This window comes from Procambarus clarkii, chromosome 69 (assembly GCF_040958095.1).
Source record: "Procambarus clarkii isolate CNS0578487 chromosome 69, FALCON_Pclarkii_2.0, whole genome shotgun sequence".
In the NCBI taxonomy this organism is placed as follows: Eukaryota; Metazoa; Arthropoda; class Malacostraca; order Decapoda; family Cambaridae; genus Procambarus; species Procambarus clarkii.
In genome coordinates, this window is record NC_091218.1 from 11,817,145 (window position 1) to 11,889,233 (window position 72,089).

The 72,089-nt window shown below is 40.0% G+C and overlaps 2 protein-coding genes across 3 annotated transcripts; both read right to left on the bottom strand.

Annotated features, from left to right (window-relative positions):
• Positions 1-11,559: 11,559 nt before the first annotated feature.
• LOC123772218 (RNA helicase aquarius) lies at positions 11,560-40,499 on the bottom strand. 2 transcript variants are annotated; one of them, XM_045765287.2, is made up of 3 exons: positions 40,436-40,499; positions 27,347-27,465; positions 11,560-19,594 (listed from the first exon to the last, which is right to left on the bottom strand). In XM_045765287.2, exon 3 carries the CDS (start codon positions 19,542-19,544, stop codon positions 15,324-15,326), a length of 4,221 nt encoding a protein of 1,406 aa, XP_045621243.2. In that variant the 5' UTR covers positions 19,545-19,594; positions 27,347-27,465; positions 40,436-40,499; the 3' UTR covers positions 11,560-15,323. The 2 variants fall into 2 exon arrangements, with proteins under 2 accessions (XP_045621243.2, XP_069167135.1); XM_069311034.1 differs by lacking the exon at positions 40,436-40,499 and adding an exon at positions 40,145-40,323.
• Positions 40,500-65,779: 25,280 nt separating this feature from the next.
• On the bottom strand, positions 65,780-66,655 carry LOC138355833 (zinc finger protein 492-like). The gene has a single exon (XM_069311367.1). The coding sequence runs from the start codon at positions 66,653-66,655 to the stop codon at positions 65,780-65,782; it is 876 nt and encodes a 291-aa protein (XP_069167468.1).
• Positions 66,656-72,089: the final 5,434 nt, after the last annotated feature.

Consider the following 72,089-nt stretch of genomic DNA (forward strand, 5'->3'; position numbering starts at 1 on the left):
GTGATTTTCGCTGCTAGCGGCCAAAAACCGTTCGATTTTCTCCGCGAGCGGCCAAAAATCGCGCGATTTTCGCCGGTAGCGGGCAAAAATCGGGTGAATTTCGCCGCTGGAGGGCAAAAATCGGGCGAATATCGCCGCTAGCGGGTAAAAACCGGCGATTTTTGCGGCTGGCGCCCAAAAACCAAGCGATTTTCGCCGTTAGCGGGCAAAAAACGCGCGATTTTCGCAGGTATCGGCCAAATTACTGAAAACGGCGATGGGTCATATTTTGCCCAAACCCCCCTGCAGTTTTTAAAATGTCTGAAATGTCGGAAATTTGACTCCTGAGCGTGATTTTTTTTCCGAATTTTGACTCTCTGCACCTATTTTCAGTTTCAAATTACGACGTTTCATACCGAAAATATGCCAATTACTGAAAACGGCGATGGGTCATATTTTGCCCAAACCCCCCTGAAGTTTTTAAAATGTCTGAAATGTCGGAAATTTGACTCCTGAGCGTGATTTTTTATCCGAATTCTGACTCTCTGCACCTATTTTCAGTTTCAAATTACGACTTTTTATACCGAAAATATGCCAATTACTGAAAACGGCGATGGGTCATATTTTGCCCAAACCCCCCTGCAGTTTTCAAAATGTCTGAAATGTCGGAAATTTGACTCCTGAGCGTGATTTTTTATCCGAATTCTGATTCTCTGCACCAATTTTCAGTTTGAAATTACGACTTTTTATACCGAAAATATGCCAATTACTGAAAACGGCGATGGGTCATATTTTGCCCAAACCCCCCTGAAGTTTTCAAAATGTCTGAAATGTCGGAAATTTGACTCCTGAGCGTGATTTTTGAGTCGAATTCTGACTCTCTGCACCTATTTTCAGTTTCAAATTACGACGTTTCATACCGAAAATATGCCAAATACTGAAAACGGCGATGGGTCATATTTTGCCCAAACCCCCCTGCAGTTTTCAAAATGTCTGAAATGTCGGAAATTTGACTCCTGAGTGTGATTTTTTACCCGAATTCTGACTCTCTGCACCTATTTTCAGTTTCAAATTACGACGTTTTATACCGAAAATATGCCAATCACTGAAAACGGCGATGGGTCATATTTTGCCCAAACCCCCCTGCAGTTTTCAAAATGTCTGAAATGTCGGAAATTTGACTCCTGAGCGTGATTTTTGAGCCGAATTCTGACTCTCTGCACCTATTTTCAGTTTCAAATTACGACGTTTCATACCGAAAATATGCCAATTACTGAAAACGGCGATGGGTCATATTTTGCCCAAACCCCCCTGAAGTTTTTAAAATGTCTGAAATGTCGGAAATTTGACTCCTGAGCGTGATTTTTGAGCCGAATTCTGACTCTCTGCACCTATTTTCAGTTTCAAATTACGAAGTTTCATACCGAAAATATGCCAATTACTGAAAACGGCGATGGGTCATATTTTGCCCAAACCCCCCTGAAGTTTTTAAAATGTCTGAAATGTCGGAAATTTGACTCCTGAGCGTGATTTTTGAGCCGAATTCTGACTCTCTGCACCTATTTTCAGTTTCAAATTACGAAGTTTCATACCGAAAATATGCCAATTACTGAAAACGGCGATGGGTCATATTTTGCCCAAACCCCCCTGCAGTTTTCAAAATGTCTGAAATGTCGGAAATTTGACTCCTGAGCGTGATTTTTTAGCCGAATTCTGACTCTCTGCACCTATTTTCAGTTTCAAATTACGAAGTTTCATACCGAAAATATGCCAATCACTGAAAACGGCGATGGGTCATATTTTGCCCAAACCCCCCTGCAGTTTTTAAAATGTCTGAAATGTCGGAAATTTGACTCCTGAGTGTGATTTTTGAGCCGAATTCTGACTCTCTGCACCTATTTTCAGTTTGAAATTACGACTTTTTATACCGAAAATATGCCAATTACTGAAAACGGCGATGGGCCATATTTTGCCCAAACCCCCCTGCAGTTTTCAAAATGTCTGAAATGTCGGAAATTTGACTCCTGAGTGTGATTTTTGACCCGAATTCTGACTCTCTGCACCTATTTTCATTTTCAAATTACGACGTTTCATACCGAAAATGTGCCAATTACTGTAAACGGCGATGGGTCATATTTTGCACAAACCCCCCTGCAGTTTTCAAAATGTCTGAAATGTCGGAAATTTGACTCCTGGGCGTGATTTTTGAGCCGAATTCTGACTCTCTGCACCTATTTTCAGTTTCAAATTACGACTTTTTATACCGAAAATATGCCAATTACTGAAAACGGCGATGGGTCATAGTTTGCCCAAACCCCCCTGCAGTTTTCAAAATGTCTGAAATACCGGAAATTGGACTCCTGAGCGTGATTTTTGAGCCGAATTCTGACTCTCTGCACCTATTTTCAGTTTCAAATTACGATTTTTTATACCGAAAATATGCCAATTACTGAAAACGGCGATGGGTCATATTTTGCCCAAACCCCGCTGCAGTTTTCAAAATGTCTGAAATGTCGGAAATTTGACTCCTGAGCGTGATTTTTGAGCCGAATTCTGACTCTCTGCACCTATTTTCAGTTTCAAATTACGACTTTTTATACCGAAAGTATGCCAATTACTGAAAACGGCGATGGGTCATATTTTGCCCAAACCCCCCTGCAGTTTTTAAAATGTCTGAAATGTCGGAAATTTGACTCCTGAGCGTGATTTATGAGCCGAATTCTGACTCTCTGCACCTATTTTCAGTTTCAAATTACGACGTTTCATACCGAAAATATGCCAATTACTGTAAACGGCGATGGGTCATATTTTGCCCAAACCCCCCTGCAGTTTTCAAAATGTCTGAAATGTCGGAAATTTGACTCCTGAGCATGATTTTTGAGCCAAATTTTGGCTCTCTGCACCTAATCGCAGTTTGAAATACCGACTTTTTATACCAAAAATATGCCAATTACTGAAAGCGGCGGCGGGTCGTAGTTCAGGCTTGTTGAATAACTCTCAAGGGGGAGACTCTTTTCTCCTGTAGGCTGAGATCATAACACGAGTCATTCCTTTTGTTCACAATATACACAAGACAAATCCTCAATAAAATAAGGGGGGGGGAAGTATGAAGGCAGACTTTTGACAAGGCGCCGCCGTCCTGTCCCCTTCGAGGCCACTGTAGATGGTGGCCTTTAGGTCAATTCATCATACGAGCCCTTCTCCTTCCATCATTCTGAATCATGCTCATCGTACTAACCTGCACCCCTACAATCCCCCTCCCCCCCCCCCCCCCCACCATCTTCACACAATCTGTGGCCAAAACTTCTCGTTTCATTCAGATTTTCATGAAAATATGTCGAAGATTTCTCTTTGGGTTGTTTTAAGGGGCCTGACAGCCGAGTGGACAGCGTTTCGGATTTGTAATCCTGAGGTTCCGGGTTCGATCCCCGGTGGAGGCTGAAACAAATGGGCACTTTCTTTCACCCTGATGACCCTGTTCTCCTATCAGTAAATAAGTACCTGGAAGTTAGACAGCTGCTAAGGGCTGCTTCCTGGAGATGTGTAAGAAAAAGAAGGCCTGGTCGAGGACCGGGCCGCGGGAACGCTAAGCCGAAATCATCTCAAGATAACCTTAAGATTGCTGGCTAACTACTGGCATGGCTATTAAGGCCACCACAAGCGCCCTAATGACTTAACTAGCGGGTACACCTATGGCTGCCACCTGACAATCTCCCCTATATTTTGCCTAAATACATAAAATATACAAAATAATAACGAATAACAACATGAAGTACACACCCCGAACAATTCTTTCTATATTATGATTGCGTAATGATATCTGTAACACATTTATTTTTTTTCACTGGTAATCAACGTGACCCTTGCCTGGCGGCGGCTGGTCGACAAATGAGCCACACGTTAAGAAGCGGGACTCCCAGACGCGCCACTCACCCTTACTTCACCATAATATCTAAACTGTCAACCTCTAATACAGTTAAGCATCTGACCACCAGAGGCGCTAATGCTTCCCTGTTATTACGCCATCCATATAATGATTGTTCTCATTATTCATTGTGGCAACGTTTAAATACATTCATGTTCTGTAGTGACAGCGTCAGCAGACCTCGAAGAAAGAATTTAAACACCCTTCTGAATATATATTATTAAATACGAAAATACTTAAGGAAATTCCTGTTACAATTCTTCCTTGGTGGTCTGACACTGCCACATTTTTCATCACGTGTTAATTGTCGTGATTTACACGCAGGTTTTGTAGTGTATATACGACAACTTCAGGAAATTAATGAGTAGCGGATTTAGTCTAAACAATAATATATGAGTTTTGTTTTTAGTACCAAATTATCTGGCAAATATACATTTGGAGATGTAGCCCAATCCTGCCTGTAGCCCAATCCTTCCTGTAGCCCAATCCTGCCTGTAGCCCAATCCTTCCTGTAGCCCAATCTTTCCTATAGTCTAATCCTTCCTGTAGCCCAATCCTTCCTATAGCCCAATCCTTCCTGTAGCCCAATCCTTCCTGTAGCCCAATCTTTCCTGTAGCCCAATCCTTCCTGTAGCCCAATCCTTCCTGTAGCTCAATCCTTCCTGTAGCCCAATCCTTCCTGTAGCCCAATCCTTCCTGTAGCCCAATCCTTCCTGTACCCTAATCCTTCCTGTAGCCCAATCCTTCCTGTAGTCGTGTTTAGTGGTGTAAAGAAAGAGTGGAGGTAGGTAGGTACCCGGGAGTTAGTTAACTGTTGTGGGAGGCATCCTGAGGTACTGTATACAGACTACAACACTGTATAATCACAACATTGTATACACTACCTTGAGAAAGGTTGTAGGTTACGTCAGATAATGTGTAATACACCTACACATTTATTGGGTAGGCCAACCTGTCCTCCTACAAAGAACGTCGCATTTCGATCGTAGGCGTTACATAAGGCCAAAAATTGTCGTACTAGAAAATGGAAGCGGCTGGCGAAGGTGACTTACTGTCCCGTTTTCTGTTTTGGGTCCTCTGGTAGGTTAGGAGAGACCACTTTAAATTTACAGTTTAAATTTACCACCCATAACACCGTCGTACCACTAATGGTGTTGTGGGTGGAGTGCCTCGGGGCTCTGTCCTGGGACACCTCTGTTTGCACGATACATCCCAGCAAACACTTAGTGTCCAACACAACGACAGCGACCACTTATTGTCCAACACAACGACAGCGAACATTTGCTGTCCAACACGACGACAGCGAACAGTTACTGTCCAACACAACGACAGCGAACACTTGCCATCCAACATGCCCCCAGCAAACACTTACAATCCTAGACCAACACCAGCGGACCTTGATATAAGCCTAAGTGGAAATATATAATGGGTCATTCCTGAACTCGTTGAAAATATATGGGCCAAAAAGGAGAAATAAATAAAAAAGGGAACTAGAGGGACGAAACATGTAGTAAAATGAGCTTTGATAATTAAGCAGACCCTCTGGAGAAGGTATAAATCTATGAACATCATTGATTATGATATATATATATAAGGGCACTACACTCAGCCACCCAGGTAATCAGATCAGCCAAAAGAAACAATGAAAGAAAACTTTCCCAAAAGATAGTATGATCCCAAGTCGTTCTATGCCTATACTGAACTGTATAAGAAGTAAAACCAAAACAGAGTACTTGGTAGAACAGATAAAAGATGAGACTAACCAAGTTATAATGGACGATAAAGGGGCAGCAAACACACAGAATGAATACTTTACATCAGTGTGCACACTAGAAAGGTTAGATGACATCCCAACACCCACACAAATGTTTGAAGGAGGTGAAGAGAATGAATTAAGAAATATACCCACAATGTGCGACATAATCTGCAAGAGCATTGACAAATTAATAGGCTCAAAAGCCCCAGGTGTGGATGGAATTCAATCCAAAATCATAAAGGAACCAGCAGATGAACTATGCCTACCACTGAAACTGCTTATCAGACAATCTCTGGACCAAGGGATAGTAACCATAACTTGGAAATATGCAATTGTCATCCCTGTTAAAAAAAATCAGCTGACAACTACTGTCCTATCAGCTTGGCATCATACACCTGCAAGCTCACGGAGAGAATTCTAGGAAAATTCGTTTCGGGTTGCAAATTTTCGGGTGACGAACAGTCTCCAGGAACGGATTAAATTTGTAAATGAAGGGGCCACTGTACGTATGTCATAATTGCCATCGACCAGGTTAGGACCCTGGACCTAGATTCACGAAGCTCCATGCATTTCTTAGTAAGTAGGTTTGCTGCCAAGGTTCCTAAGTATGCGCTAAGATGATGCTTACGTACGATTCAGGTAGGTATTCTTACGAAGATATTTGAGTTTTGGGTCTGGTTCACCTGCATGCCGACAGAGGTCACTACTGTGTTTCGTTTGGCCAGAGAGCAGGCAACATTCTTCATCTTGAAGATTTAGCCAATCACGACGCTTGCTTATTGGAGTTCTACTGCCCCCTATTTACGACGAATTTTTCTTATAAAATTAGTATATTTCCAAGTAAAACTATGTTTTTTCAACTTCTACAGCCAGTACCGACATTGTAGTATGCAAATATGTTACATTTGTTGTTTATCTACGTGGTTCTAAGAGATAATGTGTAGCTGTCCTTGTTGCTCGGAAGATGCACTGACAATTACTGTATATATTTACTGAATTTACCCAAGGGCCACTATCTAGTGGCCTCGACAAGGGCAGAAAGTCGGTGGCTTGTTTAAGAGCCCGACAATTGTCTTAATAATATTTTTTGCTGGAATTTGGCATTTACGGCTTCAGCGGGTAGGCCGTTCTATGGGTTTATAACCCTCTTGGTGGAAAAAACATGTTTTCAGTCCTACTTGAGAGAACATATTCTCCAACACTATATCTGTGATTACCCTGTTATCAATGACTTCATACCAAATGGTATGAGGTACTTTGACCTCTGTAATTACTTCAAACACTCAGGAATATTGGAAGATATTCTTGTGCTGCACCCAGATTTTGCCAGTGGGGGCTAATAGATCAGCCTTAAATATTTTATTCTCTCCTGATTCCATATATGACTGGCCGTCTTGTGAGATGGGGATGTTGGATGAGCTTGTAGCTGGTTTTTGATCTACACTATGTGGTCCTTCATACAGAGTAGGGAAGCAGCACATTACTGTGTATACCTAAGCATGTTAAAAAATACATTGAAAGGGGTCTTGTAGAAACTGGTAAGAGTAATTATAGTATAATGTTTCCATGATTCAGTGCTTACCTCTTGTGAAAATCGTGAAGTTGTTGTTTAGTCAGAGTTGATTTGTATTTTGTATTGAGGCTGGTTTTTTCTTCCTTGATTCCATGTCTGCCAGCTTGGAATATCCTAAAAAACCTTCTAGATAACATGACGCATGAACGGAAAACATCGTTCATTGGAAGCCTACCAGCCATCCAGAAGGAGTGGGAAAGGAATAACAACAAATCTAATATACCAGGGGCGGAGGCTATAGTCAGGGATGAAACTGAGGCTGAAACTCAGGAAGTTGTAAACTCTGACTCAGTAGGCCAGGATGTAGATGACAGTAAACTAGAAAGTGTAACAGACAAGACTGACAGCTCGATAAGTACAGACACTACGACGGTTCCCGATAGAGCGAGTCAGAACAGAAGGACAGACTTATGCAAATTTTATGCAAAGGGCATATGCAGACATAGATATGCTGGTAATAAGAAAGGATTAGAATGCAGTTACCAACATCCTAAAAAATGTTTAAATATGCTTAGGAGAGGTGAGTGTCGATTTGGATCAATATGTAGGTTTTTCCATCCTGACATGTGCCAAACCTCACTGGAGGACAGAAAATGCTATGACCTCAGCTGCCCACACTTTCACGTGAAAGGCACGGAACGCTACATAAAGAGAGGCAAGCAGGATAATGAATTTGGAGGAAACTCTATACATTTTTTATACCAGACCGAAAGAGAATTCAAAAGGAGGAGCATGGAGTGTATGGAACTGGATGCCAGATCCACTTGCATTCCAGAATTACAGATACAATTACACACCGAAAGGAAACTACAACTACGACAGACAACTGCCCTACAACAATCAGTACTGGTCAGAACAAACTCATTATGTCCACGCATAATGGGCTTGCCGAAAAAGTCTCCCAGTCAAACTATCACTAATAGTGTAACCTCATTCATCTTTGCCAACATACAAGGACTGAAAACAAGAACAAACAACAAAGTACAGTTCATAAATGGCCTCCTCACAGAGTCAAATGAAGTATTTGGAGCTTTCACAGAAACCCATGCAGGGGAATTGTTGGACAGTGAGATCTGGATTCCAGGTTATAACCTATACAGGTGTGAGAGGAAAATTAGGTCACATGGAGGAGTGGGTCTGTATATTAGGGAAGACCTTGTATGCTCGGAGCTCCTTAACGTTTCAAATGAAGTGTTAGAGGTACTGGGATTAAAAATAGAGAAAATAAATTTAGTGATTATTCTAATATACAAACCGCCAGATGCAACGGCTGAGGAATTCACAGAACAGATAAACAAAATAGAGAATAGCCTTGATAATTTGGAGAACCTGATACCTGATATTATCTTCCTAGGTGACTTCAACTTGCCTGGACTCAGGTGGAGAATAGCAAACAATAATATTATACCAGGAAATCTATCAGGACCTAACCAACCACAGATTAGAGAACTACTTACATTCTGTGACAAATTTTCACTCAATCAGCAGATATCGGAGCCAACGAGAAATAAAAATATTCTAGATCTGGTCTTTACGAACAATGAAGACATTATCAGAGACATTACGATATCAGATACCACATACTCAGATCACAAGCTCATTGAAGTGCAAACGACCATCAATACTCAGAATAGACCTAAAACGTTGATAAAGCGAGAGGGGCTATTCAGTAAATTCAATTTTAATAATAAAAGGATAGACTGGGAGATAATAAACAGAGAACTTACAAACATTCCATGGGAAACTGTTCTAAGTAATACAAGTCCTACAGAAGGAATAGAAAAACTGACTTCGGAAGTGTATCAAGTCTGTCTGAAACATGTTCCTTTGAGGAAAGCCAGAAAGAGATCCAACGTAGAAAGAGAACGCAGACGACACTATAAACGCAGGAAAAAAATAACGGAACTGCTTATGCAGACACGAATTTCCCGTCAAAGAAGGAATAATTTAAATAGGGAGTTTGAAGAAATCGAGCAGAAATTGAAACACTCATATGAAACTGAAGAAAGGCAGTTAGAACAGAAAGCAATTCAGGAAATAAAGAAAAATCCAAAATATTTCTTCAAATATGCGAAATCAAAAGCAAAACCACTGCCAGTATTGGACCTATTCGTACAAGTGAAGGTTCATACACGGAGGATGACAAAGAAATTAGTGAAATCCTAAAAAAGCAGTATGAGGACATGTTTAGCACTCCAATAAACAACATGAAAGTGGAAGATCCAGACAATTTCTTTATGCGGGACATTCAAACCCCTGTAAATATAACTGATATCAACACGAGCGCACTAAATTTTGAAAGAGAAATTGAAAACATGCCCATGCACTCGGCCCCAGGTCCAGACTCATAGAATTCAATATTTATAAAGAAATGCAAAGTTCCAGTAGCACAAGCACTCAGTATAGTGTGGAGGAAGAGCTTGGACACGGGGGAGATACCAGATGCACTTACAGTAGCAGACATAGCGCCTCTACACAAGGGAGGGAGCAAAGCATTGGCAAAGAATTATAGACCAGTTGCACTAACATCGCACATCATAAAAGTATTTGAGAGAGTGATTAGGAATCAGGTCACCAATTTCATGGAGACCAATGACCTTCACAACCCAGGCCAACATGGATTTCGAGCGGGAAGATCGTGCCTCTCACAGCTACTTGAGCACTACGACAAAGTCACTGAGGCATTAGAAGAAAAACAGAATGCTGATGTGATATACACGAACTTCGCAAAGGCTTTCGATAAATGTGACCATGGCGTGATAGCACACAAAATGAAGTCAATGGGAATAACCGGTAAAGTAGGACGCTGGATACTCAGTTTTCTGTCAAACAGGACTCAGCGAGTAACGGTCAACCATATAAAATCTAGTCCAAGTGCAGTTAAAAGCTCTGTACCTCAGGGTACAGTCCTTGCACCGCTGCTTTTCCTTATTCTCATAACAGATATAGACAAAAATACAAGTCACAGCTTCGTATCATCCTTTGCAGATGACACAAAAATCAGCACGAAAATTATCTCGGCTGAAGACATTGAAAAACTTCAAGCTGATATTAATAAAGTTTTTGACTGGGCATCAGAAAATAACATGATGTTTAACAGTGATAAATCCCAGGTGCTCAGGTACGGTAAAAATGAGGACCTTAAACATAATACAGAGTACAAAACACAATCAAATGTAAACATAGTAGGAAAACAGCATGTAAAGGATTTGGGAATAATAATGTCTGACGACCTAACGTTTAGGGAGCATAACCAAACAAATATTGCGACAGCCAGAAAAATGATAGGATGGATTACGAGAACTCTACAATCTCGTAATTCAATCACAATGGTTGTACAATCACAATGGTTGTACTCTTCAAATCACTTGTGTTGTCCCGTCTTGAGTACTGCTCAGTACTCACTTCCCCCTTCAGAGCAGGAGAGATTGCTGAAATAGAGGGAATACAGAGAACATATACGGCACGCATAGACGTGATAAAGCACCTAAATTATTGGGATCGTCTCAAAGCCCTCCAAATGTATTCACTAGAAAGAAGACGAGAGAGGTATCAAATAATATACACCTGGAAGATACTGGAGGGCCAAGTACCAAATCTACACAGTAAAATAACAACGTACTGGAGTGAACGATATGGAAGAAAATGCAGAATAGAACCAGTGAAGAGCAGAGGTGACATAGGCACAATCAGAGAACACTGTATAAACATCAGAGGTCCACGGTTGTTCAACACCCTCCCAGCAAGTATAAGAAATATTGCCGGAACAACCATGGACATTTTCAAGAGGAAACTAGATTTATTCCTCCAAGGAGTGCCGGACCAACCGGGCTGTGGTGGGTATGTGGCCTTGCGGGCCGCTCCAAGCAACAGCCTAGTGGACCAAACTCTCACAAGTCAAGCCTGGCCTCGGGCCGGGCTTGGGGAGTAGAAGAACTCCCAGAACCCCATCAACCAGGTATCAACCAGGTATGCCTAACCATCCTGTGAGATGGGAGTACAGTATTAGATGAACTTATAGCTACTTTTTTATCTACATTGTCTAATCATCCATATAGAACAGGGTAGCAGCACATTGCTGTGTATATCTAAGCTTCTTAATACTGTACAAAAATATCAGTAATAAAGATTTAAAATTATAGTTTGTATTATTACCAATATTATGCTTATTAAATCATGTTAACCATGGATCATTAAGATCTCGTGTTGTTATGTAATACAGTAGTCATATTTCTTTTGAGTCATTCATTAAATTGTGCATTATGTCTCAATTTTTCACTTTGGATATACTGTATAGTACAAAAAGATAGGATAAAAATAGACCAGTAATATTTCTTTCAGTATATTTTTTATTTAAATAACTGCATCAATATTTTTACAGCTTTGATATCCCCAGTCAAACTTAATTTGTGTAAACACTGTGCAATTCAAGGGACCTAGTCTATGTAACTCACTCCCTAAAGAGCTGAAAAGTAAGTAATTATCAAAAGAAGGCACCAAACCAGGAAGGCTATGTAATGAGTTGAAAAGCTGTCCAACTTCTGCCTCATTCAAAAGCAAAACCAAAAAGTACCTAATTTCATCTTCATAGTTTCCTACCTTGTGCTTTATTCAAAATTCTATATTTGCCTTTTTATTCCCATATTTGCCTTCCTATATTTGACTATATTTATTCTATATTTGCCTCATTGAAAACAAAAAGTGCTTAATTTCTTCTTCATAGTTTCCTACCTTGTGCTTTAAAATTGCACTGTATCTAGTGCTACCCAATTCCCAAATTTTTATGTACCTAATCCAAACAACTTTACCATTGTGATCATTGCTGTCTTCTTATATGTGTATGCTATCAAAATGCTGTATTGTGCCTATTAATCTTTGTTAAATTGCCAATCAAGCTCTCAATGCAATCAATCAAAGCTACTGATGTGCTTTAATATACCTACTAATCTCTCTCATCTCATTTTTTTCTTGCAATGTACCTGTTATCATTTTATAAATTTTGCTAAAATTTACTTACTTAAAATTATCTGTTATATTAAGGAAACTGTTTCCTGCCCGAAACGCTGCGCGTACTAGTGGCTTTACAAGAATGTAAACACCATGCTATGTATCCTCACAAACCCAATGTACCATTTTGTATATATATAAATAAATAAATAAATAAATTACTTATTGTTACACACAGCCAAATTGTGTAACAGGAAGAGGTCTTGGACCCCTACTTCCCCCCCTCTCTTTTTTTTAACAGGTCATAATAGTCCAGTCATAATTATAGATTTAAGTATTCAATGAGAGAAGTTTTTGAAGTTTTTACCCTTCTTACCTAACATCATTTGTGCAGTGGGGCATTTGGTGATAGTAAATGCTCCCACCAGCCACCTTTTCTCTTATTTCATGTTCACCAGTGTTTATTTACTTAATAACTACTGGTATAATATCTTGCTATTATAAAACTAATTCTAATATCATGAAAGACAAATTTACTACAAGTTTCAAGCAGAGAATGCATATATATAACTAACACGAAGGACTCCTCTTCACGAGATTTGCCAACTAAAATCTTTTGTTTACATAACAATCGCTCCTCCGTGTTGTGTAGAAGAGAAAAATCGAGTTATATCCAGTTTACGTAAAGCTACGAGTGGTCGACAGCACTCTTAGCCGACGGAGCAAACTTACTAAGGTTTTCCTTCTTAGTGTGCCTACCCGAATACCAACGTAACCGTAAAAGGCAATAAGAAGAAAAACATTAGTAAGCTGCTTCGTGAATCTGGTCCCTGAAAGGTAGGTGAATCAAAACACACTTCTGTCTGGGTTAACCAGTGCAATCTACATCTCAAAAGATCAAACTAACTCCACTAGAAAGAAACCAAACAAGCAACCCTTCATGCAACTAGCACTGCTGCTCTTTAGAGCTACCCCCGAAGGAGCCAACTCACGGGAGCCAGCAGCCCACCACTCCAGTTCTTGAACGATGAAAAACTGCTAACAGGAGGGATGTAGGGTGTCAGAGAGCCTTAGAGGCTCGCCCAGAAAATGGCATTTCATTACATTCAACACTAGTTTTCAAAGGGGAGCTTTGTCAACTCCCAGAAGCTAACTACCCAAAGATAAGTAAAAGGAGGGATTTACCCAGAAGGCGGCAGCACCGCAGGTCTCAAGACACAGAAGAGACAGACATGCGCCCCAAAGCTATACACGGCCGAGAAGGAACCAGAATGTTCACTAGATATCTGGCGGCCAGGACCCTGTTCAACCTTCAAAACCCCCACACCCGAATTTCTACCCCAAAATATGTTGCCAAAAACTGCTGAGAGCAGCATACTTCCGAACGTCATGGGCACGATGGTAGATCGCAGGCTAGCAGGACTTAACACTGCAGACAACCCGAGAGACAAGAATCCTGAAACAGGGAAACCAGATCCACCCAAAGAGCGTCCAACATCATATATAAATATCTACATTTTTCTTCACCATAATGAGCCACTAAGCTGATATGGTGAGTCCAAACAATAATAATGGCCGCCACACACACTCAGCTAACGACACCACCTCACTGGCAAGATCCCTCCTCCCAGCATACTATGCTCATCGCTAATTCCCACCACAATGAGGCTATGATCAGAATCCTGGTCACTAAATTCTGTAAATGAATAATTTTCCACAAGTTTATTTTGTAGAAGAACATGAGAAGTTGTTTCAGGATTCTTAGATGGACCAAACAATGGCAGTGTGCTGTGAACATCTTGAACAGCATTGTGTTCACTGACATCTGAACATTGTACAGTCTTCACTAAATAACAGCAGTTACATATATACATGATTTTGACATTTTTAAGCGATGCTGTGGTCACAAGCTGAACAGCAGTGCTGTTAGCTCATGCTGAATGCACCAGACTTGGTTGCTCACTCACTAGAGTACAGAGGCCTTCACACCCAGGAATGGTATCTACAATATTTTTTTTTAAATGGCTTCTGTTTACTGGAACCCCTTGTGAAGCTGATGTGATCACTGTGTAGGCATGGGACTTTTAAATCTTACACCGTACTTTAAAAAGTACATATACAAAGTGCGCCTCACAGATAGACCAAAATTGTTCATATACAATTAGCGCCGGTCAAGGGCTAGAACAGCATGCATCATGATGATATTTAATGCAGAGAATCACAAGATGGCGGAATACCAGTTTTTCATTTAAGTTACACAAGTAAGTAAGTAATTTAACTAAGTAAATTTTATTTTCATTCTGGGGTAATCAAACACCTAAAGGTACTAATGAAGTTTTGGAGGCTCATGAGATACTAATGTAACACTAATGACATTCAATCTGATTCTTTTACCATTTTCTTAACTTAAATACAGATTATATATATGTACACTTGTAGCTACTGTTTGTACAGTAGTGTGACTCAAGGTTTCAAAATCGGCTTGATTGCAAATACTGCTGCATCAACATTTTCTTTTCACATGTATAATTACATGTGCACTTTCAATGCACATGCACATGCACAATGTTGTTATTTCAATATATGCCTATATATAACCCAATGTCATTTTCATTTCTTTACATATGTGTGGGTTGGGTTATTTGTTTAGGCCACAGTACTGTGGCTTACTATCAGTAATACATGCCTAATTTCAAGTCTGCTTCCAACAATTGTCCAGAATTGTAAAAATTGTGTGATTCCAGAACTGATGACAGATGATTATTGATAAACAAGCATTTAGAAAAATAGACAATATACATAATCAAGCTGTTACCTTAGTACAATACAAACATCAGCTTCCAAAATTATCCCCTCAAAGAAAATTGGACCAAGTCAAGAAAATTGGTCATATATAAAATATAAAAAAATATTTACATTAACTTGTTACACAATACCATAAACGTGCATAAAACTATTATGTATTAGTTTATGGTGGAGGTAATGAGTGTAGTGGTTCAATATAAGTGTCATTATTTGAGCACTCTTCCTCATTTTGTTTATCCTTTGTGAACATTTGATTTAATTTGATGACTCCAAACCCCCATGGTAAGAGAGAATCACAGTTGCAATGATTAAAACTTATGATTTCATAATATACAAACTTATTTACCATCAACTTCATTAACAATGAGCATTGAGCTTTCCGCTTCTACATTTTCAACTGCAGCTTCTTCATCAGAGTCATAGCGTGCTCCTGTATCTGGAGGCAACTCGTGAGTTTCCATGATACCCGGGGCATCACCAAGCCCAGCAATTGCCTGGATGTTTGAGCATACATCAGAATACAACTGATGTACCAAACTGCTCATGTGTGTAACATCTTTTACTATCACGGGCTTTTCAGGCGGAAGATGCGTGTAGAGTCGTTCAGTAGGTGTAAGTTCCCAGGGTGCCAAATATAACTGTAGTGGTCGCTTTGTAAGCAAGGAAAATGCTGGCTGAAGTTCATAACAGTTCTTAAAGAGTGAAACACGTGCAAATATATAAAGGCCAAGCCTAGCACGTGACATGGCTACTACAAGTCGTCTCACGTCCCTAAGGTGGCCTACAGCCCGTGTCCTAACAAGTGATAGCAGGATGTAGTCATTTTGTTGCCCCTGGTACTTATCCACAGTACTGATCTTGTGAGGTCGACCAAAGAGTGGGTTTCGGGCACATCTCTGCTCAACTACATCCCGTAGCAACTCCTTTTGGCCATTGTAAGTTGTCAACAAAGATATTTTTGAAGCTGGATATCCAATTAACCGCATGTACATATACAGGTGAACTACATATTCTGCTTCAGCCAAATTCTGGTAGAAATATTTCCGTGGTTCTGACTCTCCACGTCCTTCAAGGTCATCAACATTAATGAGCTGGTACTCATAAAATATTCCTGCATTAGCTACGCGATACTCAGGCCAGGATATTACATGAGGCAAGTCACCCAAATTTTTATATCGCCAATTGTACAGGGCACAAATAGAGGGACGAGCACGTCCCTGAGCATCTAGCTGAACGGTTGGAACACCCAACCGTACAAATCGGGTAAACAAGCTCTGCTCACAGTTACTATACTTTTGGAATGCCATATTCTTGATAACTGGTGGTAATTGATGGTGGTCACCAATCATGACCCATCGCTTAAGTCGATTACGTCCATCCTCAGGATTTTGTAGAAGTAATGGAATAAAAGTTTCAATCTCTAAAATCTGGGCACTTTCTTCCATTAAAATGTTATCAAATTGAAAGCCTAAATCTACAAGTTCCCGGCGCTTGAGGGCAGCATGAGTACAGGTCATAGCAATAATCTTTGCTTCCTTCACAAGCAAATATCTTGTACGATCAAGGCCACTCCTTAACATTTCAAATGCACGAAACTCTTTTAACTGTATGAATATATTCTCCAGATATCGGAAGCAACCTTCAGCAATTTCCATGTCTTCTTCATAGCATTTTCCTTTGAATAATGGCTGAGGTGCATTACTGAAGAAAACATGGAAAGGAAACAAGTCATTTATTTGCTGAACATTAACTGACTTGCCAGGAGTAGCAGCAACCTGACTGATGTAACGTTCCCACCGAGCAAGGACATGTTGCAGAAAAAAATAACCAGCAGTTTCACAAGAAGCTCCCATCTCACCAGCAACACCTAATGACTCCTTGAGGCGTGTTACTTCATCCAGTAACTCCAGTCTTTTACTCAGAACATAGTTAACACGACCATACCTACTGAAATCTTTCTCTGTTTCTAAAGCCTCTTCACCGTGACCTAAACGCAAAAGATGTCGCTCATCAACATCCAGTGCAATGACTTTCTCAAAAAGCTGGTTAAGAGCCTGATTAGAATGCGTAACAACAAGAGTGCGCTCAGCTGGGTTGTTGTGATATATGTTAGAAATGATCTGCACAGCAACATCGGTCTTACCAGTACCTGGAGGTCCCACAACCATTGTTAGGCCAGGTTGCATACCAGAACGTATAGCTTCCACTTGAGTGGGTGTGAACTGCACTCGATTCTTACGTGGTACAGTGTATGGATATGGACCACGACTTTTTACAACATATGGTTCAACATGAATAACTTTGGATACTTTATTTTCTTCTGCTTCAGCTGGTCGTTTAGTTGTTTTTTGATCCTCAAATGTTAGTTTAAAAGGTGGTTGCATGTTAGCCTTAGGAGTATGGTTAATGGTATAGTCTGGGAAACTCTTTTTTAGGTGATCACAATTCAGAAAAGTGTCGTTAAAATCTAACGTGGACAAAGCATTTTCTCTGTGTGAATAATGAGCAGCTCCTGGGTCACCATACCCAAGAATGATATCCAACAGCCAGTCAGGTACAACACACCTAGTATTCATCAGGTCACGGATAGTTTCTAAGACAGCTTTAAAATTATTTTCCTTGGGCTTTCTTCTCATTAAAACATTGAAAGTTTCATACACATCTTCACTGCCATCATTGGATTTGATGTTGTCCATGTCAATTTTATACTGATTACAGTCGAGCCAAACACGAAAAGTTCTGGTCTCCCCCTTCAGCTCTGGTTTGGGTTCGGGTCCCTCTTCAATAACTCTACCATTTTCATCTAGCATGCCCTCCACTTCACACCCTCGTATATACCTGATACCCCATTCATCTGGGAAATATCCCTCAGGATTAGGGTATTCTTTTGGATGAATGATTGAAAGCAGTAAACATACATCATGCTTTCTCAATGCTTCCCACTCACTCTTTATCTCTCTTCTAACACTTAAATTTATTGTGATGTCTGCTCGAACTCTTGATGGTTTATCTTCCCCAACATTAGGCTTAGCCACCTCACATACAGCAAAATTTGCAATAGGCTGTGCCATACGTGCCCATCCTCTAAAAATGACACTGCCATTTTCTGATGACCATGGGTTCAATCTCATTACAATATCTTCTATATCCTGACGAATTTCGTAAGTTGATTCTAATCGAAAGAGGTCAAAGTTTCTCAACAGATAATCATGCAAGGTGAGGAATTGCAGATTTAACTTTGGTAATGCCAGACAGGCATCACCAGAAAAATACTCTGATGGGACTATGTTATCATCCCAAATTATCTGCTCAGTAGGATACAATGGCATGCGATTAATTGCTTCTAACTGTGAAATGCGACGCTGGTACTTCCATATAATGGATTCTACAAGATATTTTCTGTTGCATTCATTTTCATCTTCTTTAGGAAGCAGATGAAGTAACTTACAGAGATTTTGCAAATCACCATCTTCCAACTGTTCTACATACTGTCTTAATGTTTCTGTGTCGTCAACTGCAGCTACACTTGAAAAGCTGAATTGTGTTAACTGAGAAAAATTTCTGAAAGTAATGCTCTGCATTTGCTTCACCTTTTTATAGTGAATTTTCATCACATCTAAGTCTGAGAGAGGCTGACCTGTATTATCATTAATCTCAAACTGACCAAAAACTTTTAAAATGAACAGTAATTGAGAAAACAGCTTTCCCTCCTCCCTAGATGCAAGTGTGGATAATTGACACTTGACAAGTAGATTGCAAGAATGCAGAAGAGTATTAAAAAATCTCCGTGTGGGTAACTGAGACTCAAGGTCAATCATGAGTTCAAGGAACCTTTCACAATAATGAACAACATCCTCCTTTAATTCTTCATTTCCTGCCGGGATTGCCGACAACTTTTTCATGAATTGCTGCATGAGGGAATACAAAAATTTGGTATCAAAATCAAAATTATCAAGCTCTATGCCTTGCAGTTTCTTTTTGTGTCGTGCAGTTCTCTTTAATGCCTTAGACCAGTTAGGAAATTCATTGAGAACCGATTGTAGCTGACCTTCAGATAGACATTCTAAGATGTTGTAAGATACAGTATGACTAATGCCATTGCGTATGAGATCTGTTTCAATACTGTTGTAGAGATGATTAAGAAACACTATCATATGAGTTTGTTCTTTTTGTGAAAATTTCTCTGTTGTATCCAGACATGCTGTCATTAGATGCCGCAGGAAGTCAGAAAAGGGTTCTGGGTGCTTCACAAACGAGTCCCAAGCAGGAACACGCTCTCGAAACTTCTCATTAACTAAGATAATGACCGACATGAGGTGAGCTGGCGAAGCATTCTCCAAATAATTAGGCCAGAGGTAGTTTTCCAGGTACTGGCTCAGCTCCAGGACGACAATGCGCCTGGTAGCAAAATCCGTTGCTCTAACTTCACTTTCATAGACATCGTCAATCACCTGGGGGTCAAATGGAAGATGGGATGCCTTGGTGTCTGGAGACCAATACTGTTGTGCGAGGAATGTCACACGATCCGCACTGATTTGCTCAACTGTAAGTCCCTTCATTTTTCTTAATCTTCAATGTACAAATCCTTCTTTAATCATACATAGGTTTCCTGAAAAAAATAAATTTGTAAATCATCAGGTACTGACAAAGCCATATCTATCAATCAAAAAGAAAAACATAATTAAGTTTAAAGGCTACTGCATGTCTGATGTCGAATCTTTTAATGAAATAATATATATCTGAATAAGATTTTCACAATAATGCACTATACTGTATAGATTTTTGATGAGCTATACCATGTTAAAAATAAGGTTACAATGTAGGAAAAAGAAAATCAAAGCCGTTACCATTAATGAATTACAAAGTTTTGTAATGTACTGTACTGTATAATGTTCTCACCTGATAACGGTGAGAATATTTCACACATGTTCTCACCTGATAATGATGAGAACATGTGTGAAATGGATTATTTTACAGCATTTTATGATGAGCCACTCATGGAATATATTGTACACCAAATGAACCTTCATGCGGCTCATCTCATTGGAAAAAGAAATAACAGAATATTCACGATTGCAGCGTTGGAAAAACACTAATACTGTAACCCCGCGATTATCCGGGATTCAAACATCCGGAAAACGCCCTTATACAGCCAAAATCGCGATCGGATAAAGTTATCACAATATCCGGCCAAAATAGCCACAGGGACCGGATTAAAGCAGGTTTAGTCGGATAAAATGTTGGGGCCCGGTTAATTTTCTGCAGAAATTACACTATCCGGTCAGTCGCCCGGATAATCGTGCCTTTGTCCGTACAGTATATGAAAACATGAGGCGGGCCATACGGTATTAATCCCGTCTGCCCGAGACTCGAGGCGCATGGTGTAGGTGGGGGTGGGGTGGGTGGGTGGTGTCGGGAGAGAGGGGAGCGTTGGGAGGGACCACCTGGGGGGATTAGGGGGGGGGGGGATGGGGAGTGGCCTATACACTACAGTACAGTAATTACTATCAATTTTAGAACAATTCATCATAGCCAAAATCAAAAGAAATACTAGTAATTATGTAATAAAAAATTCCATACAAGTTTCCTAAAAACAATTTGCACAGGCTGAAGTTTCCTTCAAAAATATATATTTTTTTTTCCTCCTGGCGGCCTACGTAACGTGCCTCCTCCCTGCCCCGACTGGACCCGTCCAGGCCTGGTCAAGCCATGTGCTCTCTAGCCTCGTGTTACACCACAGTGCCGCGCCATTAGTGAAATATTTTTTTAAATAACTTTTTTATTTTCATAGTAACTTTGAACATTTTTGGCCAAGACTATGTCTGGTAGCAGCATGAATCGTTCTGGAGGTGGTAAGAGGAAGAAGGTTGTCCTAACACTTAAGGACAAGCTACGTGTTATACAACTTTGTGAACATGGCCGGTCGACCTCAAGTGTTGCCAAGGAATATAATATAGGCACTAGTACTGTTTCTGATATAAGGAAACAAAAAGAGAAACTTATGCAATTCATTTCAACCTGTGAAAGTGAAGGTGCAAGCACTAGCAGAGGTTGTGGTAGAAAAACTATGAAAACTTCGACGCATGTGCAGTTGGATGAGGCTGTGTACAAGTGGTTTGCTCAGCACCGCACAGCTGGCGTGACAATTCGCGGCCCAGAAATACAAAATGCTGCAAGCAGATTTGCTGAAAGCCTTGGAATAAAGAATTTCGAAGCGAGTGAAGGGTGGGTTGCAAGGTTCAAGGGTAGGCACAATATTGTGAAGAGGAAAATTGTCGGTGAAAAACTGAGTGCAGATGAAAGCAGTGTAGAACCACTTAAACATAAATTACAAGAATATATTGTGGCAAATAATATTTATTCATATCAAATTTATAATGCAGATGAAACTGGGTTGTATTGGAGGAGTTTACCAGAAAAAACTCTAGCAATGAGGAGTGAGGGTTGTGTGCCAGGACGTAAGGTTTGCAAGGACAGGCTCTCAGCCATGATGTGTGCGAATGCCGACGGCACAGACAGAATCACGTGTGCAATTGTTGGCAAATCTAAGAAACCAAGAGCCTTGCAACATTGCATGGACAGACTGCCAGTGAAATATTATAACTCAAAAAATGCATGGTTTACACAGGAGATCTTTCTTTCCTGGTTTCATGACGTGTTCTGCAGGGAAGTTCGTGCCTATCAAATTAAGAAACTCAAAATAAGGCCAAGCGAAGTTCGGGCTTTACTGTTGCTTGATAATGCGCCTGCCCACCCCAGAATTGACACGTTAACCTCACATGATGGCAAGATAACGTGTATGGCACTTCCTCCTAACACAACCTCTCTCATTCAGCCTATGGATCAGGGAGTTATCTGTGCTACGAAGAGGTTGTACGCCAAAAAAATGCTAAACGAAGTTTTGGTGGTTTTGCCTCTTCCGGAAGATATTGAACTCGGTGTGGATAACAGGGCTAAAAAAAACCTTCAGAATTTGAAGAACTATACAATCAAGGAAGCCGTCTATAACTGGGCCAAGGTATGGAGTGAATTAAAGGAATCGACTTTGAAAAATTCCTGGAAAAAACTCCTCACGTCTACGGTCAAAAATGAGGAGGATGAAGAAATGGATTTTGAAGGATTTACAGATGAAATCCATGGAATGTTTAGAAATGCCAGCGAAAACTTAGAGAGACAGGATGTGGTTGATTGGCTTGAACAAGATGCCAATGATCCAGGATATGGTGTGATGAGTGAAGACGAGATTCTACAGTCTGTTACTGGTGAGGTGGACGAAGAGGATGAAGAAGGCAGTGAAGAACCAACACCAATGACCACGAAATACAGTGTACTCATGACGTATGTTGACGGATTAATAAATTTTTCATCAAATTGTGCTCATCCAGAGGTTGGAAACATGTATCCGTACCTTAGGCGAACAAAAGAGCTGATCATACAACTGGCCAGTGAACACAGAAGGCAAGCAACACTTGATTCATATATGGTACGAAAATCAAACCAAGCGCCTTCAACAAGTGAGGCGGCACGCGCAACCCAAGCGCCTTCAACAAGTGAGGCGGCACGCGCAACCCAAGCGCCTTCAACAAGTGAGGCGGCACGCGCAACCCAAGCGCCTTCAACAAGTGAGGCGGCACACGCAACCCAAGTGCCTTCAACCAGTGAGGCATCCTCAGCAGACAGTGAGAACTAACTTTGCCTAATGAACTGTACAGTAATTTTAAGTGTTAATTTTAGTGTTGTGTTACAATAAGTTACGTAAATTGTCAAGAATTTTTAACTTCAAGATGTGTCATCAATCAAGAAGACGAACAACAAAAAGGTAAGTTGAGGTTTCTAGTTGAATATTTAATAATTATATGTGGCATGTCTATTCAAATTATGTTATTTGTAGTATAAAAATAGTTGGAAATGGTTAGTTTTGGACTCGTAGGTGAAAAAGTACCATTATCCGAAAAACGTGCTAATCCGGCTGGGGGTCCTTCCCATATAGTCCGGATGATCGAGTGGAGACAGTATAGGTGAAATGTATATATTTTTGGCACTATGTATGTTGATGAAAAATAGTGTCAAACATGCTATCACAGATTATTGGAGCAAAGACCAGACTGTTCCAACACCTTTGTTCGGGAAATATATGTCCCAAGACAGGTTTTAGATACTCCCCAGGTGTCTTCATTTTGCAAGTAATGAAGACCGGTGCGACGGTGTTCCCCCCCTTATATTTCTCCCACGCCAGCTGTAAGAGTCATATCTACATTACACGAACGTTCTCTGCCTTCCAGAGAACAATTTGACATATGTGGAAGCATGAGGTGTTCTCGCGTTGGCGAGAAATTAACTAAAAAAGGGGGTTTTGGCCGGTGGCTTAGGCCCTTTTGGACGCCAAGATGGCGCCGACTCCTACGTTCTCGCGCCAAAATGTTATGACGTCAGTGACACCAGACTGGCCAAGAACGGTGACGTGGTACAGGGAGCCAATGAGAAACGCCCCTGGCAAGTATGACGTCACGAGTGAAAGGGGGTCCAGGCGGCGCGCCCCGTGGCGCCAGGAATTAGATACGACACGTCATGAAGGGCGGACGTGCGATAGGAGGTCCTGTCAGTCTGACAGTTTTTGCCCCTCTCCGGTGAATATACGCATCACCAGTGGTCTGCGAGCATCCTGTGAGGTCTTCCTGAACTCCGTGAGGTGGACAGAAGAAGGAATTGATGGGAAACGAGCAACAAGTGGTCCAGTGACAGGTGCTTAGCAAGAGTGGAGCCTGGGCAGTGACGTCTGGGACGACTGTACAGTTTCACCAGTCAGGTGATGACGTAGCGGCTGGGCCAGTTGACCGTGAGGAAGGAGAAGAACAAACTAGCTGGGAATACGAACGACTGCAGCCGGGAATAAGGACTGCAGACGTAGTTGTGAGGAGGAGGCGACGGCCAGGAGACCGACTCCAACTCTTCAAGAGGTTGTGGAGGAGCACGGAGCCTGCAGAGGGAAGCAGTACGGAGAAGACGCGTTTTTGGGTGTTGGTGGAGGTCCTGGGAAGAGCATCAGTGTGTGTGGGGGTGTTCCCTACAGCAAGTCGTGAGCCGGGACCAGGAGCTTCAATTCAACCCTCAACAGGACGAGTCCACATCATTGATGGTGGAAGTAGGTAATTCAGTTTTCCCTCCCATTCCCCTTTAGTTAGCGATTAGCCAGAGTATCTTCTATGTCGTGAGCAGGGCTCACCAATGTCTATGATTCTAGTAAGACACAGTTGTGAAGGGAGATGCTATAGAGCTATCACGAGATATATATATGGTGTGTGATTGCACCTGTGGTTTGATGAAGAGATTACTGTGACGAGGACATTTATATTTACATGTCATTTATATTATAAGTTCGTGCCAGAGGATATATATATAAATGTACAATTTAGTAGTGTAAGGCTGCGTGCCTAGAGTTACCTTACTATTATGAATATTGATGAAATGAACTATATATACTGGAGTTATTAAATAACATATTCATATGTCTAGTGGTTAACTGTGATTATGCCAGTGTTGTGATATACTGTGAACATGAAGGAATAATAGGCGCCTCACGCCAATAGTGTGAGTATAGTGAGACAGTGAGGAGTGAGTGGGCGTGGCATCTCGCGAGTTGCCAAACGTTCGATAACACTGCATTTGGAGCGTGGGAACGCGCGACAGCTGGGAGTGTTGCCATTTCCCGGAGTGTTCCAGAATTGTGAAGAGGCGGAGAGAAGATTGCCCATTTATTCCTTTGACATGTTGTTGATGCAGAGTTGTGATTCTTTAATCTTTTAAGTAAACTACAAAACCACCGCCGTGTTTGTGTCAACCCTCCATTACTTTGTTGCTACTGAGAGTGAGTGATTAAACATATACTTACCTGTTACCAAACTGGTTAGTGTTCTCTTGGGCCACTACTACTACATTATTACTATTTCCACTGAGGTGTTACTGGACACGGGAAACACCAGTTGGCGACCTATAGTGAGCGGTAGAGCCCTCTGTCAGGGCGGGCACATGATCAAGTGAGGTGATCGTGTTCTCACTCGTCTTTAGGATACGAGGCCAGTTGGAGACAGACTGAGAGACTCTCCTGGTAAACAGTGACACCGTGAGAATTGAGTGAAGACTCGTGGGGCTGCAGTAAGTAACGATTACCACTACTAATACTTGGTGGTGATTGGCTAGAGAGAGAGAGAGAGAGAGAGAGACCACGCACCCTGACACCAGACAGAGGATGATAGACTTTGGAGAGTCTGGCACTGTATGAATGAAGTGATTGGAAAGTACAGAGATTTCTATGTACCAGCACAGAAGCTGGTGATTGATGAATCCTTTGTGCTTTTCAAAGGATGTGTTGCCTTCAAGCAGTATACTCCCTCCAAACACAACAGATTTGGATTGAAATGCTTTGTTCTTTGTGACTGTGAAACAGGATACGTGTTACACATGATTCTGTATTCTGCTAGCGATGCAGACATTCCCAGTAACAACCAACATGGTTTCTCAAGTAGTGTGGTGAAGTCACTGATGGCACCATGGATGAACAAGGGCCAACATTTTATACATGGATAACTACTATACAAGTCCCTTGCTAGCTAGGTTCTCGATTGAACACAGAACTGGAATGGTTGGCACAGTAAAGCCAAGAAGAAGGAAAATGCCAGTGTTTGACAAAAATCTTGAAGTTGGTGACTGCCAGCTAAGAAAATGTGATCAAATACTCTCAGGTGGAAAGACAAGAGAGAAGTGAACTTGCTGACAACCGTTCATGATGGTACAACAGTGAACAGTGGCAAGGTGAACCGAGTACAGTACAGTACAGTCTCCGTGGTGTAGTGGTAAGACACTCGCCTCGCGTTCCGCGAGCGCTATGTCATGGGTTCGTATCCTGGCCGGGGAGGATTTAATGGGCGCAATTCCTTAACTGTAGCCTCTGTTTAACGCAACAGTATAATGTGTACTTGGATGAAAAAATGATTCTTCGCGGCAGGGGATCGTATTCCAGGGACCTGCCCGAAACGCTACGCGTACTAGTGGCTGTACAAGAATGTAACAACTCTTGTATATATCTAAAAAAAAAAAAAAAAAAAAAAAAAGAGTAACGCAAGATCCAGTATATAAGCCAGACTGTGTTCTTGACTATAATATCAACATGCATTTGGTTGATAAATCTGACATGATGGTGGGCACTGTCGAATGTGTACGGAAAACATTGAAGTGGTCGAAAAAAGTGTTTTTCCATCTTGTTGATATAAGCATGCTGAACAGCTACAATATGTATCTGGTGAAAACTGGACGTAAACCAAGTTTCCATTCGTTTGGTTTTATACTTGTGACACAGTTACTAACAAAGTTTGGCAAAGATGTTCCTGGCATACAAAGACCCATCATGAACTCAGTGTTGCAGCATGCTGCTACACCCAGGCTCACGTACATGGAGGCCTTTCAAGCATACAGACTAAAACATTTGCCACCAGCTGGAAAGCATGCAATAGGCCAACATGATTGCTTGGTTTGTAGAACAACAAAAAAGAGAGAACAGAGACATAAACTGGTGCAAACATGGTGTGAAGCGTGTGCAGTCCCATTATGTGCTGTCAACTGCTTCAATGACTACCACTGTCTCCAAGACTTCTAAATGTGCAATAATAGTGTAAAAACCTGTAAATAGTGCATGCTTGTGTGTAAATATAATAATGAACAATGTGAATACATATTATATTGACATAATTTAAAACATTTCTGTGCTCATGTGTATACTCAATGTATGCAACATTTATTATCATAGAACATGAAGTAACATTATATGCAACACAATTAGTGAATAATATTTGTGATAAAATACGCCTAGACACTGTAAATAATGCAGCGAAAATAAACTCGTGGCAACTATGGCTGGTTGAAGACCGCGCACGACGCCTCCGGGACGCGCCTTGCATAAACGAGCATGCAGGGTGTGACGTCATTGCTCATATTGTCGGCTCATTTACGTCATTGGTAAGTACAATTTTTTTTTCTCTTGTAGTTAGGGAACACAAATTAACAGGTTAGGAAGATTTTTTTTTTTATAGAATGTTTGTAAAGTGAATGTTCATAAAGCAAGGATGGCTTGTAATCAGTTTAATTTTAATTCATGTGAATGTGATAATTCAGATATGTAAACCTGCTTAATTATTTTATAAACCTTTTAATTTTTTCATAAGCCTGGTTTATTTACAAAGTTTGTTGAGATGGCAAACACCAACAGCAGAATCTCATTTCGTATGAGCATTAATACCCATATACCAATATTATCCACAAAGCCTTATTTGCTGTATCAACAGAGATTTCCCAAGCTATATCTACTTACTTTTCTTAATAGGTTTTAGCCACTAAATTCAGAGATCCTCCTGAGAAGTATAAACTTTCTTGGCAGTCACATTTCCTTACATCTAACATCTGGCCTTCAGCTGTACATGTCCATTAGGCCTGTATTGGAAGAAAATTAAATACATTAATATATACCTCTAGTATAGTACATACATTTTTTACAATTATTCTGGATTATATACATACCTATATAACTGGTACCTTTTTTCTTCAGGGTATTTCTGGTGCTGATATCTAGACACCAGCAATTATCCAAAGATCAGTTACATTACCCTACATAATTTCTTCCCTTTTGTTAAGGCACAAGCAGTATAAGTATCTAAGCCGAATTCATCTGCCAGCTACTTCTCTCCTCATCCAAGATCAGTTTTCTCAAATAGCTCAACTTTTTTGTCCATGGAAAAGGAACTTCCTTTTGCCCTCTCCTAATGCAACCATAATACTCTCATTGGATACATGATGTCAACTTGCAAATAACAATATAGCATATAGTGTACAAAGAAAAGTCTATAAAAATGCCTAAGAACCAAGCAGCCCCATAATAATAATAATAATAATAATAATAATAATAATAATAATAATAATAATAATAATAATAATAATAATAATAATAATAATAATAATAATAATAATAATGATAATAATAATAATTTTATTTACAAGAAGAGACAATGGGTTTGAGAGATTACATAAAATTGATATTTTTACATTCTTGCAAAGCCACTAACACACACACACACAGCATTTCAGACAGGTTTTTTTGGGCAGGGTACATCAAGTTTGTACACATGAAACTCACTGTAGTATTTGCAAACTAACAGGTTTAAAAATGCCACAGAAGAACGTTTCAAATTCTTTTGCATAGTTTATAGTAGAGTACAAGCACTGTAAAATATTAATAAAATAGCAAATATAAAATAATAAGAAGGACTGAAAGTAACATACAAGAAAATATAAATCAGGGATAAAGCACTATCTGATAAAAATTACTATGCAGTGGCAATCCAGGTTCCCTGAAACAACAACAAATCCGAATCTAACTTCAACTAACGACCTGACAGAGCGCAGAGAAGAGGCCTGCCCTGCCAGCCCAGAACCTCCCAAAGGAGTTGGAGCCACCCAATACCACCAAAGACCGCGAGAAACGACCTGAAAAGCCAAAGAATCGTGAGACCAGGCGTAAGCGAACAGAGCAAGCCTAACCCCCACCCATTGCCATGTCAATGGAGCAAACCGCGAAAGGGCCAATGCCCCTTACGAGAACCTGACCTGCGCACAGAGCAAGCACCGCGCCGACCAGGCGCAGCCGAGACCGAAAGCTGCACCGGCTTCAAAACTGGCACCTGTGACCCACCTCGACGAGCAGAACCGTAGGCCCTGGCACGACCCCTCCAGGAGGAATTCACCCGGGACCCTCGGAGAACCAACAAGTCAGACGTAGGGCGGCAGCTGGAGGAAATCGCTTGCATATATTGTTCGACCGCAGAAGCCGCAAACAACACAGGACAAAAGGGCGAAGACAATCTAAGAGCCAGGATCTAAGCAGATTCCAAGGAGGAAGCGAGCACCACTTGCTGACACACAAGGCGCGCAGCAAAAAACCGCAACAGCGCATCCCGCAGGATCGGCGCAAACAACATCAAAAGTGCAGACGACGCACGAACAGCCGAGACTCGGGAACGGCCCTAAGTGCATCCACATCCTCTGCAAGCCAATCAGAAGACAGCTCAAGGAGGGAAAAGAAATGAAGGACTGAAGCCAATGAGCCCTGAGTTCGCAAGATCCTCAGCACAAGTGCAGCCGACAGGGAAGGAACCTGCACATGAAGCTGAACTGCGCCAACATCCCGCAGAAGAGCCAGAGCGAAAAGGCACTCATTAAGGTATGCAAAGTCGTCCCCCAGGTAAACCTGGACCACAGTCAACGCCTCGCGCCACTCAAGCGTGCGGGTACGATAGAAGGTGTCAAAAGCATCCAGCGAAAACGTAGGGCAGTCCGCAAGCCAGGACGACTCTGGAACCTCATAACGAACACAGTATCGCGACGAAGACCCATACCTGAAGGTAGACGGATCCAATATAGAAGAATACTCCGGCTCACGCAGGAGGTAAGCCACAATGGCTGCCCGCACCTCAGCCGGAGAGACGTGGAAAGCTGAAAACCTCCAGAAAGACAGAACCAAAGGACCCAGAGGGACATTGAACCAACCCCGGGGAAGAGCTGAACCCAAATCCAACTCGTTCGCAGAGGGGGGGGGGAGAAGAAAACCCCCACTCCTTTTAACGGCAAGCCCCGCTCGGAGGGTCTGCTATATTGGCAACTCGTCATCCAGTGATACATAAAACAATTCAACCCAGCCTAGAGAACATAAAAACCATCATCACCAAAAAACTCTCACATCTCAACAAAGCCTACCTGCACCAAAGAATAGCTGAAGGTTCGCCATCTGCAACATGGTATCTTCAGGCAACCCAATTAGAAAGGTTAAATATCCCAAAAGGAATCCACAGGGAAATAGCAGTTAGGCTATATAGACTACGTCTAGGTTACAGATGCAACTGGGAGATTGGTGAACCCCGACAGAGAGAGTGCATCTTCTGCCAAACTGTCACAGAAAAGCCATTACTTCACTATCTTCTGGAATGTGAAGCAACCAATGACCTTAGAAGAGCTTTAAGAGTTCCTGAATCATGCAGTGGCCACCCTGAAGCCATCAACACAGCCACTCTCCTGGTCAACAAAGGTGTCCAGCAGCTGGACACCCTCATAAAGACTGTGAAGCAGTATCCTCCCCCACGATAACAGCCTGATGGTTAAATGCAACCTCAGAATACTGAGAAAAAAAAAATTGTACCACTTACGGGCTATTCATGCCCGTGCCACCTCTTGGGTGGCTTAATCTTTATCAATCAAAATCAATCGGAGGGTCGGAAAACCCAGGTGGGGTCCAACGAGGCCCAAGTCCCCCAAGTGTCAGCTCCTGCCCAATCCCAAGAACCTCCACGTCAGGGCCCCGGGGTCGAGTCGTCCTCCAAAGTCCTGGCCTCACAAGAAAAAAGCCGGGGCGGCCAGAATAGCAGAAAGAGGATGGGCCCTCTGGTCAGACCCAGGAGCTACGGCTGGAGGAATGGACTCAAATGCCTACGTAGCCACCCCAGAAGGGGCAATCCCCGAAACCGCCCGAGTCTCAGAAACCTCTAAATCCTGCCCCGACCCCGAAGCCCTTGGACGCTTTGGAGCTGGAAGCATGGGGGGTACCGAATGAAGCACAGCAGGGGAAGGATGAGGGGACGCAGATGGAATCAAGGCCGAAGCGACCAACACCACCAAGTACAGGTCCCTATAAACAAAACAGAGCGGCCTCGGGGCATCCGGGGAAACAACCAACCTAGTGCTGCAGCAACCTAAACCTATCCTGCAAAGTGCGAGCCGTCTGCACCCCAATAATGTCATCATCAGATTTGGTGAATTGAGTCGCAAACAAGCAACTAAGCTCGCAGGACTTCAGGTCAAATGTGTCACTGACCCAACAGGCAGCACGATGGAGGCAAAAACAATGAGTGGTACCCGGAGACAAGGGGACAGAGCAACCCTCAAACTCGCAAAAAGCGAGGGGGGGGGGGACTCGGAGATCACATCCATTGGACCCGAGTGCCCCCGTGGGGTTTCCCAGGGCCCCTAGACTGGGTCTGCTAAACGTAATCCCAGGTAGGGTACTGCTAACCAATGGCCAAGCTACCAGTCTCCACTGCTAATGCTGAACCCCCAGGACATGTCATGAGGGAAAAGCAGGAGGTACCACCAAACACAAACAACCCAAACAAACAACATAAAGAGGAAGGAGCACCAAGGCATTCCCCCCCACCCCCACCCCACCAGGCAAAAAGAAAAGAAAAACCTCGCAAGAGGACAGCGTACCCAGAGGGAACAGAGCCGGCCGCTGTTATAGGTGAAAACTAGCTATGCAGTACCCTGTGCACCTACCAGTGCAAAAACTACCACTTTCCCCAAGGCAAACCAGGGAGGAAACCCCCCAAAACACTCATGGCAGTCAATTGCCAAGCAGCAAAAGACCAACAGAGGTAGACCCAAGGTGACTTGTGGAAGAGAACCCCAAGCCCCTAGGGTGGTACTTACAGGGCTCTCAGGGAAGGTGACCCTAAGCACATGCAGCCCGAGTGCCTGTGAATATTACTCCCAGCTCACACACCACCATAAAAGCAGTGCTGAAACAGAGGACAGAACAACAAGAGTCCAGAGCTGGAGCCGCAACCACCAACCCGTATCCCATCAGCTGAAGAAATGAAGGGTGGATTGCCGGTGCGGGGGTCTGGGGCTTCCCTTTCCACCTCCCAGGGAGGGGCGAGCTGAGCAGACATGCGACACGGCTCTTGTGACGTCATGCTTATTTGTTCGTTTTCAATTGAGGAGTTATGTCCACTCATTTGTCTATTTACGTCGTTTTTAACCAGAATAGGGGTTTGTTTTGTGGAGCTTATCTTTCTGGGTGCCTGTCCCGGTCGATGGCAGATATAGAATGCTCCAAAATCACATGTGCATTTCTATAGCCCATTGCTCCCCGTGCCTCTCAAAAATCTAAATTTAGTCTCCGTGGTGTAGTGGTAAGACACTCGCCTGGCGTTCCGCGAGCGCTATGTCATGGGTTCGTATCCTGGCCGGGGAGGATTTACTGGGCGCAATTCCTTAACTGTAGCCTCTGTTTAACGCAACAGTAAAATGTGTACTTGGATGAAAAAACGATTCTTCGCGGCAGGGCAAGTATTCCAGGGACTTGCCCGAAACGCTACGCGTACTAGTGGCTGTACAAAAATGTAACAACTCTTGTATATATCTCAAAAAAAAAAAAAAAAAAAAAAAGGTGACCAGGTTCTGGCTTGTGGTCCCCGGTAGGCCTAGAACTCCACCCACATCGACTGATGCCAAAGTTAGGGATATCCATATCAGCCTGGATAGCTCCGGGGAGCTGTAAGGGCTCCCCTCCCCCAGAAAATCTAAAAACTTAAAATAAAAACTAAAAAAAAAAATTGGACATTAATGAGAGTAACAGATTACCATTGGGCAATGTATTTATATGATATATGACAAAACAGAGCATAATAATATATTTACTCATTATTATTTGTGTTATTATGTATTACTCAGCAAAGCTATAAAGGCACCAGCTGCAAATCCACTTTGTGGACATTTTTTTCTAGTATTCTTTTTCTTTATGTGTTGGACAAGTACTTGCATCTCTTTATTACTGCATTATCCATCAGTTGCAGTTAATAGGAGCTGTTCTCTTCATCAATGAAACATTCTACTTTTTAAAAAATTCGTCTAAAATCAATTTTTGGAAATATTTTAATGAAAGTTTCACAACGCTGAAGCCAGTAAAATGGAGATTTTTTACATTTTTAAGTAATTTTTACATAATTTGAATATTTTTCGCTTCCCTGCCCCTTTTGCTGAGCAGTTTAAGGGTTAAGGTGCCAGACCAGAAACTAGCAATTTCCTGTTGTGTGCATTCTTATCCTAGTTATGTGCACACACTGTACATATTTACTGGCATATTAATTATGACGTGTATTCAAGAACCCGTCAGTGGTTGTCCACTCACAACTTTTTCATTTTTTCAGGGCTAAGGGAACTATTCGGCAAGATTGAGTCAGTTTCACTTCCAGTATTAGACAGACCTTGGCAAATGGCAGTGTTAAATAAAGCATTACTAAGCCAAATACCATGCTCCCTTTTGTTAAAGAACCATTGTCTTAAATTCAGCATGCCTCTAAATATTTTAACAAAATGATAGATTAACCACCGTGCTGTGCGGAGTTTATTGAGAAATTCCCCCGGTGCGCATGAAATGAAGTGTTCCCAAAAAATTCTTTTTTCTTCGTAAAATGATAAATTTCCTTCCCTGAACATGTCTATGTAAAAATAAGTACCAAATTCCACTTACTTTGGCTGTAGGGACGTGGACAAGATGTGCTGTGACGTCATCAGGGTCTGGTCGCCCGTGTGTGACTCGCCCAGACACGGTCGCGCAGGCCATTCAAGCACCGGGTGTTGCGACATACAGTGGTACCTCGGAATGCGATTGTCCCTGTATGCGAGGTTTTCGGAAGGCGAGGTGTATTTACTCCAAAAATTTGTCTCAGAAGGCGAGGGTTACTTCGGGAGGCGAGTTTGGACGCGAGTTTGTTGATACGCGTACAGCCGACCTAGCGCGTTCGTCGCCCCTCCGCCCCTCAGTTTATTATTGTCTCGCGCTCAGTGACTACCCCCACATCAATTCTTCTCGCGGATTTTCAGTGTTTTGTTGGATTTTTGGTGATTTGTCTATACAATTTGTTATTATATATCTCACCATGGGTCCCAAGAAAGCCAGTGGTAAGGATAAAGGCCAGAAAGCTCATGTGAGGATGACAATAGAGGAGAAACAAGAGATCATTCGGAAGCATGAGAACGGTACACGTGTTGTTGAACTTTGTAGGCAGTACAACAAAGCCACATCAACAATATGCACTATACTTAAGAAGAAAAATAAGATTATGGGTGCTAAAGTGGCAAAAGGAGTAAGAACATTAACGGCACAAAGACCACAAATACTTGAAGAAGTGGAAAAGTTGTTATTAATTTGGATACACGACAAGGAGTTGAGGGGTGATAGTGTTTCGGAGGCCATTATTTGTGAGAAAGCCAGGGTGTTGCACGAAGACCTTCTAAAGAATACCCCTGCAACGAGTGATGCAGATAAGAAAGAGTTTAAGGCAAGCAGGGGCTGGTTTGAAAAATTTAGAAAGAGAAGTGGTATCCATAGTGTTACAAGGCATGGGGTTATGTGATGTGATTATGGAAGGGGACTCCCCTTCCAAACAGTAACTCCTCTCCTCCTCCCCCCTCCTCACCATCTTCCATACGCCTACAGCACTCGACAGCAAGGTAAGTAATAACTGGAACACAGTTTTGTAGGTTTATTTAGATGAATTAGGTAAATTAGGTATAAAAATTTAGTTTGATGTGGGGTTTTTGGGGTAGTCAGGAACGGATTAATTCATTTCCCTTTATTTCTTATGGGGAAATTAACTTCGGAATGCGAGTTTTCGGAAGGCGAGGCGTCTCCAGGAACGGATTAAACTCTTATTCTGAGGTATGCCTGTATATATTTTCAATTATTTGTTCTATGTATTTCCAATGCGGTTTTATTTGTTTTTTTATCGTATATGATGCATATTTGTGTCCTTTACAATATGTATACAGTAGAACGTTCATAATGCTCCATGGAACTGTGATACATGTGTCAGTAATGTGTCCACAATAAATGTTTATTGTCGCAATATTACCTGTTAAAAAATCACTAAAATTACAATATGTACAGTTTCACACACTATTTACACAGTAACACACTGTATTACACACTCAGTACTTCGGAAGTGAGTAATAATCAACGAAGTAGCCCATGGTACACAGCGCGACTTCGCTCTCAGTGCACCAGGTACAGATAAATTTTTGTTTCCTGTTTCTTCATTCTGTGTGCTTGCAAATAACGCACTCACATACACCCTTGGCTTTAGAACTTGTAGGTTGTATGTAACCAAACTTGTAAAGCATAAGGTAGTATTGAAAAGATTATAGGAAAAGATCGATTTGTAAGGTAGTCTTGAAAAGATCACTTTGTATGGTCCCACACAGGAAGAGATTCAGCTTACCTCAAGAGAGTCCGTCAGTTGGGAAGAGATTCAGGTATTCTTGAACATATCTATGGAAAACACCACCATGGAAGCCGCTAACACTGTTCATCTATGCTATCTGTATCAGATGCATCATCACTAAATGCAGAAAACAATTCATCTAAGTATCATCTAAATAAATAGCATAGGATTGCAAGGGTGACGCTCAGAGCTACAACTGGATACGCTCGCTATATCGTCCTCATAGGTGCTGTATCACTTGCATCCGACCTTTGTGTTAGGTCCTTATTGCGCCTGGCTTCCCCAATATTATGACCCTTATGTTCTTCAAACAATAAGGTTTGAATTTCACCAACAGAGCATTATCTTTCAACACCACGTCAGACAGGTGTTTGGGAGCCAGAGGCATGTGCGCCACCCATGGTTGCTCATTCAGTACTAACCCAGCCAGCAGCCCTAGGGCATTCAGGGATTTTTTTCCAAGATGGCTGCCTCTCACTGGAGGTCCTAAGGGTCCATCTCGTACACAACCAACCTCGTACACATTTAGAATTGGTTACGAAAAATCTAAACGAGTTTTCTCGGTTGGCGCAGTTTCCCGCCGACCGAGAAAACTCAGTTGGCGCAGTTAAGTGGTTAAACAAAATATTTTGTGAATACACAACACAAATCAAACATAAATCATGCTTACAACCTCCAAACTTACAAACATGCATGCAACTCAGGGGAATTGACAGGGTAGACAAGGATGGATTATTTAACACGGGCATTAAATTTAACACAGGCGTTAAATTTAATACGGACGTTAAACACGGGTGTTAAATTTAACATGCACAAGGGAACACAGGTGGAAGCTGAGTACCTAAATGAGCCACAGAGACATTAGAAAGAACTTTTTCAGTGTCAGAGTAGTTAGTAAATGTATTGCACTAGAAAGTGATGTGGTGGAGGCTGACTCCTTACACAGTTTCAAATGTAGATATGATGGAGCTTGAGAAGCTCAGGAATGAACCAGTAGAACCAGTAGAATGATGGTTGAGAGGCGGAACCAAAGAGCCAAAACTCAACCCCCACAAGCACAACTAGGTAAGTACATACATATATACATGAATAGCTCAGTTTAAGAGTTTAAATCCGTTCCTAGAGACAGCTCGTAATCCGAAAACTCGTAAACTGAAGCTAATTTCCCCATAAGAAATAATGGGAAATGAATTAATCCGTTCCTGACTACCCAAAAACTTCACTTCAAACTAAATTTTATACTTAATTCATCTAAATTTACACTACCAGAGTATGTTCAAGTTATTACTTACCCTTGCTGATGACTGCTGTTGGCATATGGAAGATAGTGAGGAGGGGGGGAGGAGGAGAGGTGTTACTGTTTGGAAGGGAAGTCCTCTTCCATTAAAAAATCAGGCAATGAGGACCTCTCTGGAGTGCATTTTCTAGCACGTTTTGCCTGCATACCACTAGGTCCTGGTTGTGGCTCACTGCTCGATTTTCTCACAACAAAGCGGTCCATTGATGATTGTTTTTCCCTTCTTCGCAAGATGTTTCTGTAGTGAGGCATCACATTGTCATTGAAAAGATTAATGCAACGGCCTACTACGGCTTTCTCTGGGCGAGTCGTTTCAATAAAAGTTTGCATTTTTTTTTTTTTTTTTTTTTTTTTTTTTTTTTAGATATATACAAGAGTTGTTACATTCTTGTACAGCCACTAGTACGCGTAGCGTTTCGGGCAGGTCCCTGGAATACGATCCCCTGCCGCGAAGAATCGTTTTTTCATCCAAGTACACATTTTACTGTTGCGTTAAACAGAGGCTACAGTTAAGGAATTGCGCCCAGTAAATCCTCCCCGACCAGGATACGAACCCATGACATAGCGCTCGCGGAACGCCAGGCGAGTGTCTTACCACTACACCACGGAGACTGTAATTTCTTCCCACATCTGACACCACTTCTTAATGGTTGCGGAAGGGACATTTGCTGCTGCCTCATCCTCCTTCACTGGAGAACATCCTCAGCTGGGTCTTCTTGCTGTTCTTTTTAAAGGGCTTGGAGTTCTTCGGTGGTCAGTTCTTTGTTGTGTTCTTCCACCAACTCCTGTACATCATCACCATCCAATTCCAAGCCCATTTGCCAGCCTAGAGTAACAATTTCCTCAAAACAGGCACATCATTTACAGGCTCAAACCCCTCATAGTCTAGTTCTGTCCCACATTCAGGCCACAATTTTCTCCAGCCAGAGATCAGGGTTCTTTGAGTTACTTCTTGCCAGGCTTTGGCAACGAGTTTTAAAGCACTACAAATGTTAAAATGGTGTTTCCAGAACTCTTTGAGGGTGAGGCTTGTGGCTTTAGTCACTTCAAAACATTTCCGGAGAAGTGCCCTTTCATAAAGTTTCTGAAAATTCTCTATGATTTTCTGGTCCATAGGCTGAATTAGAGGAGTGGTGTTAGGAGGAAGGAACTTTACTATGAGAAAATTACTGTATTTATACATCAATTCATCTTCTAAGCCTGGAGGATGAGCAGGAGCATTGTCGAAGAGAAGCAGGGCCTTGAGTGGCAAATGTTTCTCCTGCAGATATTTTTCTATGGCAGGGCACACCACTTCATTCACCCACTCTTAAAAAAAAAATCCTAGTCACCCATGCCTTATTATTAGCCCTCATCACACACATTTGATTTTTCTGCACTATATACTGTTTGAAAACCCTTGGATTTTCAGAATGATACACAAGCAAGCGTTTAATTTTCAAATCACCACTCGCATTTGAACACAGCACAAGCATAAACCTATCTTTCATAGGCTTGTGTCCGGGCAATGATTTTTCCTCCTTGGTAATGTATGTCCTCTTAGGCAATCTTTTCCAGAACAGTCCTGTCTCATCACAATTAAACACTTGTTGCGGTAGGTATCCCTCAGCCTCTGCAAACTCTTTAAATTCTTCAATAAATCTTTCAGCCGCTGGTTTGTCTGAGCTGGCAGCCTCCCCATGCCTCACAACACTATGAATACCACTTCTTTTTCTAAATTTTTCAAACCATACCCTGCTTGCCTTAAAGTCTATCGTATCTGCACTCGTTCCAGGTGTTTTCTTTACAAGGTCTTCGTGCAATACCCTGGCTTTCTCACAAATGATGACCTCTGAAACACTGTCACCCTTTAACTCCTTGTCGTGTATCCAAATTAATAACAACTTTTCCACTTCCTCAAGTATTTGTCATCTTTGTTTCGTGATTGTTCTTACGCCTTTTGCCACTTTAACACTCATAATGTCCTTTTTCTTGGCAAGTATAGTGCATATCGTTGACGTGGCTTTGTTGTACTGCCTACAAAGTTCAACACATGCACCATTTTCATTCTTCCGAATGATCTCTTGTTTTTCCTCTATTGTCATCCTCATATGCGATTTCTTGCCTTGATCCTTACCACTGGCTTTCTTGAGACCCGTGGTGAGATATATAACAACAACTTTCATGGTCAAATGGCCAAAAATCGCAACAAAACACTGTAAATCCTTGTGAAGAATTCAGGCGGGATAGTCACTGGGCGCAAGGCACTGGTAAACTGAGGGGCGATCGCCGTGTCACCACGCGCTAGGTTGGCCTGTACACGTATCAACACCCTCGTCTTCCGAGGCAATGCTCATATTCCGAAGTAAATTTTCCGAGCAAATCCTGCTCGTATTCCGAAAAACTCGTTCACAGGGACACTCGTATACCGAGGTACCACTGTACATACTGTACATACATACATAATGGAACTGCCTAGCCATTGGTAGTCTTAATAAAGAAAGATTCCAGGAGCAACTGCTGCCCAACTGGAATTTTCGACTTTCCCCAATTACTACTGAAGCTCAGAGGAATTAGTAATCTGCACTCCATGTTATATAAATTGCCAACCACTCTACCATGGAAATAAATATTTTCTTCTGAAAATGTTACTTCTGGAATCTTATATTATTAAGGCCAATCATGGCACAATCAACAGAGCTTCTGCCTAACGCTCGTGGGATCAGTGTTTTTGAGTCTCTAAGTGACGAGGTAAATGAAATGTATATTTCCACAGTAGTGTGGTTGACAGTTTATATGACATGAGTGTGGATCACTAATTCCTCTGAACTTCAGTAGTAGTCAGGGAAGGTTGAAAATTCCAGTTAGGCAGTTGGTTGCTTCTGCAATCTTTCCTTATTAAAACTAATGTACTCATAGCCCAGTCAATAGAGCTTGTGCTTCACGCTCTGGGGTTGGCAGTTCAAGTCTCCAAGTGCCCAGGATATATCAATTAAAACAATACATATCATTGTTTTAATTGAATTGTGGGGATACAACAGCATTAGGCCATATGAGCCCCACTTTTTCTGTAGGAGAAAAACAGACGCCTAACGATAAAATAATAACCCACTGTACAAAATGAAATAAAATTCCCGTTTTCCAGTAAAATCCCAGTAAAATTTCCAAGTTTATTTTTCTACATCATGCTCAAAACGATGTGCGTATTAGTGGCTTTAGGCATGTTTCTTTATTATGTACATGCTATGTCTAGGAATCCAACATTATTCTTGTAACTCATTTTAAATGTATGTATGCACTTTCCCTAAATAAACATTATCATTATCCAGCAATCCCTCTGGTAGAACAAGCATCGGACATCTAATACTGAGACTAAACCAGTAGTAGCAGATCCAGGGAGAGAAGTCCATTCCTACTTTCATTTTTCACTTAGATACCCCCTGAGTCAGCTTGCCTCAAAGGTTACTGCAGTGAACATTGAGGGTAGGAATGGACTACTGATGTTCAAAAGGAGCCAAACGATGTGCTGTTCCAAAATATCCAATCTTTGAACAAACTATCCAAACCTAACTTTACCTGGGTCCTCTAGCACAGTGGGCCAAGTCCTTGGCTCACCACCGAGGGACCTGGACCTCAAAATACCTCAACATAAAGTAACACAACTTGTTATTATGGAATCCAAAACTAACGTGTAGCCCAGCTGTGTGTATCACAGGGCTCACATGCAAGGATCCCAAGGTCCAACCCCCCGGGGCACGGTCAGACGTCTAAGAACATTTCCTTTCACCTGATGGCTCTGTTGACCTAGACGTTAAATAGGTACCCGGGACTTAAACATTCGTTGTGGGTAGCATCTTTGGGAAGGTCAGAGTTGGCCTAGTACAGGCTTCCTGCCCCCGAGAACGAGAAACACCAGAATAATCCTTTATTCACTACGGTTACTCCTTAATAACTCTTTACAATACATAATCCAATTAAACAGGTGAACTATCACGCCGCCGCCCTTCTTCTAGATGAGTTAAATTCCCCATGAAGACGAAACAATATATGAATAAAAAATTCTAAATATAAAACACACCTGCTTCAAGGCGCCATACGGAGGTCCGGTGTACACAACTCGTCCGAATTACATCATACCAAATACTAAAAAACGTGTTAGCAGAACATTTGTTTCTCATTAACATTCTACTAAAATATAAAATAGTAATACACGTTAAAAAATCAATAAATCATACAGTGTTATATTTTTGTTGAACATGATTATAATAATTATAATACATAATAATAATAATAATAAATCTCCAAGGACTCGGACGAAGTCTTGCTGGTACATATTGTCTCTTCGAACACAGAACGTTTCGAATGAAAATTAACTTAACTTATTTATTTTATTTATTTATTTATATTTATATACAAGAAGGTACATTGGGATTGTGAGGATACATAGCATAGTAATTACATTCTTGTAAAGCCACTAGTACGCGCAGGGCAAAGATATTTCAAAGGTTCAAACAGTGTTGGACAATTTCGGAAACCTGTGTCACCATATGGGATTGGTGGTTAATGAAAACAAAACTAAGTTTGAATGTAGAAGTCGGAGCCCCATTGTTTTGAAAATAAACGATAAAAATATAGAGAGTTAATATATATAAATATTTAGGCATATATGTTGGATATACCCATGAGAGTTTGGAAGCTGAGATGAACAGACTGTTGGGTCAATGTCGGAAGAGATTACAACCTCTGAAGGCTTTGGCATGCTGTGGAAAGGGAGTGGGAGTCCCTGTGCTACGAATGTTATACTTGAGTACTGTAAGATCTCTTATTGATTATGCTGCACCTGTCATTTCTTGTTTTGGTAAAGGTAGGATGGGCAAGTTGGAGAAGGTACAAAATGAAGCAATGAGAATTATCTTAGGATGCCCAAGAAATGCTATGATGTTATACTTGAGTACTGTAAGATCTCTTATTGATTATGCTGCACCTGTCATTTCTTGTTTTGGTAAAGGTAGGATGGGCAAGTTGGAGAAGGTACAAAATGAAGCAATGAGAATTATCTTAGGATGCCCAAGAAATGCTATGATTGAGATAATGAGGATGGAGTTGAATCTGCAGAGTATTGGGGATAGAATTTCAGAGATAAATGTAGCCTCTGCCATTAGATTAATGAGAGGTGGGGGAGCTAATGAATTAATCCTCTCGGTTCAAAAGGTGGAAAGCAGTGAACAGTGTATGATGAAGAAGAGAGTATATATGAATAAATTATGTTATAATGTTATAAAGTATGATGTTATTACAGAGTGTATTGCTGTGCCCAAGAGAAAATTTACACCACCATGGGAGGATTGTAATGTAGATGTAGTAATTACTCCCTTGCATAAGAAAAAAAGTATGTATGAAATAGGAGAGCTGAGGGCAACATATGATTGTATAATTAGAAAACTGCCTACGGAAAACTACGGAGACCTCTCACTCTGCCTACGGAGAGTGAGAGGTTGTGTTAACCGGAGCTCCTGAGTGTTGTTATATTATCATAGCAATATGGAAGTTGTAGTGAAGGACCTGGTGACTCTAGTGGGAGCCCTGAGGACAGAGTTGGACTCTCTGCGGGAGGAGGTGCGTCAGCTTAAAAAACAACGAGAAGTAACGAAGGAGGAGACCAGCAGTAAAGGGACCTCGTCTTGGAGAGTTGCGAAAGACAGGGGCCTTAAGAAGACTTTGATAAAGCCGCCTTCAAACGCCATAGCAACTTCAAATTCATTTGACGTTTTGGAGGACGAGTGCTGTGGAGAGACTGTGGATCGCGCAAAAGGGAAAGCAACGAAGAGAAAGGAAGCGCAGGCCCCTCAGAAAGTAAAGGAAGTACCTAAGCAAACATTAGTTGTGGGAGATTCCCAGATAAGGTATTTGGATAGAACGTTTTGTGCTAGAGATAGGGGGAACAGGTTAAGGGTTTGCTATCCCGGAGCTGGCATTGGTGATATTATAAACAACATGAATGATATTATGGCTGGTAATGGGAACAATCCCATTATTTGCATTAGCGTGGGAGGAAATGATGTTGGTCGAGTCAGGAGTGAGGAACTGATTCAGAGGTATAAAACAGCCATAGAGTTAGTTAGGAGCTAGGGAGGAATCCCGATCATATGTGGCATTCTTCCAAGAAAGGGAGTGGGAAATGAATGGATATCGAGGGCACTTGGTGTCAATTGCCGGCTGGAAAGATATTGCAAATCAAATGCAATATCTTTCATAGACAACTGGGAACACTTCTATGGAAGAAATGAAATGTATGCTCGTGATGGGGTGCATCTATCGAGAGCTGGGGTTGTTGCTGTTGCGAACTCGCTAGAAGAAGTGGTTAGAGGTGTTTGTTTGGGTTTAAACTGTTAGTAGATAGAGGTATGGGAATTGATTTGGAGGAAGGAGGTAATAAAAGTATGTGTTTGTGGGAGAAAGGAATTGGCAAAACAATCAGGGAAAGAGAAGGTCCGCAAAATAACAATTCACTTAGGGTATATTACACTAACAGTAGAAGTCTAAGAAATAAAATTAACGAATTAAATGCTCTTGTCTGCACAGAAAAAATAGATATTATTGCACTTACCGAAACGTGGATGAATGTAGAAAATAGAGAACTATTAGCTGAATATCAAATATATGGATTTAAACTATTTCACACAGATAGATATATTAGACGAGGAGGTGGAGTAGCCATATATGTTAGGGACAATTTGAAATGTAGTCTCAAAGAGGGAATCAAAACAGAGCCACACACAGAAACTATTTGGATTGAATTAAACGAAAAAGCTAATAATATTATAATAGGAGTAATATATAGGCCACCAAATTTAGACAGAATGGAAGCAAAGCATCTATGGGATGAAATATCTAGAGCATCTAGATCTAACAGTATTTATGTCATGGGTGACTTTAATTTTAGCGGAATAAACTGGTTGAACAAAACAGGGAATAGTGAAGCAGAAGATTTTCTAGAATTAATTGACGATTGCTTTCTTACGCAACACATTAAGGAACCAACACGGGAAAATAATATTTTAGATTTAGTGTTAACTAACAGGGAAACGCAAATTAATGACATCGAAATAGGGAGTGAGCTAGGGAGCAGTGATCACAAAGAAATCAGATTTAGCATAGAATGGAATAGACCAGTAGGAGAAAATTCTGTTAAAGTGCCAGATTTTCGAAAAGCTGATTTTAATAGCCTAAGAAATTTTTTGGGTCAAATTGATTGGAAAGGCTTGGGTATGGGGTGTGGGCCGGTCTTGGAGCGAGACATGAACCCAGCGATAGGTGACTTAAATGGGGATTTCGATGTGGATTCAATATATAACTTATTTAAGAATATTCTAAACAAAGCACAGGAACGTAGTATACCATACAAATTGAATAGATCGTATACTAATGACCCAAAGTGGATAACAAAGAATTTGAAGAACCTTATAGGTAAAAAGAGAGCTTGGTACAAAAGGATTAAAAATGGGGAGGTCACTTTAGAACAGGAATTCGTACAACTGGTTAGAAATGTTAAAAAAGAGATAAGGAAAGCAAAAAGAAACTATGAAGTTCGCATAGCAGGGCAAGCAAAGACAAATCCTAAAGGGTTTTTTCAGTTATATCGTACTAAGACTAGGGAAAGGATAGGTCCATTAAAAACTGAGACAGGTCAAATAACAGATAGTGATGAAGAGATGAGTAGTATTTTTAATAAATATTTTGTATCTGTATTTACTAAAGAGGAACTTAACAATATGCCTTCAGCCGAACAAGTCTATGTGGGGAGGTCACTTTAGAACAGGAATTCGTACAACTGGTTAGAAATGTTAAAAAAGAGATAAGGAAAGCAAAAAGAAACTATGAAGTTCGCATAGCAGGGCAAGCAAAGACAAATCCTAAAGGGTTTTTTCAGTTATATCGTACTAAGATTAGGGAAAGGATAGGTCCATTAAAAACTGAGACAGGTCAAATAACAGATAGTGATGAAGAGATGAGTAGTATTTTTAATAAATATTTTGTATCTGTATTTACTAAAGAGGAACTTAACAATATGCCTTCAGCCGAACAAGTCTATGTGGGTGGGGACGAGGACAGGTTGACGAGTTTAGCAGTTACCAGGGAGGATGTTCTTAAACAAATAGTAAAACTCAAACCAAACAAATCCCCAGGGCCGGATGAAGTGTTTGCTAGGGTGCTTAAAGAATGCAAAGAGGAGCTTTGTGTCCCACTGTCAACCATATTTAATAAATCAATAGAGTCAGGCAGAGTGCCAGAGTTTTGGAAAGTTGCTAATGTGATACCAGTTTTTAAGAAAGGAGATAGATCACTTGCGTCTAACTATCGACCAATTAGCCTAACGTCTATTGTGGGAAAGTTACTCGAATCTATAATAGCAAATAAAATTCGTCTTCATCTTGAAAAACATAAATTAATAATTGAGTCGCAACATGGTTTTATAAATGGCCGTTCATGTTTAACAAATTTGTTATCTTTTTATTCTAGCATTGTTGAGGCAGTTGATAGTGGTAAGGATTGCGATGTTGTATACCTTGACTTTAGCAAAGCTTTTGATACAGTGCCACATGAAAGACTGATTAAAAAAATAGAGTCTCATGGTATTGGGGGTGCTATATTAAGCTGGATTAGGGCATGGCTATACCAAAGGAAACAGAGAGTTAGTATAAATGGAATCAAGTCAGAGTGGGAAAATGTTGTAAGTGGAGTGCCTCAAGGCTCTGTCCTGGGACCTCTGTTGTTTATAATATATATAAATGATTTAGATTCAGGTTTGAGTAGCAACATTTGCAAATTTGCCGATGATACGAAAATCGGTAGGGAAATTAATTCGGAGGAGGACTCACTATCACTTCAAGTTGATCTAGATAGGGTTTTGAAATGGTCAAAGGATTGGCAGATGCAGTTTAATGCTGATAAATGTAAAGTTCTGAGGTTAGGTAATGATGATAGAGTTACAAGATACGAGCTAGATGGTGTTGTGATTGCGAAGTCGGATTGCGAAAGGGATCTGGGAGTTATGATTAGTAAGAATTTAAAACAAAAGGATCAATGCATAAATGTTCGTAATAAGGCAAATCGGACACTTGGATTTATTAATCGCAGCGTTAGTAACAAGACACCTGGTGTGGTTCTCAAGCTATATCTTGCTCTAGTTAGGCCCCATTTAGATTATGCAGTTCAGTTTTGGTCGCCATATTATAGAATGGATATAAATTCACTTGAACGTGTCCAGCGTAGGATGACTAAGTTAATTCCCCAAATTAGAAATCTTTCATATGAAGAAAGATTAACAAAGCTTAAGTTGCATTCACTGGAAAGGCGAAGAGTTAGGGGTGACATGATAGAGGTTTACAAGTGGATGAATGGACATAACCGGGGGGATATTAATAGGGTATTAAAAGTATCAACACAGGACAGAACACGAAACAATGGATATAAATTGGATAAGTTTAGATTTAGGAAAGACTTGGGTAAATACTGGTTCAGTAACAGGGTTGTTGATTTGTGGAACCAATTGCCGCGTAACATTGTGGAGGTGGGGTCCCTCGATTGTTTCAAGCACGGGTTGGACAAGTATATGAGTGGGATTGGGTGGTTATAGAATAGGAGCTGCCTCGTATGGGCCAATAGGCCTTCTGCAGTTACCTTTGTTCTTATGTTCTTATGTTCTTATGTGGGTGGGGACGAGGACAGGTTGACGAGTTTAGCAGTTACCAGGGAGGATGTTCTTAAACAAATAGTAAAACTCAAACCAAACAAATCCCCAGGGCCGGATGAAGTGTTTGCTAGGGTGCTTAAAGAATGCAAAGAGGAGCTTTGTGACCCACTGTCAACCATATTTAATAAATCAATAGAGTCAGGCAGAGTGCCAGAGTTTTGGAAAGTTGCTAATGTGATACCAGTTTTTAAGAAAGGAGATAGATCACTTGCGTCTAACTATCGACCAATTAGCCTAACGTCTATTGTGGGAAAGTTACTCGAATCTATAATAGCAAATAAAATTCGTCTTCATCTTGAAAAACATAAATTAATAATTGAGTCGCAACATGGTTTTATAAATGGCCGTTCATGTTTAACAAATTTGTTATCTTTTTATTCTAGCATTGTTGAGGCAGTTGATAGTGGTAAGGATTGCGATGTTGTATACCTTGACTTTAGCAAAGCTTTTGATACAGTGCCACATGAAAGACTGATTAAAAAAATAGAGTCTCATGGTATTGGGGGTGCTATATTAAGCTGGATTAGGGCATGGCTATACCAAAGGAAACAGAGAGTTAGTATAAATGGAATCAAGTCAGAGTGGGAAAATGTTGTAAGTGGAGTGCCTCAAGGCTCTGTCCTGGGACCTCTGTTGTTTATAATATATATAAATGATTTAGATTCAGGTTTGAGTAGCAACATTTGCAAATTTGCCGATGATACGAAAATCGGTAGGGAAATTAATTCGGAGGAGGACTCACTATCACTTCAAGTTGATCTAGATAGGGTTTTGAAATGGTCAAAGGATTGGCAGATGCAGTTTAATGCTGATAAATGTAAAGTTCTGAGGTTAGGTAATGATGATAGAGTTACAAGATACGAGCTAGATGGTGTTGTGATTGCGAAGTCGGATTGCGAAAGGGATCTGGGAGTTATGATTAGTAAGAATTTAAAACAAAAGGATCAATGCATAAATGTTCGTAATAAGGCAAATCGGACACTTGGATTTATTAATCGCAGCGTTAGTAACAAGACACCTGGTGTGGTTCTCAAGCTATATCTTACTCTAGTTAGGCCCCATTTAGATTATGCAGTTCAGTTTTGGTCGCCATATTATAGAATGGATATAAATTCACTTGAACGTGTCCAGCGTAGGATGACTAAGTTAATTCCCCAAATTAGAAATCTTTCATATGAAGAAAGATTAACAAAGCTTAAGTTGCATTCACTGGAAAGGCGAAGAGTTAGGGATGACATGATAGAGGTTTACAAGTGGATGAATGGACATAACCGGGGGGATATTAATAGGGTATTAAAAGTATCAACACAGGACAGAACACGAAACAATGGATATAAATTGGATAAGTTTAGATTTAGGAAAGACTTGGGTAAATACTGGTTCAGTAACAGGGTTGTTGATTTGTGGAACCAATTGCCGCGTAACATTGTGGAGGTGGGGTCCCTCGATTGTTTCAAGCACGGGTTGGACAAGTATATGAGTGGGATTGGGTGGTTATAGAATAGGAGCTGCCTCGTATGGGCCAATAGGCCTTCTGCAGTTACCTTTGTTCTTATGTTCTTATGTTCTTATGTAAAACACTCTACATGTATATTGTGATGGGTCAGTAGCTAGGGATGGGAAGGCAGGATGTGGAGTCTTGATCAGGGAGTACACTGACATCGGCACTGTAGATACTGTTATTGGACGCCGCTTAACTGACAATGTCTCTTCAACGCAGGCTGAACTCCAAGGAGTATTAGCAGGATTACAGGAAGTAGTCAAATGTGGTAAAAATGCTTGCTTCTTTATTGACAGCAGAGGAGCGTTAGAGTCTTTAAATAGCAGACGCCCAGTATATCAGAATATTGTGATAGAGTGTAGAGAGAATGTTAAGAGACTAGAAAAAACTGGGTATAAAGTAAGATTCATGTGGATCCCTTCACATGTGGGAATACTGTTGAATGAGGTAGTTGATGACATAGCGAAGAGAGCCACTGAAAAAACTCTTGTTGATGTTGTATGTCAGTTAACCTTGAAACAAATAAAAACAAGACTCAAGGTGATTCAGGAGGGTGAAGAAATGATAAAGAGAATGGCAATGGTGGACAGTAGTAACACACTTAAGAATTATTCAATAATAAATATAAATTCGTCCTTCACTTATGGTAAAGGAAAGTCTACTTGGAAGGATTCAATTTACATGAGATTACGATTAGGATATAAATATATCTGGCAATACGGTGTCGATGTCAGTGAAAAAGATAAGGAGTGTAAATTATGTAGCATGCCGTACGCCCACACCTTAGAACATTATGTATTAGAGTGTCACCTTATTGAAAAATATAGCAATATGGAAGTTGTAGTTAAGGACCTGGTGACTCTAGTGGGAGCCCTGAGGACAGAGTTGGACTCTCTGCGGGAGGAGGTGCGTCAGCTTAAAAAACAACGAGAAGTAACGAAGGAGGAGACCAGCAGTAAAGGGACCTCGTCTTGGAGAGTTGCGAAAGACAGGGGCCTTAAGAAGACTTTGATAAAGCCGCCTTCAAACGCCATAGCAACTTCAAATTCATTTGACGTTTTGGAGGACGAGTGCTGTGGAGAGACTGTGGATCGCGCAAAAGGGAAAGCAACGAAGAGAAAGGAAGCGCAGGCCCCTCAGAAAGTAAAGGAAGTACCTAAGCAAACATTAGTTGTGGGAGATTCCCAGATAAGGTATTTGGATAGAACGTTTTGTGCTAGAGATAGGGGGAACAGGTTAAGGGTTTGCTATCCCGGAGCTGGCATTGGTGATATTATAAACAACATGAATGATATTATGGCTGGTAATGGGAACAATCCCATTATTTGCATTAGCGTGGGAGGAAATGATGTTGGTCGAGTCAGGAGTGAGGAACTGATTCAGAGGTATAAAACAGCCATAGAGTTAGTTAGGAGCAAGGGAGGAATCCCGATCATATGTGGCATTCTTCCAAGAAAGGGAGTGGGAAATGAATGGATATCGAGGGCACTTGGTGTCAATTGCCGGCTGGAAAGATATTGCAAATCAAATGCAATATCTTTCATAGACAACTGGGAACACTTCTATGGAAGAAATGAAATGTATGCTCGTGATGGGGTGCATCTATCGAGAGCTGGGGTTGTTGCTGTTGCGAACTCGCTAGAAGAAGTGGTTAGAGGTGTTTGTTTGGGTTTAAACTGTTAGTAGATAGAGGTATGGGAATTGATTTGGAGGAAGGAGGTAATAAAAGTATGTGTTTGTGGGAGAAAGGAATTGGCAAAACGATCAGGGAAAGAGAAGGTCCGCAAAATAACAATTCACTTAGGGTATATTACACTAACAGTAGAAGTCTAAGAAATAAAATTAACGAATTAAATGCTCTTGTCTGCACAGAAAAAATAGATATTATTGCACTTACCGAAACGTGGATGAATGTAGAAAATAGAGAACTATTAGCTGAATATCAAATATATGGATTTAAACTATTTCACACAGATAGATATATTAGACGAGGAGGTGGAGTAGCCATATATGTTAGGGACAATTTGAAATGTAGTCTCAAAGAGGGAATCAAAACAGAGCCACACTCAGAAACTATTTGGATTGAATTAAACGAAAAAGCTAATAATATTATAATAGGAGTAATATATAGGCCACCAAATTTAGACAGAATGGAAGCAAAGCATCTATGGGATGAAATATCTAGAGCATCTAGATCTAACAGTATTTATGTCATGGGTGACTTTAATTTTAGCGGAATAAACTGGTTGAACAAAACAGGGAATAGTGAAGCAGAAGATTTTCTAGAATTAATTGACGATTGCTTTCTTACGCAACACATTAAGGAACCAACACGGGAAAATAATATTTTAGATTTAGTGTTAACTAACAGGGAAACGCAAATTAATGACATCGAAATAGGGAGTGAGCTAGGGAGCAGTGATCACAAAGAAATCAGATTTAGCATAGAATGGAATAGACCAGTAGGAGAAAATTCTGTTAAAGTGCCAGATTTTCGAAAAGCTGATTTTAATAGCCTAAGAAATTTTTTGGGTCAAATTGATTGGAAAGGCTTGGGTATGGGGTGTGGGCCGGTCTTGGAGCGAGACATGAACCCAGCGTTAGGTGACTTAAATGGGGATTTCGATGTGGATTCAATATATAACTTATTTAAGAATATTCTAAACAAAGCACAGGAACGTAGTATACCATACAAATTGAATAGATCGTATACTAATGACCCAAAGTGGATAACAAAGAATTTGAAGAACCTTATAGGTAAAAAGAGAGCTTGGTACAAAAGGATTAAAAATGGGGAGGTCACTTTAGAACAGGAATTCGTACAACTGGTTAGAAATGTTAAAAAAGAGATAAGGAAAGCAAAAAGGAACTATGAAGTTCGCATAGCAGGGCAAGCAAAGACAAATCCTAAAGGGTTTTTTTCAGTTATATCGTACTAAGACTAGGGAAAGGATAGGTCCATTAAAAACTGAGACAGGTCAAATAACAGATAGTGATGAAGAGATGAGTAGTATTTTTAATAAATATTTTGTATCTGTATTTACTAAAGAGGAACTTAACAATATGCCTTCAGCCGAACAAGTCTATGTGGGTGGGGACGAGGACAGGTTGACGAGTTTAGCAGTTACCAGGGAGGATGTTCTTAAACAAATAGTAAAACTCAAACCAAACAAATCCCCAGGGCCGGATGAAGTGTTTGCTAGGGTGCTTAAAAAATGCAAAGAGGAGCTTTGTGACCCACTGTCAACCATATTTAATAAATCAATAGAGTCAGGCAGAGTGCCAGAGTTTTGGAAAGTTGCTAATGTGATACCAGTTTTTAAGAAAAGAGATAGATCACTTGCGTCTAACTATCGACCAATTAGCCTAACGTCTATTGTGGGAAAGTTACTCGAATCTATAATAGCAAATAAAATTCGTCTTCATCTTGAAAAACATAAATTAATAATTGAGTCGCAACATGGTTTTATAAATGGCCGTTCATGTTTAACAAATTTGTTATCTTTTTATTCTAGCATTGTTGAGGCAGTTGATAGTGGTAAGGATTGCGATCGATGTTGTATACCTTGACTTTAGCAAAGCTTTTGATACAGTGCCACATGAAAGACTGATTAAAAAAATAGAGTCTCATGGTATTGGGGGTGCTATATTAAGCTGGATTAGGGCATGGCTATACCAAAGGAAACAGAGAGTTAGTATAAATGGAATCAAGTCAGAGTGGGAAAATGTTGTAAGTGGAGTGCCTCAAGGCTCTGTCCTGGGACCTCTGTTGTTTATAATATATATAAATGATTTAGATTCAGGTTTGAGTAGCAACATTTGCAAATTTGCCGATGATACGAAAATCGGTAGGGAAATTAATTCGGAGGAGGACTCACTATCACTTCAAGTTGATCTAGATAGGGTTTTGAAATGGTCAAAGGATTGGCAGATGCAGTTTAATGCTGATAAATGTAAAGTTCTGAGGTTAGGTAATGATGATAGAGTTACAAGATACGAGCTAGATGGTGTTGTGATTGCGAAGTCGGATTGCGAAAGGGATCTGGGAGTTATGATTAGTAAGAATTTAAAACAAAAGGATCAATGCATAAATGTTCGTAATAAGGCAAATCGGACACTTGGATTTATTAATCGCAGCGTTAGTAACAAGACACCTGGTGTGGTTCTCAAGCTATATCTTGCTCTAGTTAGGCCCCATTTAGATTATGCAGTTCAGTTTTGGTCGCCATATTATAGAATGGATATAAATTCACTTGAACGTGTCCAGCGTAGGATGACTAAGTTAATTCCCCAAATTAGAAATCTTTCATATGAAGAAAGATTAACAAAGCTTAAGTTGCATTCACTGGAAAGGCGAAGAGTTAGGGGTGACATGATAGAGGTTTACAAGTGGATGAATGGACATAACCGGGGGGATATTAATAGGGTATTAAAAGTATCAACACAGGACAGAACACGAAACAATGGATATAAATTGGATAAGTTTAGATTTAGGAAAGACTTGGGTAAATACTGGTTCAGTAACAGGGTTGTTGATTTGTGGAACCAATTGCCGCGTAACATTGTGGAGGTGGGGTCCCTCGATTGTTTCAAGCACAGGTTGGACAAGTATATGAGTGGGATTGGGTGGTTATAGAATAGGAGCTGCCTCGTATGGGCCAATAGGCCTTCTGCAGTTACCTTTGTTCTTATGTTCTTATGTTCTTATACCAGTTTTTAAGAAAGGAGATAGATCACTTGCGTCTAACTATCGACCAATTAGCCTAACGTCTATTGTGGGAAAGTTACTCGAATCTATAATAGCAAATAAAATTCGTCTTCATCTTGAAAAACATAAATTAATAATTGAGTCGCAACATGGTTTTATAAATGGCCGTTCATGTTTAACAAATTTGTTATCTTTTTATTCTAGCATTGTTGAGGCAGTTGATAGTGGTAAGGATTGCGATGTTGTATACCTTGACTTTAGCAAAGCTTTTGATACAGTGCCACATGAAAGACTGATTAAAAAAATAGAGTCTCATGGTATTGGGGGTGCTATATTAAGCTGGATTAGGGCATGGCTATACCAAAGGAAACAGAGAGTTAGTATAAATGGAATCAAGTCAGAGTGGGAAAGTGTTGTAAGTGGAGTGCCTCAAGGCTCTGTCCTGGGACCTCTGTTGTTTATAATATATATAAATGATTTAGATTCAGGTTTGAGTAGCAACATTTGCAAATTTGCCGATGATACGAAAATCGGTAGGGAAATTAATTCGGAGGAGGACTCACTATCACTTCAAGTTGATCTAGATAGGGTTTTGAAATGGTCAAAGGATTGGCAGATGCAGTTTAATGCTGATAAATGTAAAGTTCTGAGGTTAGGTAATGATGATAGAGTTACAAGATACGAGCTAGATGGTGTTGTGATTGCGAAGTCGGATTGCGAAAGGGATCTGGGAGTTATGATTAGTAAGAATTTAAAACAAAAGGATCAATGCATAAATGTTCGTAATAAGGCAAATCGGACACTTGGATTTATTAATCGCAGCGTTAGTAACAAGACACCTGGTGTGGTTCTCAAGCTATATCTTGCTCTAGTTAGGCCCCATTTAGATTATGCAGTTCAGTTTTGGTCGCCATATTACAGAATGGATATAAATTCACTTGAACGTGTCCAGCGTAGGATGACTAAGTTAATTCCCCAAATTAGAAATCTTTCATATGAAGAAAGATTAACAAAGCTTAAGTTGCATTCACTGGAAAGGCGAAGAGTTAGGGGTGACATGATAGAGGTTTACAAGTGGATGAATGGACATAACCGGGGGGATATTAATAGGGTATTAAAAGTATCAACACAGGACAGAACACGAAACAATGGATATAAATTGGATAAGTTTAGATTTAGGAAAGACTTGGGTAAATACTGGTTCAGTAACAGGGTTGTTGATTTGTGGAACCAATTGCCGCGTAACATTGTGGAGGTGGGGTCCCTCGATTGTTTCAAGCACGGGTTGGACAAGTATATGAGTGGGATTGGGTGGTTATAGAATAGGAGCTGCCTCGTATGGGCCAATAGGCCTTCTGCAGTTACCTTTGTTCTTATGTTCTTATGTTCTTATAGAAATAAGGAAATAAATAGTGTACCACATCAAATTGTTTGGATGTGTGATAATGGTATAATAGACAGTATACTTAGGAGCTACAAGAATTTTGCTCCAAGAATGTAACAATTATATGCTGTACTTGCTGTATGCAATGTTAAATGGGATTCTTGTACTGTTATATGTCTATTTGTACTCACTGAATTTGTGCGCCCCTTGAGGGACTTGAAGTAGAGGGGGGTAGAAATAGCCTAAGCTACTCTATCCCTTTGAGATGTATTTATTGCTTATCTCAATAAACATACTTGAACTTGAACTTGAATTAGGTACTTTTTGGTTTTGTTTTAAAATGAGGCAAAAGTTTGACAGCTTTTCAATTCACTAGGGAGTGAGTTCCATAGACTAGATCCCTTAATTTACATAGAGTGTTTACACAGATTAAGTTTGACCCTGGGGATATCAAAGAGATATTTATTTCTGGTGTGGTGATAATGGGTCCTATTACATCTGTCCAGGGAGAGTTTCAGAGCATGGTTTGCATTTAAGAACAGTGTTTTGTAAATGTAGTTGACACAAGAGAATGTGTGGAGAGAGTTAATATTTAGCAAGTTAAGGGATTTAAACAAGGGAGCTGAGTGTTGTCTGAAAGCAGAGTTTGTTATTATTCTGATAGCAGATTTTTGCTGGGTGATGATGGGCTTAATGAGTTACAGTATAAACATTTTGTTAGATTTAAAGATAGAGGTAGTACATACAATACCTAAAGCCACTAGTACGCATAGTGTTTCGGGTAAGGACAGGTGGGGAAAAAACACTTAGACTAAAACTTAATAGTAATTGAGCTTAAAGTATAAATTGTGTTGAATGAAAATAATTATAAAAGATAAAAAAAGGGGGAACATGGTAAAAAATAGCCAATATACAAGTTGGTCAACAAACAGCATTTTTTTTTTTAATAGTAAGACATGGGTTGACATTTAGAAGTAATGTAGGTCAAATGGAGTTAATTAGGTAGTACTTAGTTTTCATCTTAAACTGGTTGAGAGAGGTACAATCTTTGACATGATTGGGAAGGTCATTCCACATTCTGGGTACCTTGATTTGTAGAGCATTCCTAGTTTGATTAAGTCTAACTCTTGGAATATCAAATAGGTATTTGTTTCTGGTGTGGTGCACATGAGTTCTGTTACAACCTTCTAGGAAGCGTTGAAGGTTGTGGGGGTTTTCTTTTTTGCTTTCACGACTGCAATGCATACGTCCCCAATGTACATGTGGCAGACGCTTCACGAAACTGTCGGAATTAGCAGAACAGAAAATACGAGAGCAACCGTACAGGGCCTGGGAGCAAGGTCGAGTTAGTCCTTGAGGGTCTCTTCTCAGACTAGCCTCACCTGGTCCTGCTCCACGTTGATCGTTGGAATCTCCTCAATGATTTAACACTTTAAGGGACTCCTAGGGTCCTCATCACATTTATAGTTTAATGAATTAGGCAACTCTGTGTTGAAGACACCTAGAGCTGAAGGCTTGAGTAATGTTGGCAGTATTCAGAAGTGGTTCAACGGAAACATCGCATAAAGCTTAACAGTAGTTTATTTACTATCTTAACCACTAATACAAAGGGTGCTTGATTTACTTTTTATTGGCGTCAGAAAGGCTATGGTTGTATTAGTGAGACTCTTGACGTCTGGCTAATCGACTCGTATTCACTCGTGGAGTAACACCTAACTTAACACAGTTGACAGCCAATCATTAACATGGCAACCTAACTGCTGGTATGCAAAGGGATCACAAGAGTTCCAACCGGATACTCGGTAATGATGATATGCAATAAATCAACAAATACACTGTCAATGGGACAGGCAATAACATGCACAATAAAAATATCACACAATACTAAATGTGTGGTGTATGTGAAGCTCACATTCACAGACGAGTGAAATGCAGTGATACCACACAGATAACCACGCATTCACCGTCGATTCACCTATAACCTGTGACAGGTATAAGAAGGTGAGAACTGTGGTTAATACCTCAGATCAACACAAACACAATAAAACAATGACAAGATCTTGTACTTACAGATAAGGTACCTTTCCTTACTCACTCACTCACTCAGACACATTTATGCAGGAACTCATAGGTGGCCTGGCAGCTGGTTTCGCTCGTAGACACGGAGGGTACTCGCAGTAGGGCGTACTGTATGTCTACAGACACACGCACACACTCTTGGCACTGGCGGTGAGTAAGGGTGGTGATGTCACGTGGTACAGTGAAGGCGGTGGCGGCTACAGGTTATATGGTACCATGCACTACACTGTACACTGTGGTACAGGTACACTGTGGTAAAGTCACACACAGATTCGCAGTCTCGCAGATTCGCAGTCTCCGTGGTGTAGTGGTAAGACACTCGCCTGGCGTTCCGCGAGCGCTATGTCATGGGTTCGTATCCTGGCCGGGGAGGATTTACTGGGCGCAATTCCTTAACTGTAGCCTCTGTTTAACACAACAGTAAAATGTGTACTTGGATGAAAAAACGATTCTCCGCGGCAGGGAATCGTATTCCAGGGACCCTTAGGATTAAGGACCTGCCCGAAACGCTACGCGTACTAGTGGCTGTACAAGAATGTAACAACTCTTGTATATATCTCAAAAAAAAAAAAAAAAAAAAAAAAAAAAAAAAAAAAAAAAAATTACTTAGGCGGCGACACTGCCTTAGTTCACTCTAGGTCACTCACAACGATCTTTGTCACCAGGGGTTACCTGATACCAGTCTGTTTTGCTCTGGAGATTTGTCACTTTAGGCTTCTGAACAATATATTCACACTCATGATTCTGGGCAAGTGTGGGGTATATCGCAAAGACGCTGAGTTAACTTGACGGTGAGGAATGGACGGTGTTCAGTCTATTGGCTGATAGACAGAACAGCTACACGTCCTCTGGGTAAGGGCTCCCTTACTTGAATGCTTTACAAGGGCTGCCGGGCATCTCGTGGCACACAGCACAAAAGAGTTACAATTTGACCAATAGCATTGCAGCAAATGAGCGGGAACCAATCATATTGACCGTTCGATGATCAGTAGCAGGAGTGACGTCATGAACACGTCACGACCACGTCATAGTTGTTATATAGTTTGGCTAGATAAATCCTCTAATCAAATAAATCTCAAAATAAACAATACCCAAATTTGTAACAAATTAGATGGCAAATTCCTTGGCATTCTCATTGACCACAAGCTGAATTTCCAGGGACACATTCTAAACATATCAAAAAAAGTTTCAAAAACTGTGGGCATTCTTTCTAAGATCAGATATTATGTACCACGCCCTGCCCTGGTGACTCTCTATTACTCCCTTATCTATCCATATCTCAACTATGGTATTTGTGCTTGGGGCTCTACTACCCAAAATCACTTACGTCCTCTAATTACTCAACACAAAGCTGCTATTAGGACAATATCCAATTCTGGCCCCAGACATCACTCGGTACCCCTACTCAAATCTCTGAATATGTTAGACATTAAGTCACTGCACATTCTCTCATGTGTATTATACATATATAAAACGCTAAACTATAATGCCAATCCTGATCTCAAAAGCTTCATAGAAGGTTGTAACAGAACCCATGAGCACCACACCAGAAATAAATACAGTTTTGATATTCCTAGAGTACGACTTAATCAAACCAGAAATGCTCTACAAATCAAGGGGCCCAGAATGTGGAATGACCTTCCCAACCATGTTAAAGACTGTACCTCTCTCAACCAGTTTAAGTTAAAAACGAAGCTATTCCTAATAAATTCCCTGTAACCTACCTTACCCCTCTGTTGTCAACCCATGTATGTTTTTTTTTTTTTTCAAATCAACGCTGTTTGAATGTAATTTTCTGTAATAATTTGGAATTGTATTTGTGCTGCTTTTTCAACAATGTTCCCCCCTCTTTTACCTCTATTTTTATTTGTTCTCAACACATTTTATTCTTTTTACCCATTAGTTTTAAGCTTTAGTCATTAATGTTTTTCCTGCCCGAAACGCTTTGCGTAATAGTGGCTTTAGGCATTGTATGTACTAGCTCTGTCTATAAAGCCAACAAACTTTGTAAAATCTCTTTATGTATGTACCTTACCTAAATAAAAAATTATTATTATTATTATTATTATTATTATTATCCTCCATCGCGCCGGTTGACCCCAGAGGTCAGACGGTCGCTGCAGGGCGTCTCCCCTCTACTCTCTCACGCTGCACCAGCCAATGTACTCACTGACCCTGTGGCAAGTATGCTTAACTCCTTGTATCTACTTCCTGCCTGGACATACGGCGGCCTCCATATTATGAAAGTGTTCCTGGTTAAGTGGGCATTCTGGAGATACCCAACATCCAGGGTTAAGAGATAGGGCCTTGTGCACGAAGTTCGGTGCACGGTGCACTGCAATGCCAATCAAGTCAGCTGTGGGAGAATCTTGAGAGACCATTCTCTGACAAAGGTCAGGATTGACATTACAATTCAGAGTTTTAAATACATAGAGTACACAAGAGAGGATGTGGAGTGACTTAATATCTAACATATTCAGAGATTTGAGTAAGGGTACCGAGTGCTGTCTGGGGCCAGAGTTAGATATTGTTCTAATAGCAGCTTTGTGTTGGGTAATTAGAGGACATAAATGATTTTGAGTATGTTGTTAAAGATTCGCTACTTGGAACAAAGTTCCAAGTAGCACGGGTTGTGGTGAGCCCGTAGATTTGTTTTTTTGAGTAGTAGAACCCCAAGCACAAATACCATAGTTGAGATAAGGATAGATAAATAAAATGGCAATAAATCCTCTAATCAAATAAATCTCAAAATAAACAATACCCAAATTTGTAACAAATTAGATGGCAAATTCCTTGGCATTCTCATTGACCACAAGCTGAATTTCCAGGGACACATTCTAAATATATCAAAAAAAGTTTCAAAAACTGTGGGCATTCTTTCTAAGATCAGATATTATGTACCACGCCCTGCCCTGGTGACTCTCTATTACTCCCTTATCTATCCATATCTCAACTATGGTATTTGTGCTTGGGGCTCTACTACCCAAAATCACTTACGTCCTCTAATTACTCAACACAAAGCTGCTATTAGGACAATATCCAACTCTGGCCCCAGACATCACTCGGTACCCCTACTCAAATCTCTGAATATGTTAGACATTAAGTCACTGCACATTCACTCATGTGTATTATACATATACAAAACGCTAAATTGTAATGCCAATCCTGATCTCAAAAGCTTCATAGAAGGTTGTAACAGAACCCATGAGCACCACACCAGAAATAAATACAGTTTTGATATTCCTAGAGTACGACTTAATCAAACCAGAAATGCTCTACAAATCAAGGGGCCCAGGATGTGGAATGACCTTCCCAACCATGTTAAAGACAGTACCTCTCTCAACCAGTTTAAGTTAAAAACGAAGCTATACCTAATAAATTCCATGTAACCTACCTTACCCTTCTATTGTCAACCCATGTATGTTTTTTTTTTTTTTTTTTTTTTTTGTTTTACAAATCAACGCTGTTTTAATGTAATTTTCTGTAATAATTTATAATTGTATTTGTGCTGTTTTTTCAACAATGTTCCCCCCCTCTTTTACCTCTATTTTTATTTGTACTCAACGCATTTTTTTCTTTTTACCCATTAGTTTTAAGCTTTAGTCAGTAGTGTTTTTTCCTGCCCGAAACGCTTTGCGTAATAGTGGCTTTAGGCATTGTATGTACTAGCTCTATCTATAAAGCCAACAAACTTTGTAAAATCTCTTTATGTATGTACCTTTGCCTAAATAAAAATTATTATTATTATTATTATTATTATAGATGAGAGAGTAATAAAGCGTCACCAGGGCAGGGCGAGGTACATAATATCTGATCTTAGAAAGAATGCCAACAGTTTGAGCAACTTTTTTTTTTTGCTATATTTAGAATGTATCCCTGGAAATTCAGCTTGTTATCGATGAGGACACCAAGGAATTTACCATCAACTTTACTACTGATTTGTAAATTGTTTATTCTTAAATTAATGTTATTTGAGGATTTATTACCAAGCAAAATATAGAAAGTTTTGTCAGTGTTAATGGTGAGTTTGTTAGCAGTTAGCCAAAGACGGACTTTATTTAGTTCAGTATTCACAGTGGCATTTAGAGCAAGAGAGCCAGGACTGGAGAAGATGAAAGTTGTGTTATCAGCAAATAAGATTGGTTTGAGGTGTTGAGAGGCATTTGGAAGGTCATTAATGTAGATGAGAAAGAGGAGAGGGGCCAAGTATGCTGCCCTGTGGAACATCGATGTTTATAGGTAGTGCCGGAGAAATGGAATTATTCACAGAAACATACTGGAGCCTGTCAGTAAGGTAGGACTGAAGGTATTGCAGGGAGTGACCTCTGACTCCATAATGATGTAATTTAAGAAGAAGGTTTTGGTGGTTGACAGTGTCAAAAGCCTTACGTAGGGCCACAAATATCCCAACAGGGAACTCATTTTTATCAAGAGCTGCATGTATCAAGTTAATCATACTAATAAGTGCATCTTTAGTGCTTTTTTTGGGTCTGAAGCCATATTGACAGGAGCTAAGTATATTGTGTTTGGCTAGATAAGAGTAAAGCTGCTTGTAGATTAGTTTTTCAAATGTTTTTGACAAGTTTCGCAGGATTGATATAGGTCTGCAGTTGTTAACATTAGTGAGATCACCACATTTGTGGACAGGGGGTTACTCTCGCTTTTTTTAGAATATCTGGAAAGGTTTGGAGTTCAAGTGACTTGTTGAAGAACAATGCAATAGCAGGGGGCTAAAGATCTGTAGGCTTTTTTGTAAATTGAAGTTGGTATCTCCTCAAGGGCACTAGACTTGGTTTTAAGGGAAAGAATTATCTCATTAACATCAGTGGAATTTGCAGGCGTTAGGTACAGAGACTGTGGATACTTACCTGTAAGATAGTCCTGAACATCAGTACTGGAAGATAGAATATCATTTGGAAGGGATGACCCAATGGAAGAGAAGAACCTATTGAACTCAGTAGCAGTATCAGAGGCTGTTAACTGACCATCGTTATTTGACAGGAGTATTGGTTTGTTATTTAAAATCTTCTTTGATCCCAATATATGTGAAATTATGCTCCATGTTTTCTTAATGTTGCCCTTTGTTTGGGTAAAGTTATCTTCGTAGTATTTAGTTTTAGCTCGTCTTATTATTTTAGATAGCAATGACGAGTAATTCCGTGAAAATTCTTTGGAGGCGATTCCTAACCTATACTTCTTCTCAAGGTCATGTTTTTTATTAATGGATTAAGGTATTCCATTTGTAAGCCAAGAATTGTTTAGCCTTTTAGCTGTGACTTGTTTCGTTAGCATAGGACTTTGGGTGTTATAAAGGCTGAGAGGCTGATGGATCTATAAATCCATCAATGTTTGTATCACACCTTGTATGTATGTACTTTACCTGAATAAACATTTGAATTTGAATTTGAATACTCTGTTAGGGGCAGTTTGACTGGGAGACCATTCTGGTAGGTCCATTATGCGTGGATATATCGAGTTTGTTCTGACAAGTGATGGTTGTTGTACGGTTGTTGCCTGTTGAGGTTGTAGCTCTGTTGTTGTGAGTAATTGTATATGTGATTCTGGTATGAAAGTGGGTCTGCCATTCAGTTCCATACATGCTCTGTGCTGTGGCTGTGACCAGATGGATGCCGTGGATGGCTGGCAGTGGACGCCCCAACAACTGGTGGTGGGTGGTTGTTGAAGCCGCAACAACTGGTGGTGGGTGGCTGCTGACGCCCCAACAACATTCAGTTGTCTTTAACAACCGGTTCAGTTGAATCAGGAAGACTCCAGATTCAGTTGTATATCCGCCTTCCTCCAGGTCTCCGTGGTGTAGTGGTAAGACACTCGCCTGGCGTTCCGCGAGCGCTATGTCATGGGTTCGTATCCTGGCCGGGGAGGATTTACTGGGCGCAATTCCTTAACTGTAGCCTCTGTTTAACGCAACAGTAAAATGTGTACTTGGATGAAAAAACGATTCTTCGCGACAGGGGATCGTATTCCAGGGACCATAGGATTAAGGACTTGCCCGAAAATGTTCTCTCCAGGCTCCAATATGTTTCTGTGAATAATACAATTTCTCCCACCCTACCCATCAACATTGGTGTTCCTCAGGGCAGCATACTTGGCCCTCTCCTCTTTCTCATCTACATTAATGACCTTCCAAATGCCTCCCAACACCTCAAACCAATTCTATTTGCTGACGACACAACCTTCATTTACTCCAGTCCTGACCCTCTTGCTCTAAATGCCACAGTAAATACTGAGCTAAATAAAGTCCATCTTTGGCTAACTGCCAACAAACTCACCCTTAACATTGACAAAACCTTCTATATTCTGTTTGGCAATAAATCCTCTAGTCTTATAAATCTCAAAATAAACAATACCCAAATTTGTAACAAATTAGATGGCAAATTCCTTGGCATTCTCATTGACCACAAGCTGAATTTCCAGGGACACATTCTAAATATATCAAAAAAAGTTTCAAAAACTGTGGGCATTCTTTCTAAGATCAGATATTATGTACCACGCCCTGCTCTGGTGACTCTCTATTACTCCCTTATCTATCCTTATCTCAACTATGGTATTTGTGCTTGGGGTTCTACTACCCAAAATCACTTACGTCCTCTAATTACCCAACACAAAGCCGCTATTAGAACAATATCCAACTCTGGCCCCAGACATCACTCGGTACCCCTACTCAAATCTCTTAATATGTTAGATATTAAGTCACTGCACATTCTCTCATGTGTATTATACATATATAAAACGCTAAACTATAATGCCAATCCTGATCTTAAAAGCTTCATAGAAGGTTGTAACAGAACCCATGAGCACCACACCAGAAATAAATACAGTTTTGATATTCCTAGAGTACGTCTTAATCAAACTAGAAATGCTCTGCAAATCAAGGGGCCCAGAATGTGGAATGACCTTCCCAACCATGTTAAAGACTGTACCTCTCTCAACCAGTTTAAGATAAAAACTAAACACTACCTAATAAATTCCCTGTAATCTACCTCACTCCTCTATTGTCAACCCATGTCTGTTATTTTCTTTTTTTTTTTCTTTTTTTTTAATCAACACTGTTTGTCAACCTATTGTATTTGTGCTGCTTTTTCAGTCATGTTCCCCCTTTTTTTTATCTTTATTTGTATTTGTTCTCAACATCTTTTATTCTTTATGCTCAATTAGTATTAAGTTCTAGATATTAATGTTTTTCTTGCCCGAAACGCATTGCGTAATAGTGGCTTTAGGCATTGTATGTACTAGCTCTATCTATATATCAATCCATTAATTTAACATCACTTGTATGTATATACCTTACCTGAATAAACATCTGAATCTGAATCTGATCTGAATCTGAAACGCTACGCGTACTAGTGGCTGTACAAGAATGTAACAACTCTTGTATATATCTCAAAAAAAAAAAAAAAAAAAAAAAAAAAAAAAAAAAGGTGTTGGGGCGTCAACAGCCACCCACCAACTGGTGGTGGGTGGCTGTTGACGCCCTAACAACTGGAGGAAGGCGGATATATACACGCCATCTATTGGTGGTCAGTGCCATGGACGCCATATCTGGACACAGAAGTTTGTAAGCAAGTTAATTGGCATTGGTCCCATAATTCATGCAGCTCTTCATAGATTCTAACTAAGAATACGATGTACTGAGTATAGTGTGGTGCTACGAAGTGTTGGTGCATTGTGGGTGGAGACTGTGAATACTATAGCCTAGTCGGGAGTGACACTAGATATATTTTCCTCAAATTTCTCAAGAGTTATGTTTAGTAATACAATAATTGATCGTTAGGTGACCACTGGATGCTTATTAACAAGTTATATTTTAAGAGTGATTCAAAAAATCAAAATCAAAATGTTTATTCAGGTAAAAGTACATACATAGAAGTTACAAATGCTGGATTTTTAGATAGAGCTAGTACATACAATACCTAAAGCCACTAATACACACAGCATTTCGAGCAAGGTGAGGTGAAAAAAAAACCACTCAGACTTAAGCTTAATACTAATTGAGATTAAAGTATAAATTGTAATTATAATAACTTTTGCATCACTGATATAGTTTACTATGTTGTTTTTCCAATCTCTCTAATAACTAGAAAATATGACCTAAGAGTGTCCAGGTGACAAACTCAAGAATTCTCAGAGGATAAATAAACAACCTTACATGAAGGAAATTTGTGTATTAATTACAAGAACATTCTTAACTACAGTAAGTGAAAAGCGATCTGCTATGTAGAGATGACTGTCAAGTTCTGTAACATTCATGGATTCAGTAAGTGAACAGTGACCTCACATATGAAGATATCTGTCAGATTCTATAATTTTACAATACTCCTAATTACAGTAAGTGAAGTTATAATATTCCTAATTACCTTATATGTAGAGATAACTGTCAGATATTATAATACTGTACTCCTAGTTAAAGTGAGTGAAGTATCCTTATGTGTAGAACTGTCAAGTTCTATAATATTCCTAGTTACGGTGATTGAAATGATCTATGCACTGAGAACTGTCATGTAAGTTCTATATAACAATTAACAGGACTATAGGGCATAAGGATCAAATATAGTACCTTATTCTATGAATAATATAATTAATAAACTCTAACTACGTTTTCCCATCCATCAAAATAATAAATTAAGCCACTAATCAAATCAATATTTTAAGAAATAACAAATTAGCAAGTACAGTACTGTAACACCATTTTAAGTAATAGTTTATAAATAATTACATGAATAATAACAAATTAGGTCTAGCCTTGGCTAAACAACATAAAGGAAATGCTCGCACGTCAATGTAACTGAAAAAGTGTGGCAAAATGCTATGCAAGATTCATGTTAATATAAATGCTAGACTATAGCAAATAAAATTACCAGATTTGTGCTAATAACAATTCTAGCATAAAAGCAAATATAATTGATAAAAAATAAGTGAACATAATTGTCAAAGTCAGTTAAAATAAATGATAAAGGCATAAATTCTGGAAGTTTTACAGAAGTTAGTTATGAACCAAGATAACACAAAAATTCTTCAATGTAAATGAGTCACAGTAACAATTCTGATTTGTTTCTAATTTCTGGATGAAAACTACTTTTTAATATTTTTGTCAGTAAAATAGCCATGTTTAGTACATTTAAATTATATTTGCTATTCCCTTCCTAAATGTTTTATAAAATGCTTAACTGAGGGCCATAATATATTTTACAAATATTTCTTAATAGAACCTAAATAAAGGAGTTATTTAAAGAAAAAATATGCAGGAAAAAATCTGAACTTAATTTTTCTTGGGAAATCCAAAGATATTTGTTTACCCATCGAACATTTTGATTTTTCTACTCTCGCAGCTTATCTAGCTTGGTCTATGAGGAACATCTAAATTTGACTAGCAGAAAAAAAAAAAAAATACAACCTACACTTTCTGTGGCCAAGCGTATTCCTTCCACAAAACTATTCAAGCAAAAACTATTTTGAAGGACATCCAACTGACATGGTGATAACACTGTACGTACTTTAAATATGAATCTAAACTTTACAAACAGCATATTAGATTTGTGGGAAGATAATGTCCTGCTATGCATCTTATATAATACTGTACTGGACAACTTGAAATTTTTTAATTTATTTTATTTCATATTTTTATTTACTCATATATACAAGAGTGCTTATATTCTTGTACAGCCACTGGCATGCATAGCATTTCAGGCAAGTCCTCAATCCTAATTTTCACACACACATCCACAAAAAGCAGCTTCTAACTCCTAGGTACTTATTTACTACTAAGTAAGAGGGGCATCAGGGTGAAAGAAACTCTGCCTATTTGTTTCCGCCTTCTGCCAGGAATCGAACCCGGGCCCTTAGGACTACAAACCCTGAGCACTGTCCACTCAGTGGTCAGAGCCCCCAGATGAATGAATGACGCTCAATATTTTTTCAACATACACATCACCTGGTGCCTTTAAAATTAATTTGGTTACTGGAAGACAGGATACCAGCCTACTGAGGTTTATCACCAGGATCCACTAATATGTGACGTATTATCTGGAGTATTCCTGAAGTGGGTTCTGGGAGTTCTTCTGCTTCCCAAGCTTTGCCTGGGGTCAGGCTTGACTTGTGGTAACTGTGAACCATCATATGTCTCTTCACATGTGCAAGTCGACTGAATTTCTTCCCACACTCTGGACACTCATGAGATTTATCCCCTGAATGCACCAATATGTGAGTTTTCATATTTCCCAGATTACTGAATCTTTTCCCACACTCTGGGCACTCATGAGGTTTATCTCCAGTATGCACCAACATATGAGTTTTCAGATTTCCCAGATGATTGAATCTCTTCCCACACTCTGGACACTTTTGAGGTTTATCACCTGTATGGACCAACATGTGAGCCTTCATGTTATCAAGACGACTGAAACTTTTCCCACACTCTGAACATTTGTGAGGTTTATCACCCGTATGCACCAACATGTGAGTCTTCATAGTTCCTAGACGACTGAAGCTTTTCCCACACTCTGGACACTCGTGAGCTTTATTCCCAGTATGTACCAACTGGTGAGTCTTCAGATTTCCTAGTTGACTGAATCTTTTCCCACACTCTGAACATTTGTGAGGTTTATCACCCGTATGCACCAACATGTGTGTCTTCAAATATCCTACACGTATGAAGCTTTTTCCACACACTGCACACACATGAGGTTTATCACCTGAATGCACCATCTTGTGCGTCTTCAGAGAACCAAGTTGAGTGAATCTTTTCCCACACTCAGAACACTCGTGTAATTTATCACCTGTATGCACCAACATGTGAGTCTTCATGTGTCCATGATGACTGAATATTTTCCCACACTCTGGGCACTTGTGAAGTTTCATCTTCTCTGTGATTCGTTGAGTTTCTGTGAAGATTATCTGCTACTGACAGGAGTGATTTTGTGATGAGATGCCTCCTGGAGACCCAGCAGGTAGAAGGTTATGCCTAGGTATCGCCTTCTTCTTTATGGTATGTTGAATATGCCCGAAGATGTTCTCCCGATAGCTGCACGAACAGTAATATTGAGAGCCGTCATTCACACTGGAGCGTCAATGTTTTATCATTTGGCACAGATTGAATGTTGTTGTCAGTTTAGGCAAGGATGACGTTGTTCCCTCTTCTTTTTCTTTATGATACGTGTGGTTTGCTAGTTGTTCCTTGTAACTAGATGTTCTTCCTCTTAGTGGTAAGTACAGTTTGCGTGAAAGTTAATCTCACTAGGAGCAGTCTGCCATTTTGGTGATTACTGTTGTTGTGAAAGCGTCGGTCACTTGCGTTCCAATGTTATATATAACGTTTTCTTTATAAGAATATTAGAGTAACTATAATATAATATATAACTCAGGTTCAGATTCAGATTCAGATTCAGATGTTTATTCAGGTAAGGTATATACATACAAGTGATGTTACATTAATGGATTGATATATAGATAGAGCTAGTACATACAATGCCTAAAGCCACTATTACGCAATGCGTTTCGGGCAAGAAAAACATTAATATCTAGAACTTAATACTAATTGAGCATAAAGAATAAAAGATGTTGAGAACAAATACAAATAAAGATAAAAAAAAAGGGGGAACATGACTGAAAAAGCAGCACAAATACAATAGGTTGACAAACAGTGTTGATTACAAAAAAGAAAAAAAAAAGAAAATAACAGACATGGGTTGACAATAGAGGAGTGAGGTAGATTACAGGGAATTTATTAGGTAGTGTTTAGTTTTTATCTTAAACTGGTTGAGAGAGGTACAGTCTTTAACATGGTTGGGAAGGTCATTCCACATTCTGGGCCCCTTGATTTGCAGAGCATTTCTAGTTTGATTAAGACGTACTCTAGGAATATCAAAACTGTATTTATTTCTGGTGTGGTGCTCATGGGTTCTGTTACAACCTTCTATGAAGCTTTTAAGATCAGGATTGGCATTATAGTTTAGCGTTTTATATATGTATAATACACATGAGAGAATGTGCAGTGACTTAATATCTAACATATTAAGAGATTTGAGTAGGGGTACCGAGTGATGTCTGGGGCCAGAGTTGGATATTGTTCTAATAGCGGCTTTGTGTTGGGTAATTAGAGGACGTAAGTGATTTTGGGTAGTAGAACCCCAAGCACAAATACCATAGTTGAGATAAGGATAGATAAGGGAGTAATAGAGAGTCACCAGAGCAGGGCGTGGTACATAATATCTGATCTTAGAAAGAATGCCCACAGTTTTTGAAACTTTTTTTGATATATTTAGAATGTGTCCCTGGAAATTCAGCTTGTTGTCAATGAGAATGCCAAGGAATTTGCCATCTAATTTGTTACAAATTTGGGTATTGTTTATTTTGAGATTTATAAGACTAGAGGATTTATTGCCAAACAGAATATAGAAGGTTTTGTCAATGTTAAGGGTGAGTTTGTTGGCAGTTAGCCAATGATGGACTTTATTTAGCTCAGTATTTACTGTGGCATTTAGAGCAAGAGGGTCAGGACTGGAGTAAATGAAGGTTGTGTCGTCAGCAAATAGAATTGGTTTGAGGTGTTGGGAGGCATTTGGAAGGTCATTAATGTAGATGAGAAAGAGGAGAGGGCCAAGTATGCTGCCCTGAGGAACACCAATGTTGATGGGTAGGGTGGGAGAAATTGTATTATTCACAGAAACATATTGGAGCCTGTCAGTAAGGTAGGACTCGAGGTATTGTAGGGAGTGCCCTCTGACTCCATAATGATGTAATTTAAGAAGAAGGTTATGGTGGTTGACAGTATCAAAAGCTTTACGCAGGTCCACAAATAACCCAACAGGGAGCTCCTTTTTATCAAGGGCTGTATGAATCGAGTTAAGCATACTAATGAGTGCATCGTTAGTGCTTTTTTTGGGTCTGAAGCCATATTGGCAAGGGCTAAGTATATTGAGTTTGGCTAGATATGAGTAAAGCTGCTTGTATATAAGTTTTTCAAAAATTTTTGACAAGTTTGGCAGGATTGATATAGGTCTGTAGTTGTTAACATCTATGGGATCACCACATTTGTGGACAGGCGTTACTCTCGCTTTTTTTAGAATATCTGGAAAGGTTTGGAGTTCAAGTGACTTGTTGAAGAGCAAAGCAATAGCAGGGGCTAAAGATCTGGAGGCTTTTTTGTATATTAAAGTTGGTATCTCCTCAAGGGCACTAGACTTGGTTTTAAGGGAAAGGATTATCTCATTGACGTCAGTGGAATTAATAGGCTTTAGGTACAGAGACTGTGGATAGTTACCTGTAAGATAGTCCTTAATGTCAGTACTGGAAGATGGAATATCATTTGCAAGGGATGAACCAATGGAAGAGAAGAACCTATTGAACTCAATAGCAGAATCAGAGGCTGAAAGCTGACCATCGTTATTAGACAGGAGAGTCGGTTTGTTATTTAAAGATTTCTTTGATCCCAATATTTGTGAAATTGTGCTCCAAGTTTGTTTAATGTTGCTCTTTATTTGAGTAAATTTATCTTCGTAGTAATTAGTTTTGGCTCGTCTAATTATCTTAGTTAGCAATAATGAGTAATTCTTTGAGAATTCTTTGGAGACAATTCCTAACCTATACTTCTTCTCAAGGTCGTGTTTTTTGTTAATGGATTTCAGTATTCCCTTTGTAAGCCAAGGATTGTTAAGCCTTTTGCTTGTGACTTGTTTTGTAAGCCTAGGACAGTGGGTGTTATAAAGGCTAAGAGTTGTTTGTAGAAAAGATTGCACTGCTAGGTTGATGTCCCCTATGTTACCTAACTCGGACTCCCAGTTGACATTATCAGCAGCAGTTATAAAATTGTTTATAGCAGTTTCATTGTGCAGCCTAAAGCTTAACTCCCTTGTTTCTAGAGGTGGTTTGCTAATGTTAGTTAAGAGAAATGTGGGGTAGTGGTCTGTAGTGCTATCGGTGATTATACCTGAAGTAAGCGGAGAGGTTATGTTGGTCCAGATGTGATCTAGAGTCGTGGCAGTGCTATCAGTGATTCTAGTAGGTCTAGTGATTAAGGGTATGAGGAGGCAGGAATTCATACAGTTGAGGAAGCTAACAGCAGTAGGGTGTTCTGGCTCGCAGAGGTCAATATTAAAGTCCCCTGCGATAATTAGGTGGTTTTTGTTCAGTCTGTTATCAAGTATTAGATTTCTAAGGTTTGAGTTGAATACAGACACATCAGTGTTGGGAATTCTATAGACTGCACCCACAGACAGGACAGACTCAGCACCCTTGACTCTGAAGCTGGCGAAGATATACTCCCCATAGCAGTCTCTAGTTCTAATTTCTTTTAAGCATGTTAGTTCTTGGTGGTAGTAAAGAGCAGTGCCACCACCTCTCTGAAGTTGACGACAGTTGTGAATTGCTGAGTAGTTAGGCATGTTAAAGAGTTGAGTAGTATCCTCTTTCAACCATGTTTCAGTAAGTATAATAAAAGAGAATTTGTTGCCAATAGTTTCAATCAAGGCACTAACATCATCGAAGTGTTTACCTAGGGATCTAACGTTCAAATTGATTACAGAGATATTGTGATTATGAGTTAATACATTGTTTACATCATGTGCTGCAAAATATCTGCAATTTAGATCATTAAAGTGATTATTGTCATAGATAGTGGATAAGAGGTTAAGTTCTGGGTCTATACTTGACTGCATAAAAGAAGCTGATTGTAGAATCAGAAATAAGTAGAAAAAAGCTATAAAATAGGGAAAAAAATATACACAATACTGTACAAAACAAACACAAAAGGGGCTTACAGGGGTACAATGGAGTAAGGGAGTATGGCTAGGCTAGGCAACCTAGGCAATTAATGAGATTAAAGAAAAAACATGTAAACATGGACTATACAAAACACAAGATATGGAAATACAAAACAAAAAATATAAGCAAGACTAAGCAATACAAAAAAAAGAACAAAAAAACAAATTGAGCAAAAATGAGGTAGTAACTATAATATAATATATAACTCAGGTTCATTTATTTATTTATTTATTTATTTATTTATTTATTTATTTATTTATTTATATACAAGAAGGTACATTGGGATTGTGAGGATACATAATATAATAATTATTACTTGTAAATCTTGTAAATCCACTTGTAAAGTGGATTTTGTCCCGCCTCTCAACTGTCAATCAATGAACTGTTACTAACTACTACCTATTTTTTTATTTTTTCATACACACACACACCCAGGAAGTAGCCCGTAACAGCTGTCTAACTCCTAAGTACCTATTTACTGCTAGGTAACAGGGGCATCAGGGGTGAAAGAAACTCTGCCCATTTGTCTCTGCCGGCGCCGGGAATCGCACCAGGGCCACAAGATTACGAGTCCCGTGTGCTGTCCACTCAGCTACTACACCCTTAGTGACCTCAGCTACCAGATTCCTGAGTGTGAAGGCTCACGTGCACGCATGTGTGACTTCATGCTAAGAGTAATGTATTCTTATTCTTCATCATCTCCACATTTGATCTGCACCATTACAACATACATACTTAGAAAAAATATAATAAATTGGGCCGCCGTACTGGAACGCGCCGGGCGTGGGTTTGGTCCTGGCTTCCACCTGGGCCCAATTTATTAGTTTTTTATTTATTTATTTTTTTATTTATGCATATACAAGAATGTACATAAGGAATGTGAGGATGCAAATATGGTAATTACAGTCTTGTAAAGCCACTAGCACGCGCAGCGTTTCGTTTTTCTGTGTGTTTATGTTGCAATGTGGCAGATCAACTGTGGAGGTAATAAAGAATAAGAATATATTATATAAAATCCAATAAATACACTAAGAACAGAAAGAGGATAGGTTGAAGGGTGTAGAATATGAACAATTACATCAACATGATAAATTCACCTTATGAAATTCACAGTCTCCGTGGTAAGACACTCGCCTGGCGTTCCGCGAGTGCTTTGTCATGGGTTCGTATCCTGGCCGGGGAGGATTTACTGGGTGCAAATCCTTAATTGTAGCCTCTGTTTAACTCAACGGTAAAATGGATACTTGGTTGTAACAACGATTCTTCGTGGGGGGGGGGGGGTCGTATTCCAGGGACCTGCCCGAAACGCTACACGTACTAGTGGCTGTACAAGAATGTAACAACTCTTGTATATATCTCTATCTCAAATGAGAGACTTGATGAACTTTAAGTAGAAATGTACAAAGTGCATAAACTTGCATCTCTAACCAATATTTCTTGAGCAGACCAAACGCCAATGTATATAACAAGACCTTTGAAATGCTTTAATATCCGACCTTAAATAAATATCCTTGAAATTCAAAAAAAAAATACA

What these genes read in the sequence shown, in the direction of transcription:
- LOC138355833 (XM_069311367.1), bottom strand. Translation starts at nt 66,655, where the DNA reads ATGAAACTTCACAAGTGCCCAGAGTGTGGGAAAATATTCAGTCATCAT.
- LOC123772218 (XM_045765287.2), bottom strand. Translation starts at nt 19,544, where the DNA reads ATGAAGGGACTTACAGTTGAGCAAATCAGTGCGGATCGTGTGACATTC.